The following is a 72,089-nucleotide window of genomic DNA, read 5'->3' as shown; positions in this document are numbered from 1 at the left end:
TTGCCAATGAGAGGGCGATTCGAGACTTGCGAGCCAAGAGCCAATTAGATTGCGGTCTGATACTATTAGTTTTATTAATCATACTAGCCTTGTGAATAATTTGTAACATTTGTATATTTTTTGTGTCTGGTATACAATTAACGTATAGTCAATTCTTGATTGTGTGAATAATAATATAGCAATTACGAGAATCCGTTTAGTCCCAGTTATGTATTTGAGAAATTAGAAAAATCCAATCGCAAGCTTAAATTGTAAGCATTCCTTTACATAGTTGCTGGATTATTAAAAAGTCGTCGCAAAAGTAGAATTATAAGGATCTAATTAAATTTCCAGAACTAAAAAGATCATATATCAAAAGGCACAATCCATGTGCAACATTGAATGTTTAGAGTATAGTACCGTTAGAATGTTAACATATTCTTTATGTTATTTCCTGTGCTTCTATATCACACTCGTGTTAATATCAAAGACTTTTAAAAAGCACTTTACAAACTATCAAAAAGTTGTGTTTTTAAAAAATGGCTTTTATTCATGATATAACATAATGCACGCATTTCCTAAGCTACGTGTTCTCTGATAAGCAAGTTGTATGATTCTTAACATAATTTGAAGCCAGTTTAGACCCTGATGTCACTGATGTCGAATCTATCACGGCTTGTTAACAGCTTCTTCATTTTATTGAACGACATATGTGACAAAAAGCTAAGGGTATCAGCCTATCTTATTTCCATTTAATTGGCTAGTTTATGAAATGCACATTCTATCACATCTCACATCATGAAAAGCAGATAGCATACGCACGACAAGGCATTCATAATGCATTCAGGGGTTCATCATCTTAAGCAAACAATATATAACGTTATGCTGGGATCACCAGTCCCACTACAATCTGACTGGTTCCGCCTAGTTAACGCCCGAGCGTTACCTCAGTCTTCTCCTGTGGCCCATTATTCGAGAAATGCACATCTAAATTCATATTTCACCACCAATTAAAGCAGCTTCTGTCAGAGTCACGTAATCATATTGAGGTAAAGCTCCCGGAGAAAAACGCCACGACAACGTTACCAATATTCGTGCTGTTCACACTCCCGGTGTTGTTCTCGCGAGACCTGCTGGCGACACGGGAGATGATAATAGTATGACTTTGAAATCCTTCATTTGGTTTAAGTTGGTGTCATTGGGTGTCGTTACCCATTGACTCGTTGCACCTGTGGACACCCGTTATAAATTCATTAAACCATTATCCTACAGCTTACCGCCCACCTACGGGCCTTGGTTATTTTGGTATTCTTTTACACACGTGTAATGCTTGTCTGAACAGTCAGCCCTGTCCCGACTGAAGGTTAAAAGTAATAAATTTCAGCACTACCCATATTCCTCACCCCCGACTGAAATTAAAGACATCGAAAATTAGACTCACTCGCTCAAGCACTCGCGACTCCAACCGCCAATGCAACCTCCACCTTTCAAAAAACTTTCAACCCCCACCAACCCCCAACCCACAATCATCTGTTTCAGAGACGATCTTATCTCTCCTTATCTAATTTTAAGACAAACACTTTCAACCATCAAGTCAGTCAGCCAACCGCCAATCAATCAGCCAGCAAGGTAATTAAACAACCAGTTAATCAATCGCAAAGTCAACCAACTAACAATGAAGCAAAAAGACAATTAAACCTTCCAATCTAGCAGCTAGCCATTCAAACCAGCTAACAAACAAATCTACCAACCAAAAAAATCAACCAACCAACCAGCCAAACAGCCAACGAATAAGGGAAGCCACTAAACAACCAGCCAGCCATCACGGAAACGAACAACACCTATCAACCAATCAATGAGCCAAACAGCCAACGAACCATCTAAGCAACTAAACAACAAGCCAGCCAGCCAGCCAGCCAACCAGCCAACTAACCCCGTTACACGTACAATCGAATCGTTTCGCCGATGAGCTTCGTCATTTGATGAGCGGTCGACATTTACACAACGCTTCTCCCAATAACATACATCCAGCATATACGTGTTAAATCCCTCTGTGGCCATTTACCATCAGACCCATGAACATCCGGGTTAGAACTGGTCTTCAGCAACTCATGCTTGTCTTTAGAGGCGATTAACGGGATCGGATGGTCAGGCTCGCTGACTTCGTTGACACATGTCATCGTGTCCCAATTGCGTAGATCGATGCTGATGCTGTTGATCACTGGATTTTCTGGTTGACTCGATTATTTACAGACGCCGCCATATAGCTGGAATATTGCTGAGTGCGGCGTTTAACAACAAACCAACCAACCTTTACCATCGGAATGCTACACTTACTTAATTCCAACGCAACATACAAGAGTGAACTGAAAAATGTAGAGCCATCCCAAAACTCCAAAGTAAAGATTAGTCACGACCTTCTAAGTCATGAAAACAAAAGACCCATATAACTCTATAAAGTCTCACCCGTAATTCAATATTACAGGACTGCTTTTGCGAACTGTCACAGAAACCGTCCAGAGCAAAACAATCGGACCATCTGTTCATAACCTAAAGTCATTTCTTCATATCTTGCATTAAGAAACACAACGCCCAAAAGTGAAAGCTTTCAAATCTAATTTTCAGGAGAGCGTAAAACTTTTTTATGCCGGTGACATATTAGCTGAACTACTTAACTGCTGATTTATGTCATTGGACCGTTCTTTCCCACGTTGATGCGCAGCCGCCGGGCAGAAGGGCCGCCACCTGGAGCATGGTATAAATTTATAGGGAGGTGAAAACAGACAAGTATTGTTTTTCAAGCGCCAAGTTCACACCACATATCAAAAGTGACGAACTTCGAGTGTAGGAGGATACATACATCTGCCTCTGATCTTGCTGAGGGAGGTTACAGGTTCTTCTGAAGGAATTAGTATTGAACAGAGCTAAAATATCTTTGAGTGTCTCACGCTGATTCTCGCGGAACTTCGCTAGTTCTCGTCGCTGTGAAAGTAAGGTTGCAATGCCCCGGTGACCTTAGCTAAGGAGGGCTGTGATTCTGGACCGTTTCGGGATAGCGGTTTCAAATCGCAAATTTGTCCTTAACCTCTGAGCATCAAAGTCGTCCTCCATAAATAAAAAAGTGGATGGGTTCATGGATGGACGAACGGATGGATGCTGAGTGCGGCGTAAAACGTAGTTCACTCACCGACTATCTGGAAAGGGTCAGTTAAGTTCACATCACAATTGTACTCGTAGGTTAATATCAATGACATCAAACATTATAATCCTGTAGGGAATCGAACCGTACCTTCAGCATGACGCTTTAGGTCCCACTGCCCCACTCTCTAAAGAGGACCCCAGTGTCAAATATTGACTTACAAGGTAAACACAAAACACTTGTGACTTTCTTACGGGATCTGTCATGTTCGTGAATATATCAAATACTCATCCTCTGTTTCATCCAAACAACAAACACGAGTGGCCAAAAAACGTGCAAAAAATTGAATAGTCTGATACACTAGCAGAGAAAGGCAAGAAGAGGGGTTCACCTAGACATCCCTGTAAGCGGATTAAAACACTTGAAAATACCGTCACGAAACGTGCGTTAGTGCTTGGATTTCCAACACTATCTGTTCAAACAGCAGGTGCCCATCGCATAATAAAGATCTATTGTAGGGCCTTTCCGTTGCTGAATTTGGGGTGCGAATTTTTGTTGACATTACCTGTGAGTGTTTGTTAGTATCAAGTTAAGAATAGAAGATACACTTTGTCGTTTATCTTCTTTAAAATCACCGGAAGTCGGCCAACCCCTCCTTGTCAAAAACTGTATTATGTAATTGGCTTGTTCAGCAAGGAGTCGGAGAACCTTGCCCCCGAACTTGATCCAACTGAATGTACACAACGGGGGTCAGTTAAAAAAATCGGCCACCTGTTCCCACCCTGACTTGAACGCTCCTACCCTATTCCACGGAACGTTGTAGCTGCCTTTCAGCCCAAATCTACCACTTTCAGACTGCACACTGTGTTTTACTGTGTATCGTGTGAGGTGAGGTGAAATTGGGTTTAACGTCGTGCTTGAGAATACTTCGCTCATATGACGACGTGCACACGTGTGTATGTGTATGTGCGGCTGCTTGTACTAGCCCAGAATGAAGCTGGTTTTTATAGTGCTGGCCCACTCTGAGCCGACCAGTCCTTGTTGTACCCATTAATGCCGAGCGCCAGGCAGGGGCCAACAAGTACCATATTTTAACGTCTTTTGGTATGACGCGGTCGGGGATCGACCCCGCGACCTTCCGCTCTCCGGGCGGACGCTCTAACCACTACACCACGGAGACGGTCGTGCATTGTGTGTGATTGAGTGTGTATTGTATGCTGTGTGTGTAATTGCATCGTGTGCGTGTTTGTGTGTTTTGTGTTTGTGTGTGTGGTACGTATGTTGTGGCAGTTGTGTGTGTGATTGTATGTTGTGGTTTGTGTTTGTGTGTAGTGTGTGGGTTGTGTTTGATGTATTTCTGTGTGGGGCGGTGGAGTAGCCTAGTGGTTAAAGCGTTCGCTAGTCACGCCGAGGACCCGGGTTCGATTCCCACATGGGTACAATGCGTGAAGCCCATTTCTAGTGTCCCCCGCAGTGATATTGCTGGACTATTGCTAAGCTTAAGTGCGGCGTAAAAACTACACTCACTCACTCACCATAGGCGGATCCAGAGAGGTATGCGCTACCCCACCCCCCCCCCCCTTTTTTTTTTTGTCCAGAAAGTTTGTTAAATGACAATTGAAACTCGGGTGGAAATGAAGTGTGCACACACACACACCATTTCTTAATAGTGTGCACCCCCCTTTCTCAAAAAGCTGTATCCGCCCTTGCTCACTCACTCACTCACTCACGCACTCACTCACTCACTCACTCACTCACAAATACGGACACACAGTGACCTAGTGACACACAGTGACACACATAGACATGCCCTGTCTCACAGCGTCCAACACCAAGATATACTGAAACGAACCGGCATTCACCTGTACGCCGAGGCCGCCATGCACCGATAAATAGCCTTCATACAGCTTATGCACCAACATCCATTTGGGTATTACGTGCACCGACAAACCGATAAAGACCGACAAACACCGACACACGACGAAACAACCCGACACACAACGAAACACCCCGACAAACACCGACACACATCGACACGCGCCGATCTCGATGTTCCTTAGACAAGGCAGCGGAAGACATTTAGCGACCCAGTCAACCCTTACTACAGTCCATTTGAGTCAGAAACGGACCGATGAATTGCAAATTTTATCATTGTACAACATTGCCACATAAATATAAATAGTACACATGTTTATCATTGACTAATACCCAACAGCTTTCTTATATTTGAAAATTTTCCGGACTCCACCAAAAAAGTTCTTTAAGAAACTATCATTAAAATTGTGACACAGTTCACTATTTGTAACGAGGGAGGAGTGCAGAGAAAGGGACAGCCAGGTGTGCGAGAAGCACGTGCACAAGTGCCCACCAAGTTATTGATTCATTAGCCTGTGCTGTGCCGTCTCCATCCTTTCTCGCACACCTGGCTGTCCCTTTCTCTTTATTAGTAAATGATAAACATGTGTCCTATTTATATTTATGTGGCAATTTTGTACAATGATAACATTTGCAATTTATCGGTCCGTTTCTGACTCAAACGGACTGTAGTGTCAGTTACGGAAGCTGAGGGGTGATCCCAGAAAACGTTCCTCATTCAGTGTCGGAATCACTCCATCAGGACATATCCTTTTACGACTCAATCAGTGTAAATTATTACCTAGGCCTATTTAATGACAGGAGCATCATTATGGTTCACTACCAGGAAAACAACCACAGATTGGCCATGGTTTTGTTTTGGTTCTTTTTATATCCCTCGATCCATCCAACCTTCCATTCATTTCATTTCATTTCATTTCATTTCATTTCATTTCGTTTTAACGTTATTTTTTTATTTTATTTTATTTTATTTTATTTTATTTTATTTTATTTTATTTCATTTCATTTCATTTCATTTCGTTTTAACGTGAAATCCACGAGCGTGAGAATGGCGGCGAGAAACCCAGAAATATAATCGGCGCAAACTGGGATTCAAACGAAAGCTCTGCACATGGAATGCCGGCGCTTTAGACAACTTTACCTCCAGTAACTGATATTTCATTCATTCATTCATTCATTCATTCATTCGTCGTCACGTCATCATTATCATGATCGTTGTCATACGTGTTGTAATCATTTCTGACCTGACCCGATGCATTGAATCAAACTTGAAAAAACCCCGAAAAATTCCCAAAAGGTTATACCCGGTTCACACACGCCACTGATGATAAAACATACCTTCGATGCATAAAACTATTTTTACTTCATATTTTGAACAGCGCCTATCCCCAGTCTAGACTGATTTGAAACACGGAAAAAATTAACCTAATCTATCTATGACTGAAAATGATAGTTATCCACTAGGCAAAAAATCAATAAAAAAGTGGAAGTTTTCCTTTTACAGTTCTTTATTCTGTGATACCATAACGAGGCAAGTCCGATATTTATACCTCAGATTGTTCCCCCTGCCGTCACCCCCTCCCATCCCGGTCGACTCTTCCCCTGGTAACGACGCTCTTGGCTCTTCTGTATCTTATTTGCATGTTGACGAGGAAATGTATGACAAGAATTGAAAAAAAACAACCTTTCGGGCTGTAAAAGACCACGTGCAGATATCGGTATCATTTTAAATGCAGAATAAACACCTAAAATTTATTCTTCCGTGTACAGTGTATTATTTTTACCTGTATATCCTTAGCCTTGCTCCAAGGCTTAACTGAATGATTAATCCATGGGTGAAAACCCATTATGTCCTTATAACAGGCAAGTTTAGAAACGGAGTCAGTTCTGAGGAAGCTAGTCTTTTATGGAGACAATCCATTCTGTCATTTTTAAAATCTAGAAATTATAATTTGAAATGATAAGTATTGCCTCAGCGCCAATCGACTGTTCACATCCGCTTGATAGGGGCTCGCCAGAAACCTGGTTCGCTCCGGTTATATTTGTCAGCATACCCGTGCTCGGGGATTACACCCGATGATAAACTTCCTCCCACATTAAGGGGGCGGTGGGGTAGCCTAATGGTTAAAGCGTTGGCTCGTCACGCCGAAGACCCGGGTTCGAATCCCCACATGGGTACAATGTGTGAAGCCCATTTCTGGTGTCCCCCGCCGTGATGTTTCTGGAATATTGATAAAAGCGGCGTAACACCAAACTCAGTCAGTCAGTCAGTCAGTCCCACATTAAGCTGTTATTCCTTGATATACGTGTATACTGTTCAAAACGCGTTAAACATATTTCATAACGGGGTGAGTTTGGTTTTATGACATTTCAGTTTAACCACACCGACTCAGCTTAACATATGAGTGAGTGAGTGAGTGAGTGAGTTTAGTTTTACGCCGCACTCAGCAATATTCAAGCTATATGGCGGCGGTCTGTAAATAATCGAGTCTGGACCAGACAATCCAGTGATCAACAACATGAACATCGCTTAACATGTGACGGGTACTGGTGAGTTAGGTTTCTACTCAGCTTTCGCAATATTCCAGCAATATCACGTCGGGGGACACCAGAAATGGGCTTCACACATTGTACCCATGTGGGGAATCGAACCCGGGTCTTCGGCGTGAGGAGCGAACGCTTTAATCACTGGGCTACCCCGGCGCCCGTGACGAGTACAAAACGTCACACAGAGCCAGCAACGTGTATCAGGTTTTTGAATCACCGAGGCAAGATAAAATATGACTTGGGCGGGTCTGGGATAGGCATCCGCGATTAGCAGATCATAGTGTCTACCATAGAGACCCAGAAACAAATATACTCAATACAGCCCATGCAAGTCTAGAATGTGTGACAAGTCTATAGATTACTGGTTTCTGAAAATGTAGAAAGTCTCTGCGCTCCTTCTTATCAAATAATAGAAAGATCATGAAAGAGCTGTTTTTTCTCTAAAATGTTTCATGATGATATATTGATCACTGATGTTTTGAGCAGATTATTATCTAACGTATGGTTTTACGCCGCTTTAGAAATATTCCAGCAATATCACGGCGGGGGACACCAGAAATGGGTTTCACACATTGGGCCCATGTGGGGAATCGAACCCTGGCCTTTGGCGTGACGAGCGAACGCTTTAACCACAAGGCTACCCCACCGCCCTTTTGACGTCACATAATGTTTCTCGAGTGAGGACACTGACGCCCTGCTTCAATAAACTTCACAAACAATTTTTTGTCAATAAACGCTTTCGCAGAAGGTCTTGATGCCGAATCTCTACAAAATTAACATTCTTTTTTAAATAAACGTTTGAAAATATAGGCATAGAAAGACACAATCAAAGAGACAAAAAAGAGTGAGTGGGTTAAAATTTTACGCCACGTCGGCAATATGTCAGCCATATCGTGACAATAAGGCCACACATTAAGAATAAATATATGTATACTTCCTAAACAGCTGTCATCGAAGGACAATATGACAACTAGACCATCACATATTTGTAAAACTAGTTTTAAAACAATATTTCACAAGAATCGTGTTTGAGATAATGCTGTGTAACTCCATGGCAAATTTGTTTTTAAGAAACGCGGAAGATGAGAAGGTAAACAGCTCGAATGTAGAATGATTGTGGTTTAAAAATCTTGTCGAAACGCATGACACACGTACAGGTATTTGGTATATAGACATATACAATGTGACAGAAAGCGGCACAACTTGCATGCGTCGGCGCTTACGTCATCAAACAGAGTCGTTTAAAACTTTAACTATTCTCCACCCCCTTTGAACATGCCAAAAGGTTTATAGGCTATTGGTAGCTTGTATACACACAACTGTCTCCTCATAATGAGTCCAATAAATTTGCCATCACGTGACCAGTCCTCTGACATGTGCTGTCAAACATGGCGTCCGTGATACTCTTCTTGAAAGTGAACAGCACGCGACGAGCGACTCGCTCGACTGTGGGAAAACCACACCCCCTCTCGCGAGATACCACGTGACATGTGACGTCACATATACCTGAGGCCTGCTGTGCGCTAACTGTGACGGAAAGCTGTAAGAGCGAGCGATCATAAAACCTTCTGCCCTCGAGACCGTGGGAAAGGGTTACTGCAGCCTTCCGCTGACACAGAAAATATTACAGGGTATTCTCAACCAAGACACAAGACGATGAGCCCGCGACAGATCTTGACGACATATGCCGAAAAAAGGCCACCGTAATTATGTCGTTACTTGCATATAAAGTGTGCATGGGTTTAAATTACAGTTTTACGGCTGGGAATCACTGTTTATTGTCTGGTACAGACTTTTAAGATTCGTACAAAACAATGGTTTGATTTGTGGACTGTGAGGTGTTATTTGTCATGCTCGAAACGGATAGCCGTGTTTCTGGAATAGCAGCGAACACTCTTAACTTGTGAAACTAGGCCTTAGTTTATATAGCCACACAGCTATATTCAACCGCTATCGCAACCGCGCGTAATGAATTCATTATGGGTCATGTGAAACCAGTGGTTAATATTATGAGCACCAATAATCCAGGTGTTCCGGGCACGATGCCATTCTATGAGCCAGCTCATACAGAAACGGGTGGTGTAGCCTAGTGGTTAAAGCACCGAAGACCCGGGTTCGATTCCCAACACGGGTGCAATGTGTGAAACCCATTTCTGGTGTCCCCCACCGTGATGTTGCTGGAATATTGCTAAAAGCGGCGTAAAACTAAATTCACTCACTCACTCACTCACACATACAGAAACCTCCAATACTCATTTTACTCTGCTGTTACAGGGTGACTAAACTTAAGGTAAAGAGACACGCAATTTGTAGTCACTGCTGAAACATCTATTGTAGAAAAACCTTTAGTTGAGAACCCGTGAAGATTCGGACTAGAATTGATCTTCAGTAATCCATGCTTGTTGTAAGAGGCGACTAAGGAGGATCGGGTGGTCAGACTCGCTGACTTGGTTGACTCATATCATCGGTTCCCAATTGCGCAGATCGATGCTCATGCTGTTGATCACTGGATTGTCTGGTCCAGACTCGATTATTTACAGACCCCCGCCATGTATCTGGAGTATTGCTGAGTGTGGCGTAAAACTAAACTCACTCACTCTCAGCTTAGTTGAACAGATTTCAAAATGATGCAGTGGGGTAGCCTAGTGGTTAAAGCACCGAAGACCCGGGTTCGATTCCCCACATGGGTACAATGTGTGAAGCCCATTTCTGGTGTCCCCTGCCGTGATATTGCTGGAATATTGCTAAAAGCGGCGTAAAACCATACTCACTCCCTCACTCCCTCACTCACTCACTCACTCAAAGTGATGCAGGTGTTGGTCGTTTACCGGTTTGATGAAACCCATGAGCTGACAAACCCGGAAACATAACAGGGACGAACCGGGATTCTAACTGATGAGCATAGGCTTCTGGCGTACCCAAGGGGCGCAACTCTTGACTGCTCATGGCGATTTGGAAACCCGCAGAAGAACATTCGCTTACCTCGCTTTCAACCTCCCTTCAATCACTCATATAACATCCATCAAACTGTCACTCTCTCACTGGGGGACGGTGGGGTAGCCTAGCGGTTAAAGCGTCCGCTCGTCACGCCGAAGACCCAGGTTCGATTCCACACATGCGTCCAATGTGTAAAGCCCATTTCTGGTGTCCCCTGCCGTGATGTATTGCTGGTATATTGCTAAAAGCGGCGTAAAACCACACTCACTCACTCACTGTCACGGAGACCACTGGACCAAACACAATACCGAATGCTAGCTCAGAAAGTAATTAAAATCAAAGAAAGTATTATTAAAATCTCATAAAACAGAAACGTAAAGGTACGGTTGGGTTGTAAAACCTGTGTACACCATATCGAAATTCGATTTTCCACATGTATGATTTATTTGAAGTTCTCTTTGATGATTTTGCTTGGATTTTGCTGCCCGTGGCGTAAAATGTTATTCAATCACTTACACGGGAGATTTAAACGCCCCTAACTGTTGCAGTTTAACGTGGAGGACACGCTGACCTTGGCATATGATGAACATTCAATATCTATATGATTACCCGACAAGGACATGGTAATTGTGATAATCACTCCAGGACAATTATCCAATTACCAAGTTGAGCCCTATTGTGAACACAGGTGAGGTTGCCGCATTCAGAAATATTACAGCTATATGGCGACGATCTGTAAGTACTCGTGTCTGGACCAGACAATCCAGTGATCAATATAATGAGCATTGGTCTATGCAGGTGGGATACAATGACATGAGTCAACCAAGTCAGCGAGTCTGACCACCCAATCCCGTTAGACACGTTTTACGAAAAGCATGGGTTGATGAAGATCAATTCTAACCCGGTCCCTAAGTAAGGAATTTGGGGGCAAGGACGTGTTACATGGCACGACTACTCAAAAACAATTATCGTATTGCTATCTATCAGGATTAAGTCAAGACAAGTCCGACAAGGACATGGTGATTATCATAAGTTCTCTAGAACAATTATGATATCACTACGTTGGGTCCTATGATGAACAGGACGTCAGGACGCAAACTGAGAAGGACGTGGACAATGTGACAAATATTTCATTACGATGTTGCCAAGTTCCTTATTTATCAGAAATGTTAAGTCAGGAAGTAAGACAAATCTAAGAATATTGTCATGAACATATATTTTCATATTGCCGTGTTCCTTTCTATCACGAACATTAGGTCAGAAAGGACATGGTAATTGTCATAATTTCTCTCGAACAGTTATCATTTATCATAGCCACGTTGCATTCTCTAATATTAAGCCAGGAAGTATCTTAGGACATAGAAACTGGGATGATTACTTTATAACAAATATCGGTCTACTAAGTTTATCACAAACATTAATTCAGAAGTCAAACAGATCTATGGAAACTGTTGCGATTTCCCTGGAACAGTTGTCATGGTTCCAGGCTCCTTACTTCCGCGAAGATAAAGCTATGAATGCTATCATGATTTCTCTAGAAACTTTATTACGTGAGAAACTTTAAGGAAAGGACGCGTTTAGTGTCGCGACCACTTAAAAATAAGCATTACATCGTTATGCTGCTTCTTATCGTAGCTGTCGGCAAGGACGTGGTGATTATCATAATTTCTCCAGATGAATTATCCAGTTAAGACATTAAGTCAGGAAGGAATAGGCAAAGCCATGGACATTTTGATGATGACTTAAGAACAATTATCATGCTGATAAAGTTTCTACCTATCACGAACATTACGTTAATTATCCTAATTTCTCCAGAAAATTTATCATATTGCCAAGTTGTTTGGACATTAAGCCAGGAGGTAACAGACAAGGCCATGGGGATACTCAACTATTGTGTTGATTAAGTTGTTTCCTGTTAAGTTGGAAATTGTCTGCAAGGACAAGGTGATTATCATAATTTCCCCAGAACAATTATCTTACTGATTGCCAAGTTCCCTCCTATCGCCAACATTAAGTCATTTCCGTCATTTGTTTCCTGTTAAGTTAGAAATTGTCCGCAAGGACCAGGTGATTATCATAATTTCCCCAGAACAATTATCTTACTGATTGCCAAGTTGCCTCCTATCGCCAACATTAAGTCATTTCTGTCAGTGCCTGTCTGTCATGAATCCGTGGCCCCGTATCCCCGCCAATCTCCCGCACAATGAATGTCGTATATTCACCCTGTGCTATGAAATTCTATACTGTTTTATCACTGTCCGTATTCCTTTCCCACAAAAGCAATCTCCACGGCCAATGAAATAGACATTAGTCGCCGTTTCATACCTCTTACGTTTTATCGCGTTTTCTTCTTGGGCACCATCATCTGAAGTAACTTCAAACGAACTGTTTGAATAAAGCTGCGTGTCTTCTCTCAAGTAACATAAATGGGAATGTTGCCCCTCTCGCTGCACCCACTTACTTTCTGTTAAATGCCAGTCCACATATCCCAAACTACAGGCATTCTTCGCCTCAACGTCCTGAACGTTGTCCTGTTGGGGGACATCACAGCGACACCTCCGCTGTGACTCACTGCACGGTCTTTTGAAAGCCCAGTGTATTGGGGATTTTAACGATCATAATGGTTAGAAAACAACTCCTGGGTGGAGGTATTGTATGCATGCGGTGATTGCGGGGTAATTAGAAAGCTCAGGGGGGGGCAGGGTATTTCTGTGTAGCACGGCCGTTAAGGATCAGCGTGGAAACTCTGTAAGGGTTTAAAGACTCGCTGGTGTAATTACTGTTTATTACCGCAGATCTGTTTACGGGTGAATTGTTCGCGAACAGTTTTGCATACACAGTATATATTTTGTGCATTTTCGGCATTTGTTTTCGCCAGTCTATATTGTATCGATATATCTGGTACCTTGTTGGGATATTTATCACTCTACCCATATACACCACTCTACCTACCTACCTACCTACCTACCTACCTACTACCTACCTATCTACATTCCTACTACCTACCTACCGATCTACCTACCTATCCACCAACCCAAAACCTACCTTTCTACCTACCTACCTACCTAACTTCCTATTACATGCCTACTTTCCTACTACCTACCTACCTACCTACCTACCATCCTACTACCTACCTACCTACCATCCTACTACCTACCTACCTACCCACCAACCCATCAAAAACCTACCTACCAACCTACTACCTACCTATCTACCATCCTACTACCTCCTACCTACCTACCCACCAACCCACCAAAACCCTACCTACCTACCTACTTGCTTTGCAATCTTGATACCTACCAACCTAACTTACTAACTATTTATTTGCATAGCCACCGACACAATTACCAGACTACCTGTTTATCCAGTCACCGACACGTTTACCTTCCTATCTATTTACCTAGCCACCGACACATCTACCTCCCTATCTCTTTACCTAGCCACCGACACGTTTACTTTCCTATCTATTTACCTAGCCACCGACACATCTACCTTCCTACCTCTTTACCTAGCCACCGACACGTTTACCTTCCTATCTATTTACCTAGCCACCGACACATCTACCTTCCTATCTCTTTACCTAGCCACCGACACGTTTACCTTCCCATCTATTTACCTAGCCACCGACACATCTACCTTCCTATCTAATTACCTAGCCACCGACACGTTTACCTTCCTATCTATTTACCTAGCCACCGACACATCTACCTTCCTATCTATTTACCTAGCCACAAACACATTTACCTTCCTATCTACTTGCATTTGTCTAGCCACCGACACATCTACCTACCTATCTATTTTCATTTGTCTAGCCACCGACACATCTACCTACCAATATATTTGTATTTGTCTAGCCACCGACACATCTACCTATTTATTTGCATTTATCTAGCCACTGACACATCTACCTACCTATCTATTTGCATTTGTCTAGCCACCGACACATCTACCTACCTATCTATTTGCATTTGTCTAGCCACTGACACATCTACCTACCAATCTATTTGCATTTGTCTATCCACCAACACATCTACCTACCTATCTATTTGCATTTGTCTAGCCACCGACACATCTACCTACCTATCTATTTGCATTTGTCTAGCCACCGACACATCTACCTACCTATCTATTTGCATTTATCTAGCCACCGACACATCTACCTACCTATCTATTTGCATTTATCTAGCCACTGACACATCTACCTACCTATCTATTTGCATTTGTCTAGCCACTGACACATCTACCTACCTATCTATTTGCATTTGTCTAGCCACCGACACATCTACCCACCAATCTATTTGCATTTGCCTTGCCACCGACACATCTACCTATTTATTTGCATTTGCCTTTTCACCGACACATCTACCTACCTATCTATTTGCATTTGCCTTGCCACCGACACATCTACCTATTTATTTGCATTTGTCTAGCCACTGACACATCTACCTACCTATCTATTTGCATTTGCCTTGCCACCGACACATCTACCTATTTATTTGCATTTGTCTAGCCACTGACACATCTACCTACCTATCTATTTGCATTTGTCTAGCCACCGACACATCTACCTACCTATCTATTTGCATTTGTCTAGCCACCGACACATCTACCTACCAATCTATTTGCATTTGTCTAGCCACCGACACATCTACCTATTTATTTGCATTTGTCTAGCCACCGACACATCTACCTACCTATCTATTTGCATTTGCCTAGCCACCGACACATCTACCTACCTATCTATTTGCATTTATCTAGCCACCGACACATCTACCTACCTATCTATTTGCATTTATCTAGCCACTGACACATCTACCTACCTATCTATTTGCATTTGTCTAGCCACTGACACATCTACCTACCTATCTATTTGCATTTGTCTAGCCACCGACACATCTACCCACCAATCTATTTGCATTTGCCTTGCCACCGACACATCTACCTATTTATTTGCATTTGCCTTATCACCGACACATCTACCTACCTATCTATTTGCATTTGCCTTGCCACCGACACATCTACCTATTTATTTGCATTTGTCTAGCCACCGACACATCTACCTACCTATCTTTTTGCATTTGTCTAGCCACCGACACATCTACCTAACTATTTATTTGCATTTGTCTAGCCACCGACACATCTATCTACCTATCTATTTGCATTTTTCTAGCCACCGACACATCTACCTATTTATTTGCATTTGTCTAGCCACCGACACATCTACCTACCAATCTATTTGCATTTGTCTAGCCACCAACACATCTACCTAACTATTTATTTGCATTTGTCTAGCCACCGACACATCTACCTACCTATCTATTTGCATTTTTCTAACCACCGACACATCTACCTATTTATTTGCATTTGTCTAGCCACCGACCTATCTACCTAACTATTTATTACATTTTGCATTTGTCTAGCCACCGACACATCTACTATCTATTTGTCGGGGTGGAGGGTGAGGCAGGGTAGGGAAAGTCAGGGGCGAAGGAAAAGTGATTTTCCCATCCATACCACAGGCCTTACCCCCAGCTGTTGGTAACCCTATAAGCTGCTCCCTACTTGAGAACATTTGCTCTATAATGTCCGAATTCTCGAACCACCATGTAAGCAAATCGTTTAACTACAGGGTGGAGAAGCAGGTTTTGTGTTGTTGAGGTTTGATAGATTACCGAAGCTGGCGATCAGTGCCTGTCGACGTTACACGCATTGTCTTGCAAGGCTGGGAACATATCATAATGTGACTCACCAGTCTGCCCTGGCTGGTTCGGTCATTGAACATATTCACGAATGATTGTCCCACAGGAATGCCGAGGACATAATAAAGAAGCCGAGTCGTTTACAGACGTGTCTCGTACACTACATTCATTTCTTTTACTCGCGTTGACAAATGCTTTTTTCATCCAGTTCAATGCAAATATGTTAATCATGACATATAATATTATGTGTGACTGTCACCGCTACAATATACAACGTACCTACTTGACACTTATTATGTATGAGGGTGTGAGATTTAAACCGAATAATAATAATATATCGTGTAAGGGTAACCTCGAACTAGAACCAACTGTCAGAGATAAAAATAGAACAGTTAGTCTTCTTATACTGATCGATAAAAGAAAGTATACACATGGAAATTGGATTTAATCACTGTTCTTCCATGGAGATGCTTGGTTATTGCTTAAGGATCGTTAAAGGAGTGGATAGGTCAACTGATGAGCACCTGCGTTTGGTGCCCACTTGCAGACATTTGCACTAATGTCTTGCGTCAGATAAAGACAATACTGTTTGTGTATTTATACGGGGAAGGGGTGGGTGGGTGTTTTTGTTCTCTGTTGTGGGATGGAATATAACTTAACTAGTCGGTAACTCTATACTTAGTTTGTGTATTGAAAATGTGGCTTTGTCGGCAATTCCCCTTCAAAATGAAATGTGGCTTTGTCGGCAAAATGAATTTTCAAATGTGGCTTTCCCGGGCGGACAGCGAGTGTACCAATGTTTAGGGGCTGTCGGAGGCGGGCAAACGTTATTTCCGGCGAATAGGAGTTTCTTTGCTATCTGAGTCCAGGACTAACGAGATTTGTTTAGTATCAAGGCAACACTTGCATGAGCACAAACTCACAGTTTCAGGGCTGTCGGACAGTTTTCACATTTACACTCGTGATGTGATCACTTCCAGATCAACACACGTGGCCACTTTTGCATTAACTCATTTGAACACCTTCACATAAAAACACGCGACAACTTGCAGGGTTTCAGGACAATCGGAGTGTGTTGAACAGTATTTCACAGCACAAACGACCAGGGAGTCTTGTGGTGAGAGTCCGAATAGAAACAATCATTACATCTTTCTTCACAGGTCTGGAATCGTGATCCTGTCAGGTACACGTCTACAACAGATGATGCGGATGTGATTTCAACAAAGTGAGTGAGTGAGTGAGTATGGTTTTACGCTGTTTTAGAAATATTCCCGCAACAGCACAGGCACCACAAACGGCTCTGACTTCGGATAAAATTTAATCCAGACGTGATTTCAACAAATACAACTGAATGCGTATGGTATTACGCCGCTTTTAACAACAGTCCAACAATATCACAGCAAGGGACCCCAGAAGGAATTTTCCAGTGTACTCCACTGGGATTGAACCCGGGTCTTCGGCGTGACGAGCGAACGGTTTAACCACTAGACTACCAATCCGCCCCAAGATATAAGAGATTATGTTAACCGCAGGGTAAAGCATTCAACGAAAATTATCTCAAGGTATGTATTTCAAATGCAATTCAAAAACTATAAGACCTCAATTTACATTTAGAAGTGGTTGTATCTCAGTGGGATACCTTTTTATCATCATTATTGATCTTTTCAGGATGCGAATACCTGGTCGGCAAAGTCAGCCCTGATACCTGTGCAGTCGTGGAGACCTGCGCGTGGCTATCACAGTGTCAGTGAGGGGCAGAGATTGATGGGCTTAAAGCCATGTAAACTCGACACTCGGAGAAGGATATTAGTCAGGTTGTCACCTTGAGGGGGGTGAAAGGAACAGCCACTCAATCTGGAAATGCAATGTATCAAGTGTCAAAACATGGCCTGTGAGTCCATTCCCACGCTCTCGCTGTCGTTCGTGCAGCAGTTCGTCGCGGAGACGACTCGGGGTTCTCCCTGAGGGCGCGGGGTTCAACATACGTGACCTCTTTCACACAACACACTTATGTTAACGCATATGGTAATTTTACATTTTCACTCGTGATGTGATCACTTTCGGATAAATACACGTGGCATAACGTTTACACGAAAACACAAGAACACCTTCAGAGAACAACGGAGGAACGCTTTCGCAGAACAATTCAGGAACACCTTCACAAAACAATACAGGAACACCTTCACAGAAAAACACGGCAACGCCTTCACAACAAAATACAGGAACACCTTTACAGGTTAACACATAAAAACACAGGAACACCTTCACAGAAAAACACAGGAATACCTTCACAGAAAAACTCAGGAACACCTCCCAGGAAAACACATATACACACAGAAACACCTTCACATGAAAACAACACAAGAACACCTTCACAGAAAATCATCACAAGAACACATTCATACTGAAACACAGGAACACCTACACATTAAAACACAGAAACACCTTCACATTAAATCACAAGAACACCTTCACATAAAAACACAGAAACACATTCACATAAAAACACAGGAACACCTTCACATTAAAACACAGAAACACCTTCACATTAAAACACAGAAACACCTTCACATTAAAACACAGGAACAACTTCACAGAATAAACACAGGAACACCTACACAGGAACACACATGAGCACCTTAACATAAAAACACAGGAACACCTTCACATAAAAACACAGGATCACCTTCACATTAAAACACAGGAACACCTTCACATGAAAACACAGGAACACCTTCACATTAAAGCACAGGAACACAAAGGACGCACTTTTACATGGACATTTCCACACGAATACACCTAAACAATGTAAATGAACGTTTCTACACGAACATACATACAGACGTTTGCTTCAACATTTCCGCACAAACTAACATAAATAAAGTGTTGTATAAAGTGTTGTCTGTTATTCGTCAATTGTGCCAGGCTCTCCAGTAAACACGCGCAGACACACAACTTGGCCAAGAGCCAAGTGTTGTATAGTTTTGAAGAGGCAGTAAACATTCCTTGGCAGTCTTTAACAGTTCAATGTGTAAAATGTATTTGATGTTCCCCCGTCGTGATATAGGAGAATATTGCTAAAAGCGGCGTAAAACCAAACTCATTCGTTCACAGCCATAACCGAAAATCCTTTCCTTTTCCTTATATATCAATATTTATATTTTCTTTGATATCACAGGAAGAGCTAGACGTAATAGGAAGATCCTGCCTCGACCTGTAATTTGGGCTCCATACGATTAACCACAGACAATGGGCTCCATACGATTTAACGACAGACAATGAGCTCCATACGATGTAACAACAGACAATGGGCTCCATACGATTTAACGACAGACAATGAGCTCCATACGATGTAACAACAGACAATGGGCTCCATACGATTAACCACAGACAATGGGCTCCATACGATTAACCACAGACAATGGGCTCCATACGATTAACCACAGACAATGAGCTCCATACGATGTAACAACAGACAATGGGCTCCATACGATGTAACAACAGACAATGGGCTCCGTACGATGTAACAACAGACAATGGGCTCCTTACGATTAACCACAGACAATGGGCTCCATACGATTAACCACAGACAATGGGCACCATACGATTAACAACAGACAATGGGCTCCATACGATTAACCACAGACAATGGGCTCCATACGATTAACAACAGACAATGGGCTCCATACGATTAACCACAGACAATGAGCTCCATACGATGTAACAACAGACAATGGGCTCCATACTATGTAACAACAGACAATGGGCTCCGTACGATGTAACAACAGACAATGGGCTCCTTACGATTAACCACAGACAATGGGCTCCATACGATTAACCACAGACAATGGGCACCATACGATGTAACAACAGACAATGGGCTCCGTACGATGTAACAACAGACAATGGGCTCCTTACGATGTAACAACTGACAATGGGCTACATACTATGTAATAACAGACAATGATATCCATACCATGTAACAACAGACAATGGGCACCATACGATGTAACAACAGACAATGGGCTCCGTACGATGTAACAACTGACAATGGGCTCCATACTATGTAACAACAGACAATGGGCTCCGTACGATGTAACAACAGACAATGGGCTCCTTACGATTAACCACAGACAATGGGCTCCATACGATTAACCACAGACAATGGGCACCATACGATGTAACAACAAACAATGGGCTCCGTACGATGTAACAACAGACAATGGGCTCCTTACGATGTAACAACTGACAATGGGCTACATACTATGTAATAACAGACAATGATATCCATACCATGTAACAACAGACAATGGGCACCATACGATGTAACAACAGACAATGGGCTCCGTACGATGTAACAACTGACAATGGGCTACATACTATGTAATAACAGACAATGATATCCATACTATGTAACAACAGACAATGGGCACCATACGATGTAACAACAGACAATGGGCTCCGTACGATGTGACAACTGACAATGGGCTACATACTATGTAATAACAGACAATGATATCCATACTATGTAACAACAGACAATGGGCACCATACGATGTAACAACAGACAATGGGCTCCGTACGATGTAACAACAGACAATGGGCTCCGTACGATGTAACAACAGACAATGGGCTACATACTATGTAACCACAGACAATGATATCCATACGATGTTACAACAGACAATGTGCTACATACTATGTAATAACAGACAATGATATCCATACTATGTAACAACAGACAATGGGCACCATACGATGTAACAACAGACAATGGGCTCCGTACGATGTAACAACAGACAATGGGCTCCGTACGATGTAACAACAGACAATGGGCTACATACTATGTAACCACAGACAATGATATCCATACGATGTTACAACAGACAATGTGCTACATACTATGTAATAACAGACAATGATATCCATACTATGTAACAACAGACAATGGGCACCATACGATGTAACAACAGACAATGGGCTCCGTACGATGTAACAACAGACAATGGGCTCCATACGATGTAACCACAGACAATGAGATCCATACTATTTAACCACAGACAATGGGTTCCATACAATGTAACCGCAGACAATGGGTTCCATACGATGTAACCCTAGACAATAGGCTCCATATGGGGTGACCACAAACAATGGGCTCCATATGGTGTAACCACAATAATGGGATCCAAGCTATGTACCAATACTCGGACTCAACCTGATTCTTTCTTGTAGACAGCGATACTGCGACCACCGACCATCCTACACAGCGAAGCAAATAGCTTCAGTCATTACAACGTCATAAGGTATTATTTAGCGGTCTCTGGAATAGCATGATTGGAGTTGTTGCCCATTAATGAAGGTCACAAATCCAGGCACAATCACACTTACCAGTGTCGACCAGAGCTCGAAAAAAACACAGAAACACATTCACATAAAAACACAGAAACACCTTCACATTAAAACACAGGAACACCTTCACATTAAAACACAGGAACACAGTTAGACCCTGTCTAACTAGGAGTCGACCCTTTCTTACCTAGACAAAACTCTTTTTTACAAGGTGTCGACCTTGCATACTGTTGATCCATACTTTCGCACGACACTTTCTTTCCATGACTCAATCTTTCCACGAAGAGTCGGACCCTGTCTTGCAAGGATTAGACTCATTATTTCCACAGTCGACCCTTTTTGCCAGGAGGCGGGACTTCCTTGTCATTAGTCGACCCTGTCTTAGCAGGAGAATCTCCTTCTCACCACAGGTCGACCTTACTTACCAGATTCGATCCTTTCTTACCAGTTCGATCCTTTCTCGATAGGAGTCTATGAAAACTCCTCATAGTTTCACAAACACGGATCGCTTGTGGTCGCTGCGCCAAAACACAACCAAAGCGAAATGTAAATAGCGTTTATTTAAAAGTGACGTCAGCCGGTCTTACGAAGGGGTGTGGTTTTCCCACACTCGCTCGCTCGTGTCTAATTTGCATAAGTCTACTTGCGGCATAAAATTGACACGTTGCCAACCTCAGGTGGGCACCAGTGAGCGTCACGTGACGCTTGCGGGGATGAATCACGTGACCTGACGTCCTCCAGCGTGTGCGAAGGAAGGTTGACAGGAGAATCGGTGACTTTTCCGCCTGGACCGCGATCATACATTTCACCCTCAACTGTTGGTAACTTGGTAAACCTATTAATTGTTCCCGGTTCAAGGGTTAAAGGGGGTGGGTGGGGGAGTGTGTCCCAGTGGAGGTGGGAAGGGGGTAGACTTGTAAGCCTTGACTAACAGCACATGGCCTAGATTGGTGTCACTCACAATGAAACATGTACAGATGACGAATATACCAACCCACTGCAGATTAAATAGTGATTATGCACCATGGCCCGATGAACATTTCAAGCTAAGGTCTAGACGGTAAAATTAGTGTCTTGTTTGAAGCCGTAGCAGCCTCGTATTGTATGAACAACTGCTACAGACGTCCACAAACGAAAGCCAGAAGACACACGAGATTAGACTCTTGAATAGAATAGATTATCTTCCAGAAAACCAGTTTATTACATAGCAAAATAGAAATTCAATATAATAAAAAAAGAACCCAGTAACGCTACTCGATTTCAGAAAGTGAAGTTATCCAGACTTGCCGACTATTTTAGACATGCATTGTTCTGTATGCTTGTTGATGATAGGATATTTATATAGCGCATATATCCACGCAACTAGTACATGCTCAAGGCGCTTGAGTGTTTTCTTGATCAACGGATGTCTTATTGTTTTGGCATTCTTTTACCCAACTCAACTCCCTGGCGAGTATTCAACTCATGCAGCCTGTTAGGCGCAGCGAGTTATCACACAGCCTCATCCTCACAAGGTACCTATTTGCGGCTGGGTGAACTGGGACACATAGTCACAGTATTTTGTCCAGTGATACTGCACGTTACTATACCCGCAACTAGGTGTCTGCACGTGTTCGTATGTCCACCATCTGGTCACCTACCATTGGATGAGTGGTTCTTATAAGTGCAAAGGGTTGTGTACAGCACACTAGGGGTTGTGACAACACTAAAAGAAACTGCAAGGTTTTTACACCCGGTCACAAGTGGGGATCGATCCAGGCACCTTTCGCTTACTAGCGCGGCGCCTTAGACAGCTCGCCCACCTTGCCCCCCCCTGATTGTCTGCATGCTGGGTTTGTCTTGAATCCCCAGTCGAGTGTCCCTTTAAGGCCACCTGTTAAATGTAACAGCCTCATAACCAAGGTCATGGGAATATATTCGTTTCTACACTGTGAGGAAGATAGTAGAGAACGTGTGCGTACATGTTGAGAGCATAACATGGTATAGACATTCTCCGGGAATTATAGACTGTCCAATCTGGTTGGTGAAATACGAAACTCCTTGTTGCGACACGGTACAATACAATGAGCACACGGTGCAGGGCGATACAAACTGATTGCACAAGGAAGACTGTGCGTTCTGCTTCAACAGATCTGGACTCGTCTGGATCTGATTAATTTTCTAATTCACAAAAACATGTGTTTCGCTCAGAATTCATTATGCATAACGTTATTAGCATTTTGTTGTCGTTATTGTTGTTGTTGCTGCTGTTGCTGTTGTCGTCGTAGTTGTTGCGTTGCTGTGGTTGTTGATTTTATTGGTGATGTTGTTTACGTTGTTGTAGTTGGACCCTTAGTAGCATTCTACTAAAGTAGGAAAGGCAATGTGCCAAGCAAACAGCAAATTCCAAGAGTGAGGCGTGCTACGGCATCGTATAGTTGCTTCGTGTTCCCAGAGTACATCGCCTTTTCGAAGGTTTCAGTAGCAAAGATTACGTAAAATCAGAGTACAACATTCAAAGACTCAGTTGGGAAACGATGACATGTGTCAACCTTGTCAGCGAGACTGACCACTCGATCCCGTAAGTCAATTCTTACAAGAATGGGTTGCTGAGACCAATTTAAATCCGGATCTTCACGAGTACATTTGTCAATCAGAATGATTTCAGTGAACACTACAGTTGGGATTAACGGGATTTCGTTGTACTGAACTTTTAATTGCTGCATATGCAACCACGAAAGACCGCTTTACACCCGGATCTTCACGAGTACATTTGTCAGTCAGAATGATTTCAGTGAACACTACAGTTGCGATTTGTGGGATTTCGTTGTACTGAACTTTTATTTGCTTCATATACAACCACAAAAGACCGCTTTACACCCGGATCTTCACGGGTACATGTATGTGTCAGTCAGAATGATTTCAGTGAACACTACAGTTGGGATTAACGGGATTTCGTTGTACTGAACTTTTAATTGCTGCATATGCAACCACGAAAGACCGCTTTACACCCGGATCTTCACGAGTACATTTGTCAATCAGAATGATTTCAGTGAACACTACAGTTGCGATTTGTGGGATTTCGTTGTACTGAACTTTTATTTGCTTCATATACAACCACAAAAGACCACTTTAAACCCGGATCTTCACGGGTACATTTGTCAATCAGAATGATTTCAGTGAACACTACAGTTGCGATTTGTGGGATTTCGTTGTACTGAACTTTTATTTGCTTCATATACAACCACAAAAGACCACTTTAAACCCGGATCTTCACGGGTACATTTGTCAGTCAGAATGATTTCAGTGAACGCTACAGTTGCGATTTGTGGGATTTCGTTGTACTGAACTTTTAATTGCTTCATATGCAACCTCCTGAAACAGTTTTATAAAAGAGGAAAATGCATCCTGGTGTCATTTCAACGACTGTAACTACATACGGAGAGACAGTGTGCGCCACACCTACATGTTGTCCGTCTAAGACATATACCTCGCCGGGGTTCCCTACAACCCACACAAGAACGCCATGACATAACTGTTCAAAGCAAACACAAACAAAACTCACTCATGTGAAACACAGACATTTGTGTCTGTCGTGTCATGTAAACTTTGTTGGACTCACGAATATATCACAACTAAATGAAGCGGACAAGGTGCACCCTCCTTTCAAATACATTTTGTCCGCAATATATTTTAACGTTGTTCCGTCCGCCTCCTATGCTTTAGTTTTAGATGCTCCATTAAACAAGTTGCGGTATGGTAGCCTTGTGGTTAAAGCGTTGGCTCGTCACGCCGAAGGCCCGGGTTCGATTCCCCACATGGACACAATGTGTGAAGCACATTTCTGGTGGCCCCGCCGTGATATTGCTGGAATATTGCTAAATGCGGCGTAAAACCCAACTCACTCACTCCATTAAACAAAACGATCACAGCACCACTACTCTTGTAAACTAATCCCTTGAAATTTGTCACTGGTTGAATTCGTATTGTGGAATTAACTATCAAGAAGTCAGGTCCTAACTCGGAATTGTTACCGTTATATAAATCACATGTTAACATCAACAATGCTTATTTCAACCAACGGGATTCTGAAAATAGCCATCTTGCTTAGGAACGTATTCATTCAGAACCCATGAACCTAAACCGTCGAGAAAAAGAAGTATGCACATTAAAATACCTGCGTCACTCTCCTTATTAGTGCGCCCACCCACCCACCCCATTACCTCCCCTAAAAAATACCTCCCCTCCCTCCCCCACGCATGTCGCTTGTTGTAAGAATTCATCGACATGGCAGTAAGATATACATCACCGTCGTATCAGCATTTCTATTGTTTTCGTTTAAGCGCTATATATCTCAAGAGAGCTCCCCTCGCCCGGCAGTTTATGTTGCAGATAGTACGGTCTTTTCATGCTTTAGCAATATTACATCCTTCCATTATTTGCCTCTTCATCTAAGCCTGTCATCGGATGATGAGCAAGTTTGACGAGCTGGGACCCTCTTAATCAGAAAGTTTATTTTTCAAAGTAACTTTGATAACATTTTAGCAAAACATTTATACTTTTCAAGATCCTGCCCAGTAAGTCGACAGCAAACCGACACGATCGTTGTTTGGCTTGTGTCTGAAGAGCTTTGTTTCTTTGTAAAGTTTGCAAACTGCCGAACGGTAAATTTCAGGATCAACGCGAATCTACTCCAGATTTTAAGAGATTTAAATTTCCAAAATAAACGGATAACACATTACTCGGTCTAAAAAGCATAAAAAACAACATGTGACTTAGCACAGAACACAACATCTGACTTTGCACGAAAAAACTCTTGTCCATCGGGTTTCATTGCAATCGTTTCAGCGCTTGGGGATTTCCATTGTTTTGGATTTTCGAAAATATATTTTGTTCGATTTTCTTTGATATTAATATTACTTTCGTGACATACTTTCCAAAATCAATCTTTGTTTTATTACCGAAATTTGTCAGTAGACCTGGCTCGAAAAAGGTTTTTGATTTGATTCGTGAAACGTTGGGTGGTCTTCTTCCTACAGATTGTGATTACAAGAATGCCTGTCGCTCTTTCAATGGATACAATCAGTAATATCTAGTCATTCATAAAAGATAATAATCAAAACTTTGAAATAGGTTTATTGTCAAACGTTTCCAAATTCGGAAAGGCAATCTCAGGAAGTCGTAAATAAGCCTGAGTGATCTATGACGGTTTCCTCATGGAGAAATGTATACTTATAACACTAAATTTACAATTTATCTTTGGGTGACGTCGCCAACCATCCGTTGCGGAAGTCGGTGTAACGTGGAGTGACTGAGTAAGGCTTTACGCCGTTTTTGATTAATATTCCAGCAATTTCATGGCAGAGGGCACTGCACCCATGTGAAGAAGTGAACCCGGGACGAGAGAACGCTTAAACCACTGTGCTACCCAATCGCCCTGCCTAACGTGGAAGCAATGTTCTTTCTTATCCCAATGAGGTCCCAAAGACAGTCAGTCGGGAGTCAAAACACCCAAAACCCTAAGTATCCGCATTATAATTCAGGGCAGAAGAGATACCTTGACACCTGTGTCTCCCATTGTTTTTCAGGGCAGAACGGAATACCAGTTCTCCATTCGTGTCTCCTGATTGTGAGTCAAGTCCTCAATGTAGTATAAGGCAGAATAGGACCCGTGAAGATCCGGGTTAGAATTGGTCTTCAGCAACCCATGCTTGTGGTAAGAGGCGACTAACGGGATCGGGTGGTCAGGTTCGCTGACCGGGTTGGCAGTTGCATAGATCGATGTTCATGCTGTTGGTCACTGAATTGTCTGGTCCACATTTATATTTATTTATATCTTTACATACCGCCGCCATATAGCAGGAATATTGCTGAGTGCGCCGTAGAACTAAACTCACTCACTCTCTAAGGCAGAATACAACCCCAATGAAACTCGGGACAGAACAGGAGTTGAGCATCCAAATGTAGTCCACAAGAGCATCCTTTCAATAGAGGATGTGTTTTAGCGTTCAGCCTCCAGCGTTTTTGTAATGTGCAAAAGGGAACAGAGTTAGGCGTGCTTTAGGCGTATATAATTAAAACGCCTAATCAAGTCATGGCATTCGCATTGTGAGAAGATAGATATACTAAAACATCAGATTAACTTTATTGCAGTAATTGTGCTATTGTTACAAACATTATGGCAAACAATTATTCCAACAATTTTAATGGCTGAGAGGTCGAAAAAATGACTTCAAAATATTTGTTTCTTGTTTCCGCCCACTCTATTTCAACCCCACCTGCCATTTTTATACCGCCAGATATTCACCCACGAACAAGGGCGGGTAACTCTACAGACATTCTTCTGCCACCATAACATGAAGTTTTGTGACAAGTGAACCTTAATTTGCATTTTTAGGATATACCAATCACAAATGTCGTGTCACACGTTTATTGCCCAACCCAGAGGCCGAGAAGCATCGTGCACTGTTCGTGTTAACAACATACCAAAGTAACGTCTCCTCTCTCAAGACCACGCGAGACTTTAGAACCAAGGGCAGTTAACTGAGATTAAACAAGGTTCAGAAAAGAAAGTATTGAATTTCAAAGTAAATACGAGAAAACGATAACTACACATTTCAATTATTTGCACTTTGGGCCAGTTGAATTCATTTTAATTCTAGATTCTGCAAGCAATTATTTATGCAAACAGAAAATTAAAGTTGAAAGGAGCACTAGTCTCGGATTAGCCGAGTTAACGTCAAACTGGCTGCTTTCTCATTGTCCGTTAAATGCATGTCGACAAATGCATATTTTCTTTACAATGAGTTTGTCTGAAACTTGAGAAATTGGCGAATTATATAAGCAGTTGATTATTTGCTTAATGGTGGATGTGGTCCCTCGCGATGAGGTTGTAGTCTTCACATGGGTGAACAAGGAGAGACAACCCCCAGAGTCAGTGACGCCAATAAGGGTTCACGCCTAACTGCCCATCATAGACATATTTTAGTCATTTGTGGAATACATGGGTGGTCATATTGTATAGTATTGTGAATTTGTGATTGGCTATTATTTTGAAACATCAGAGACATAGCTTCATTTGTCTAAGGCAAGAGTTGGGGTGGTGGTTAAATTGGTCAAAGCGTGGGCCGAGGGGTTAAAGCGTGGGCCGAGGGGTTAAAGCGTGGGCCGAGAGGTTAAAGCGTGGGCCGAGAGGTTAAAGCGTGGGCCGAGGGTTTAAAGCGTGGGCCGAGGGGTTAAAGCGTGGGCCGAGGGGTTAAAGCGTGGGCCGAGAGGTTAAAGCGTGGGCCGAGAGGTTAAAGCGGGGTTAAAGCGTGGGCCGAGGGGTTAAAGCGTGGGCCGAGAGGTTAAAGCGTGGGCCGAGAGGTTAAAGCGTGGGCCGAGAGGTTAAAGCGTGGGCCGAGGGGTTAAAGCGTGGGTACAATTTGTGAAGCCCATTTCTGGTGTCCCCCCTGGGATATTGCTAAAAGCGGCGTAAAACCACACTCACTCACTCACTCACTCACTCACTCAGGCAAGAGTTGTAATGTTGTCATTGTGTAATCATTCTTTCGGTCACTCAAACTGGATTTGAAAGAAGAAAATACTGACGTTACCCAAGCGTTCCCTGAAAACAGTTGTTGCAACACCCCAAACAAAACACAGCCAAATACCTGTTTCAAATATATACATCAACATCAAAGTCTGACTGACTGAGTATGGTTTTACGCCGCTTTTAGCAATATTCCAGCAACATCACAGCGGGGGACACCAGAAATGGGCTTCACACATTGTACCCATGTGGGGAATCGAACCCGGGTCTTCAGCGTGACAAGCCAACGCTTTAACCACTAGGCTACCTCACCGCACCCAACATCAAAGAACAATATCTTGTTTGGTTCATTTAAACCATGCATCATGGATGCATACTTTCTTTGCCGTCTGTTGAATACAGTTCGGGTATAATGTTCACTGTATTCTAGGAGCGGTGGGGTAGCCTAGTGGTTAAAGCGTTCGCTCGTCACGCCGAAGACCCGGGTTCGATTCCCCTCATGGGCAAAATGTGTGAAGCCCATTTCTGGTGTCCCCTGCCGTGATATTGCTGAAATATTGCTAAAAGCGGCGTAAAATCAAACTCACTCACTCACTCACTGTATTCTAGATATTGCCAAGGAACTGTCATGTGTAACAGGGAATGTCGTGATGTCTGAGATAAAGATTACCTGACCAGAAGAGCTATATCTATCATAAGTCGACTGAATTCGCGTAGTCATACCCTGGCAGCGTTGGTTGGTGCTCATCCTATTAACCACAGATTTGAAACTAACACTGACGTCTCAAAATAACCCTCACTCACTCACTCACTCACCCAAGCCCTCAAAACTCACTCTTTTCCATTAATCTCAGTAATTCTATTTACCTCAAGGTCATCCTACAACATGTTGAATTCATAGAATGTCTACACATAAGTAAGACAACAATCTCAATTCAAGCGACAGACCTATTGTGGATTTCCCGACATCACTCAGCAGGGATCGGAGCGAACCATTCTGCCTGATTTCATGCCGAATGTTCCGGACTCACTCGCGACGGGATAATACACAGTACACAGTAATTTAGAAATTTACCTAAAAGCATTTTTTGATGTAATAAAAATGTCATGGGCAATTTAGCTTGGTGACATTGTATCCTGTGAAGACATACTTTCAAACCGAGGTGACTGAACAATGTGAAGACGTCTCAACTCAACTGATTCCCCGAGTCGTATTATAGTGTACGTATGTAGGTACACAATACTGAAAACCGGAGATTGCCGATTCTCCCCGGACTCTCGTTATCCACACGACACGTCACAGACCCCCAACTCGTATATTGCAGCTCAAAACTCTTTTCTAAAATAAATAGGACTACTCCCAACGCGGCCCTCGCTGATAAAATCACTACAACCGGCCACATAATAGGCCATAACCATCACGCCCAATACCTTAAATCCTTAAAGAGGATAGTTTAGACACTGATTTTTGAAATTCATGGGACAAATATCATATCCTATCATGGTTGGGGGTGCGATCAAACGCGCCGCTACATAAGATATCGCGTGAACTACAAAACTCGCAAAAAAACTTAAGCTGGGATAAAAAACGAACACTGATTATAGTTTGTTTAGCAAAATGACAAAACGGTAAAAGAAAGCAAAAATGTTTGGTTTTTAAAATAAGATTTGACAAAAGACGGTAAACGTTACTTGGATCGATAAATCTGCCCTAAACGTGCAAAAAAATAATTATGACACCCGCATAACATATATCACCATCGAATTTCCTTGAAAAAAGGTTTCTATGGAGACGGTAAACCCTCGGGCATTGGTGTATATGAGTGAGTGAGTTTAGGTTTACGCCACATTCAGCAATATTCCAGCTTTATAGCGGCTGTCTGTAAATAATCGAGTCTGGACCAGACAATCCAGTGATCAACAGCTTGTATATCGCTACGGGGACATAAGGCAACCAAGTCAGCGAGCCTGACCACCCGATCCCGTTACTCGCCTCTTACGACAAGCATGGGTTACTGAAGATCAATTCTATCCCGGATGATATATACGCTTGAATAGATAAGGATTATGTCTTTTTCTGTGATTTCGTTGTTTAAATTTTTATGCAAAAATATTTTGTTCGGTATGGTATGGCAGGAGTATTGCTGGGTGGGTCGTTGGTCATCAACGTTTTTGTAGCAAAGACTTGTTGGGAGCTGAAGTCAGAGTGGAACATCACCTTCTGCCATCATTTTTCAGTGATCCATTTATAGACCTTACATCACTTGTACGCCAAACAAAATCTGTTTTGGTCGATAACAGAGACTGGTTATTCTCTGGCATTGACGTTGTATATCTTCTGACATTTGACACGTGTTTGTTTCCCACTCAGACTAAACAGATGCAGGAGGGAGACAGATATATGTTAATAAGTTGTCCTCGCAAAAGACTCACTGACAGCTTCCATGCAAATCGTGTCAGTTTCGTCAAATTGAAATTCCATGAATTTCGTTATATCAAATAACACACAATGCTTAAATTTTTTTAATTTATAATACTATTCAAAGAAACAGTCTTGTTGCTTGACAGGAAATGTAAAATATGTCCTTAAATGCACAGATGAGAGGAACCTGAAAATAAACAGCCTGGTTACATCGATCACTGGAGAGATAAAACAAATCATGAACACATCCAAATTCGGCACCAGAACAGTGATGTTAACTTGAGTGAGTTTGGGGGGTTGAAATGCTGTTGAACAGTATCGTAACAATATCATGTGAAATCTGTGTGAAAAGCCCGAACTGATGCGGATCTATGTACGTGATGCTCGGAAAACTACGAATCAGAATAAGACCCAATCTGGGATTCGAACCTACAAATATCAGTTCCTGGCATGACTAAGAGGCGCACCTCTGCAGAAGAAAACTATTAGTGGACAACCCGATACATAAAGAACACACATATAACAATACACTATAAAGATATATCAAGCAGCAGCATGGAGGGGGACACCAGAAATGAAATGGGTTTCATTTTATGTACCCATATGGGGAATCGAACTGGGGTCATTTGACGAACAAGCGCTTTACCCACTAGGCTACCTGACCAAGCCTTCGTATGTATTTACAAAAACACGTATCATTTCAGGTCCAAAACACGAGAGATCGTTTCTCTGAACCCATTGTCATTCTGGAAATTCTCTCTTACAATCATCGCCTGTCATTCAGATGGATCTATCCTTTCAGCGTCATGGCTCGAAATTTCTTTCTTTTTTAACACTATCTACCAGTCCCCTACAAAGCTTTTTACACATCTCTCCTAGAACTGTGATGCTGTCCAAGATGGGTCATCACTGTCATCGTAATCACCAGGTTGCCTCTCCGCTCGGCTTCAAGAAAGGATTGTGAAATAAAGCTATCAGTAGAATCTCAAGTACTGAATCCAATCAGTTCATGCCTTAAAGAGGGAGGTCTTATTCCGCCGGTATTCAACTTTCAATGGGGGTTCAAAAGCTTTCGACCCCAGAGGTCAGTGATAATGGCTTCAAATATGATCCTATTAACCTCGGTGTAAGATACTACATGAACCAACCACTAAATCATCAGAACGCTTGCTTGAAGACGACGCCATGTGATCACCGCAGAAGAAAAATACCCAAGAACCACCCCCTGATGTCTCTTCTCCACCAACATATTTAACGCTGTTTACTGTCCCATACGAACCTGAAAGCAGTTTAAAGGAACCTACAATAATTGTAGATGGTCTGTGTTGGAGCTGGTCGGGACATTACTAAGCCTAATGGCTGCATAAAGAAACTGCCTCAACGGGGCCCGAGGTTCAAGAGACTCTGGGAAGGTTTAGTATTGACAAATAATGCTTGGTGTTTGTCCAATCCTTCTGTAAACATATAGTTGTCTCGGCTCTACTCCAGGCCAGCCTCTCAACCTGGTCCAAGCCCCTCAAAGTAGATCCTGCAAACACTCAAGTATCGGAGACTCGACCTTCTAGGCTGCTATCTGATACTTTAAATATTCAAGGATTAGCTAAAGCTTCGGCTAGGCTTGTGACCATTTAGAATATTTTATCTAGGGTGTAACTTTATGCCACCTAACACTATTGGGATAATTTTCTATTTAAACTTTGCAATTTGATATACAGCGCACTTGATAATCAAAAAAATGCCATTGTTCTTTTTTGTACTGTATGGTCTCGTATTTAAAACTTGACCTTGCATTCTTAGTGTGTATGAATTCAAACTGGTTAATAAATGTTTCGGTCAGCGTGGACACATATCAATACGAGGCAAATTGGTACTTTTAGGGACAAAATCGCGACTACTTGGTGATTTTTTCTCAAATGTGGTTGAAATTATGGTTGCATCAGAAAAAGGTTGCCTTTCAAAATTAACAGCCGGGAAAGTATTCACTTGGAAACTGTATTTGACGAAACAGTTACAAATTCTCAAAATGTCACTGAATGAGAGGGAGAAAACAAGTAGAGCTCATTTACAACTCTGACTGACTGAGGTTGGTTTTACGCCGCTTTTAGCAATATTCCAGCAACATCACGGCGGGGGACACCACAAATGGGCTTCACACATTGTACCCATGTGGGGATTGGAACCCGGGTCTTCGGCGTGACGAGCCAACGCTTTAACCACAAGGCTAACCCACCGCCCTACAAGTCTGACTGTATCATGAGACTTTTGTATGTTTCTCGTAATCACTATTAAATAGAAAAGGTGTGTGTATCCTACCCTGCCGGTGGTACCCCACATAACAGTCGAAACACTCACAATCGAATCATTCATTTGTTTGATTGTTTCATTGGTGGCCAGAATAAAAAAAGGTGAATACATTCAAATTTATTCTGTTCCGCAGTGCTTATAAAGATGTCCCTTGCCTAATACACACGGAGCGACCGCTCAAATAAGAAAGACATCGCAGCCAAAATTTTTGAAGTGAATATATGGCCACTATTCCGCATCGATACATTGATCATCAAGAATGAAGCACGCTTAGAGGTGATAAATTCCTGCTTTCAACTGTTTCATTATTCAAACTGGACATAGATTCAAAGAAGGGTACTTAATGCCTCAGCCCAATAAGGTTAACCATACACCTTCTTGAAGATAGCCATCGAGCGGTCAATTCATATACCGTTAGGTCTTGACTTTGTGTTACAGTGACTAAGTATTGTTTTATGTCACTTTTATTAAGGAAATATAATTATAACATTTCACCCTGAGTCACCAGCAATTGTCTAAAAGTTCAAACATTGTAGAATTTTGGCTATTGAACTGCCACTACAATATCTATTCGAATAAACAGTCTGTTTCCCAGTCATGACGTCACACCGATGGTGTGTGCCGGAGGGGCTTCATCTGTGACGTGTTTAGGCCATCTGTATTTCAGGTCTGCCAGCCTATAAGTTTGACTTGCCAACGAACTTTTTCGGAGATTGTTGAAATATTCTTAAGACGTTTGTCACATTAATAGTACAAGACTTCTCCGTTTACTCCTCACACTGGGGCGGTGGGGTGGCCTTGTTCGCTCGTCACGCCGTAGACCTAGGTTCGATCCCCTAGATGGGTACAATGAGTGAATCCCATTATATGGTTTATTCCCGAACTTGATAATGCTGGAATATTGCTAAAAGCAGCGCAAAACAAAACTCACTCACTGCAACTCCGAATCTCGTTTTAACTTCAGATTCGTTGTTCATGTTTCACATAAACACTCGGTGGTTGAATAATAAAACACTATGGAATTTTATTATAACTGTATATAATGTTTAAAAGTATCTGCTTATTTCGGGATGTCACGACGCAACTATTCTTGCTCAAATTTCAGGATCTGAAGCTTTGTTGTGCAATGCAGAAATTCTGCCGGTTACAAAATACGAACCTTGCGAATGTTTCAAACCTACCGGGTATAGTAAAAATGTCCGGCAAATGTTACGCTTTGAATTGTCCATAAATAGATGGACCCGTGAAGATCCGGGTTAGAATTGATCTTCAGCAAACCATGCTTCATCTATTTTCAGCAATTGTATACAAAAATATTATATTTTCCGCGTAGAGCTATTTGAGAAAGAAGAAACAGTCATTATCTGTACAAACAATACTGGTACCAGTCACCATTGTTTTTTATGCTGAATAATCTGATTCTTTTAATATTTTCTTCCGAAATCACGTAAAATACATAACTCCGCGAGGAGTTCGGTGAGAAAATATGACGTGGTCGTTTTGCTTTAACTGAATACAAAATCACCTCGTTTGGAGATCAAGTTATTCATAACAAAGGCGTCACTGCTTCGCAATCCTCAAAAATGTAAAGAATGTTTTAAAAGTGCTGCTTGTTGCGGGGGAGGAGAGAAAGGCGTGGTGATGAGGTGTGGGGGAGGATGGATGAACTATTTGCTTGTAAGAGTATGCTAGCTCCTCTGCCGGACCGCAGGTAGCTCGTAATTACACTGATGGTATTACACCTTCTTGTGTGGTCCACTAAAAGTACAGAGAGGAGGTTGGGTTGGGAGGGAGGTAGCGAGGTCGGGAGAAGATGGGGTCGGGAAGGGATAAAACAGGAGTGGGAAGAAGGGGACAGATAAGATCGCCCCCTGTCGGCTTCCAGACTAATATGGATAAGAGGATAATCACACTGCGATGACGCTTGATAACAATACAACTAATCCGAGAGTTTAATCAGGAGAAGTTGTGTATGAATTACTGCAATGGTCATAAACAGATGGTTCGTGTACACTTGCTCACCCGACCTTGTTATCGAGGAAGTGTAACACAGGTGTCTGTGTCCTCCAGAAGGCAATGCAATAACTGAGTATCTGTGTTCATTGAGGTCTCCCTAAACTGTTCAATTCTGAATACAACTTTCTTATATCGTAGTAATTTTATTGATGGAGCGATAATGAACGGCTTAGGTTCCGGTATCGACGAGCAAACTATATGTGCCAATTGAACAAAATGTACCGCTGAATATGACGAGTCTGAATTTGAATGTTTTTGGTTGTTGTTTCGGGGTTTTGTTTGTTTGTTTGGGTTTTTTAAAGGTTTGGGGGTTGTTGTTTTTTGTCTTGCTTGGGATTTTTTATTGTTTGTTTTGTTTTTGTTGTTGTTATTTCTTTATCTGTTTCGGGGAGGGGAGGTTGGCTGGTTGGTTGGCTGGAAGGTTGGTAGGTTGGTAGGTTGGTTGGTTGAATGGCAGGCTGGTAGGTTGAAAGTTTGGTTGGGTGTCTGGTTCGGAGGCGAATCCAGATAAGAGTCCGATCTCCAACGACCCACGCTTGTTGTAAAAGGCGACTCGGATGGTCAGGCTTGCTGACTTGGTTGAAAAATTTCATCGTATCCCAATTGCATAGATCGCTGCTCATGCTATTGATCACTGGGATGGCAGGTCCGGACTCAATTATTTACAGGCCCCATTGCACAGCTGAAAAACTGCTGAGGGCAGCGTAAAACAACAAACTAACAAACAGTGCAATATGTCTCCAAGCTTTGTTATGTCATGTGAAAGTCATAAAATATGGATACCTGCAAGTGATCGAGGTACCCATTTACTGTATGTATACGATCCGAATAGTGATTTATAATGAGGAAACCTAATTTATACTCTCTACATTTATTCAGCATAGAATATCTGCCTACAATCACGAAACCGCAGAACGTACGTGTCCCCGCGAGCGTAAACATATCTGGCCTGAAACATTTCATATCTTATTATTCATATTTCAAGCTTAACGTGCTGCAAGACATTCGGTTCAGCAGATTTATAATCGTACTCTACCTTCCTCACAAATGTCGTACTTGCTGCCTGTTGCGACACGTAGGGCAAGTATATACGCCCGCAGCAGGTAAGGACTTAATCTTTTGTCTTTTGGCATACTGCCAGGAACGTTTGGGCCACGTTCCCACGAGCGTCACACGCGTGATGACGTGTTGACATGCACGATGGGGCACTTGTTGCCCGACCCGTGAGGGAGAGGTCGCTGACGAGACGATAAAAGTGAGTCAGGTGACTAACTGTAATATCAACATGATATTCAAAATCGCAGGGTCATACATGAAATCCTGACAGGTAAATGAAATTATTAATTCGTTTTGACGTTGGTTCAAGAAAACATATGACAATTATGTTTCCTTGTCTTTTGTCAATTAGCATATAAGCCATTTTATAGCACTCAGGTGTAGTTGAGGCTTTGAGTTAATTCTAAATATATCTAAAATTTCTCTTATATTTGTACTTTAGCAAATCTTTGACCCAATCTGAAAATTGAGAACAGCGGTATGTAGATAATACAAACCAAAAAATTTAAAAACATCTTGGTTCAAGTGCAGGGTCTTGATCGTATATTTTGATTTTGGTTTTCGCTTGTCATCTGATGCCAATTTTGTAGATTGATGATAATGATGTCAATCACTGGAATGTCTAGTCCCGACTATTACGTACAGGTGCGGCGAAAAACAACAAACACACACGCACACAATATGTGAAAGTATCCCCTCAATTTACAATGTGTCAATTCCAGTTTGCTCAAAAGGGCCCTTATCACATCTCGTTCTTTTGGCTTATTTAGGTACATTATTGTGATAAAAAATATTAATAATCTTGAAATTGATGTTTTGAAAAACAAATGTTTTTTTTTATCGCGTGATTCACTGTTCCGTGATTGTGTGCTTCAAACAAGATAAGTGTATGTAAGTAACCACGTGCGGGCTAACCCACGTGGCATGAAAGCCTGTTTCAATAAGTAATAAAGTAGAAAGATAAACAGAGAACTATATATCTGCACTGGCAAGTGTTAAATATAGGCCAGTAGATTAGAGGTTCCGGGTGCTGGCACAGGGCCCACACGTACTCGAGACATGAGTTCAGAGGAAGCATGGCTCTTAAGCCTAAATAGCGAAATGAATATTGAGCTGAGGGCAAGGTGCTAATATGAAAGCAAATTAGACAACGTTATATTGGGTGTGACCCGGTGTAAGAGCCCCTTTTATCGTTAAAATAACGTCACGGGGGTGAAAAGAAGAAAGTGTTTTCTGCACTGTTTCGGCTCACAATGCGATCTTTAAGTGACTGTCGGTTGTATTTACTCGTAAGGAGTGAAGTGTCACCTCCATATTGGCAAATACAGAGGAAGCGTTTAGGGTGTACATATTGAGAGAAATTGGTTCTTTGCGTCAGGTGTCTGGCTGTTCTTTTGTTGGTGACCCAGCGCTGTGAAAGTCAGTTAGTGAAGTTGAGAGTGCAGTGGGATGGCCATTTCGTATCGATGTCAATGAGGTGTCTGACAGACTTGATGGTGGCGAGACGGGTGGGTGGGGTAGATGTGTTTGTGAATTTACGCAAGGGATGCGGTTGGAGTTGAAGAGATTGATAATGTGAAAAGGGCGGAGGTTCTGGATTTGCAGGCGGAAGGTGTTTGTGTGTGTGTGTGTGTGTTTGTGTGTGTGCGTGCATGTGCGCGTGTTTGTGTATGTGTGTTTGTGTGTGGGGCTGTGTGTTTGTGTTTGTGGGGTGTTGTGTTTGTGGAGTGTTTGTGTTTGTGGAGGGGGGTGTTTGTGTGTATCTGTGCGTGAGTCTGTCTGTATGCCCTCTGTCTCTCTGCGAATGTGTGAGTTTCAATGTGTGTCTGCGTCTGTGTGGGTGAGTGTGTGCATCTGCATGTGTTTCTGTGTGTATGGGTGTCTGTGTGTAGGTGTTGTTTATCTGTATGTCTATGTGTGTGCATGTATATGTATGAGTGTCTATGTGAGGTTGTGTCTTTGTGTGCATGCACGTGTGTGTGCCTGTCAGCCTGTATGCTTGTCTGTGTGTATTCGTGTCAGGGTCTGGTGTTAATGAATGAGTGAGTATGTTTTTACGCCGCTTTTAGCAATATTCCATCAATATCACGGCGGGGGACACCAGAAATGGGCTTCACACATTGTACCCATGTAGGAAATCGAACCCGGATTGTCGGCGTGACGAGCGAACGCTTTAACTTCTTGGCTACTTCACCACCCATGGAAGTTAGTGGAAATACACAAAGCTATTTACAACGTACGTGCTTGTTTTATCATAACAAGCGTCTCATCGACCATGCGCTTGTATCTTTAGAAGGATGGAAATGTAACAGATGCCTTACTGGGATGTCAAACAGTGATTAGAGGGGCGTGACAGTCACATTAATCTAGATGATCTGGTTAAATCAAACTCGTCCGCATTAAGACGAAACACTGTGAAAATCACTTCGAAGGTAAATCTTCTCGAGATACGAGATCATGTCCGGCACAACAATGTGTCCCCGTGTCTTGGCAAAATTAAAATGTTTGGGCTGGAGTGATGCTTGAGATTAGATTTAAAACTGCGGCACACAAGATGGTAGGAAAGCCATGTCGTGTGTGCGGTATGGGGGCGGCATGTGAAGTGTGTGCATGATGTGCGGTGTGAGGGAGTTGTATGTCTTCACGGAGGTGGTACTTGCGGATGGTATGTGAAGAGTACCATGTGGAGTTTTTTGGGCTGTGTGTGGTGTTGGGGTGGTGGTGGACCAGGGCGATAATGAATGGGTGGAGTTGGTATGTGAAGGGTCGGGGAGGTATGTGAAGCGTGGGAATAGTATATGAAGGGTGGGGGTGCTATTTGAGGGTGGGGGTGGTATGTGAAGGGTGGGTGCTATATGAAGGGTGGGGTGGTATGTGAAGTGTGGGGTGGTATGTGAAAGGTGGGGTGGTATGTGAAGGATGAGGTGGTATGTCAAGCGCTGGGTTTTATGTTAAGGGTGGGGGTGGTATGTGAAGCGTTGGCGTGGTATGTGAAGTGTAGGGGTAGTGTGTGAAGTGTGTGGTGGTATGGGAAATGTGGGGATGGCATGTGAAGGGTGTGGTGGGATGTGAAGCATTGGTGGGTGGTATGTGAAGGGTGGGGGTTGCATGTGAAGGGTGGGGTGGTATGTGAAGCATGGGGGTTTATGCGAAGGGTGGGGGTGTATATGAAGCGTTGGGAGTTGGTATGTGAAATTTTGGGGTGTTATGTGAAGGGTGGGGGTAGTATGTTAAGTGTGGGGTGGTATGGATATGTGGGGATGGCATGTGAAGGGTGGGTAGTGGATGTGAAGCATTGGTGGGTGGTATGTAAAGGGTGGGGGGGTTGTACGTGAAGGGTGGGGGTGTTATGTGAAGCATGGGGGTTTATGTAAAGGGTTGGGGTGTATCTGAAACGTTGGGAGTTGGTATGTGAAATGTTGGGGTGTTATGTGAAGGGTGGGGTGGTATGTGAAACGTGAGGGTGGTATGTAAAGGGTGGGGACGGTATGTGAAACGTGACGGTGGTATGTGAAGAGTGGGGGCGGTATGTAAACCGTGACGGTGGTATGTTGAGGGAGGAGGTGATGTATGCAGTGTGGAATATGAACGTTTCTGTGGTTTGTGACGCGGGGTGGTGTGTATGACGTGTGCGGTTTGTGTGTAAGAATACATTTTAAGTCTTATGTCGGGGAAGACAGCGGGGTGGTGGTGGGTATTGGGGTAGAGTATCGAATGAAAAGTGGTGGAATATTGCTAAAAGCGACGCAAACCCCAACTGCCTCAATTCAATTGCATATTAAATATCAAATAGTTCATTAATTACACTTCAAGTACATAGTTTCTCAAATCTTTCTAAATTAAGTGAATGTTACGAAAATAGTGGCTTACACTTTCAGGAAAAAACCTTATCACCAATCACTGTCTCTGTTACATCTACGCAATTATACAATGCCTGGTCGTGGTAAAAAACAAAGGACGTCACATACGTCCTTGGCGACTTCCTTATTGATGTGTCAGGTTCGGTCCGGATCAAAACAGCTGTTACGCTTTTTCCGCTTTATATGAGATAAGACGAGAGTGGTCTCCCTTTAACGAAGCCCGCTGACACCCAGGCAAGGTCATATTTCAGCAAAGCTGTTATGTGTTTGCATATATTTGATTTATGATTTGTGTCTGCATGAGAACGGACATTTTTAAAACTCAAATCAAATTCCTAACATTCTCTGCAGTGTTGCACTCAGCGTAGTGTGAAGTGATATTTATCGCCGATGTCAGGATAAGGGGGATATAAAATATACAGCCTGTTAAATTATTTATTTCTAATTTGCTCCTGAATTTATGTGTGTTGGCCTTCTACCTTTAGTTTCAATGTCATATATCACTTTGTCTTATCTTGAGTAATCAGATAAGTGTAAATGTTCATCAGAAAGGCAGTGGACACAAAGGTCTAACTATGTTGCCAGCCAAGAACGTGCAGGTTCATTTCAACCTTCAATAGTTATAATAAACTATTTATTCACAACGTTTTTCCAGCAGACAAAGAATGGGTAGCCGAATCTCTTAAGGTGTTGAAATTCACAGTGCAGAGTGGGGTCCCTTGCTCATGCCAGGAAACTAATTGTGGGTTCGAATCCTAGATTTGCCTTGATTTTGTTTCTTGGTTTCTTTGTACCACGTTAATGCGCGGTACTTTCATCAGATTGTCTCAGACCTGCGTTATTCGAACTTTCTATTTTTTGTTTAGTGTTTCACTCGCACTCAGAAATAGTTCAGCTACATGTTGGTGGCTTCTAAATAATCGACTCTGGTTTAGACAATCCAGTGACTGGCATTATGAGCATCGTTCTTGGTAAAGGGGATTCGATGAATGTGTCGACAGTCAGCGAGCCTGACCACCCGATCTAAGTGAAATGGGTCATTAATTTTCAAACGGTAATTTTGTTAAATTTGCGGAGGGGAGAGAGGTAGCTTGTGGTTTAAGCACCACGCCTAAGATCAGGGTTCGATTCTGTACATGGGCTCAACAAGGCTATTTCTCGTGCCCCCAGCCGTGGTATTGCTGGGATATTGGCACAACCACACCTACTCAGCTTAATGTACGAGGAAACTCCGAACCTATGCAAGTCTCAGACACGTCCCCTTCCCGCCATCACCACCACGACTTACACACAGACACTCACCCACCCCGAAAACTTGAGGGACATGTTTATGCCACAACGGAGTGACATAGGTCAGCATCATCTCTGACAGGAGTGTGCTGAGGTGAATGAATATATACTCACCCATGTTGGGATTCGAACACGAATCTCCGGCGTGACAAGCAAACGCTTCATCCACTTGGCTACCCAAATGCCGTCTCTGTCCAGCTGAAAGCAGAAGTGTACACATTAATTAAAGGAGGGCGTGGTTTTAAGGACCATGCAGGTATTTCTTTCAGGTATTCCTTTTTGTCAGAAACTGATAAAGCTGTAGGGGAAAGTCTTATTGTCAGGATTGTGATTCCCCGCAATTAAAATATTGCCCGTAATCAGAAACGGTCTACTCGAACAATGTGGAGTAAATCACGGACCTAGTATTCACACGAGATAAAAACTCGTCTCGTTTTCCATGTACGGGTACTTTAAGATTTGTACTAAACTTTTAATCAAATTTCAATTAAAAACTGCAGCTGTTGCAAAAATTTACTCGACTGAATAAAGTGATCACAAAAAACATCACAATTTCCACGTGGACATGATTCAAAACCAATCATTTGTTCGATTAAATTAAAAAAAATAAAAATAGGAACCGAACACCAAAACGTGTTAACGAGTGCAGACTGATAGCCTCTGCAAATACAGCTATAACGGCATTTCCAATATTAACTGAACTTTTTTTCAAGAATATTATCAACTTTAACCGTTATATGCAATAAAATTAATTTTCTTAAAAAATACGACCGCACTGTATAACTGGTGAAGCGTTCTCCGCGCACTCAGAATTTGAGTAAAATGTCACGGAGCATATCAAGTACGCTATATCTAAATCGTTTCTCCTTCAAACAACCCTGTACGACTTGACAGGCCATGAAAGCTCGTGTAGCCCCAGTCTTCTCAGTGCATGGGAAATGTCAACACTGTGTAGTGGATGGTTATTTATCAACTAGGCCTACCCTGACCCTCACTACCCCAGCGTCTAATAAAATCGCCCAGCGTTTGAGTGAGAACTTTCTACAGCAATCATGGCTTCCCTGTCACCCACAGACTGGATTCAGTTTCCTTTTCAGAATTTATACATATCTTATTTACTTGGACAGATGTCATATTTTACAAAATAATATTCAAACCAGTTGTTGAAATATGTTTTGTGTTATGTGTTTTCTTTAAACAACAGTCGTGAATTTGTACGATAAACGTGGGAGGTTCTTGATCCAGAGGACAGTCTAGGCAACCACTTTCCACTGTGAAATACAAATATTTTTTCTTTATTTAAATAAACATTTAAAAGTGGTCTGAAGTTTAATAGACACTGATTGCAATGGAGGACGAAACGACAAGTACCTTTGACACTGATTCCGTTCCGGTTATGTAATTAACCTTTTAAGAAAACTGCAATGAGCAAACTATATTTATCTTCAAAAGTTAAGCCTTCATGATTATGTACATAGGTTTCACAAACAAGCTGTCCTGACTTGTGAAGAACGAAAACAGTCGGTTCTTGTCAACTTTCAAATGTATTTATTTATTCATGCTTCCTTCTTTAATCGAAAGCTGTTTCGCCCCATGAAACAGACACATTTATTCTTCATGCGCGCGAGTGTGTTTGTGTTTGTGTCACTTTAAACAATTTTGACGTAATTTCGAGACGAAAATTTCATCAAAATCCAGATCGATTGTTTATTCTGTTTCGTTTTTATGTACAGATTAAATTAAATGAATGCATTAAAGGGGGTTTCATAATCCATGATTATTATTATTATTATCATTATTCAAGATGGAGGATCAATGTTGCATTCATCCACCCGTGTGATCATTCATTTGTGTATCTTTCCGTCGATCTCTCTCTCTCTCCCTCTCTCTTTCAACACCTTGCCAGAGCCACAAAGACGGGCCACAATTCTGAGCCCAGTCTACTGTCGCACACGTCAAAAGCGTGTCTGAACACGAAACCAGTTAAACCAAAATCACTGTGTGTCTGTCAACAGCGTCTTTCAGTCTCGTGGCGAGATTACTTACAAGTATACAACCTTCCTTACCCAATAGACCCCGTCCCGCGAACTTGGTCGTGCAGCTGTCGCGAGCTCGGAATGTGAGCATGTTCGAACGCGTTTGCGCACCTTGGTGAAATATACAACTGTTTGATGGACAGGCGAGACGAAATCGACAACCCACGTTCATGCAATGTTAACGATCTCGACCACGGCGCCCGTCATTTACACCCGACAACTAACTGGTTCGAAACTCCAAACAAACTTATTGCAGTTGCCTGTTTTAACATGCAGTGAAATGTATTCTATTTACACACACACGTAAATCCTCCTGCTTAGAGGTAGAGTCTATTGTGAGCCAACTTAAGATAAGAATCAAAATTAAGAGTCTTTCGCCTTGCGGTATTGTCGAAATATTGTTTATCTATTTATGTATGGACTGAAAAAGTATTTAGTTGCATTGCTAATGTATCGACTAAAAACAAGATGGCACCTCAGTCCAGCCCCACGTGAGGTGAGGTGAAATTGGGTTTAACCAGCCCCACGTACATGCATGTGTTGTTACGCAACCATTCACGAGATGAACATCGCGAAGATCCGGGTTAGAATTGTTCAGCAGTCCATGTTTATTGTAAGAGGCGACTAACGGGATCGGGTGGTCAGACTCGCTGACTTAATTGAAACATATGACACATGACACCAATTGCATTGATCGATGCTCATGTTGTTGATCACTGGATTGTCTGGTCCAGATTCGATTATTTACAGACCGCCACCATATTGCTGGAATATTGCTGAGTGCGGCGTTAAACAAAAAAATAACAGCTAAAAAACAAAATAAAGGTAGTTATTTTTACTGTTACTTTCTTCCGACTTCAGACCTCTCGCTCTGAAACTGAACATGGAAAAAGCACACAAAAATATATCGAATGTCTTTCAGCGGTTCAAATCGCAATATTCGGTGCATGTATATTCAAGAATAGCATACAACAAGAGTTCGTATATGTTTGTGTAGCTAAAAAAAATCACAACACAAACACCCTAACGCCCCACGGCCCGCACTGAGATATGAAACCCACACGTGTCACTCTCCTGTCAATTTGGGTTCATTCACATGTAACGAATTTTACGCTCTGCAAAGCAAGATGACACGGGCGATGATTTCCATAGAAAACATGTTTGTGAAGATGACAATTGCAAAAACGTACTCGAGTAAGGTTTTAGAGTTTGAACCACTTATTTCAAATCTATATCAAAGCAACCCCGTTCAAACAGCTTTCGTTAAGTACTTTGGTGAATCTTTTAAAAAAAAAATCCGAATTACATGGTTTGGTTCGGCTATTAACCATACATGAGAAGGAATCTGTCAGCGCATTCAGGAACACAGCTGTGAAGCAAGAAGTGAAGATGGTGATTCTCTTAAATGTATTTAATGTTCTTCAAGATGTTTTTTTCAGGAGCATTTCAAATATTTATGAACATAACTTGTAGCCATTCTTTTAAAACAGTATCTAGTAACTAGAGCAGAAAGTAAACTGTTATCCGAAAGCGTAATTGAAATCGGGGAGAATAGAGCTGAAAGAGAAATTTCAAGACAACTTATTTAATTCAAGCCCATTTCACGTTAATGTTTAGGGATGGTTCGTTCGCGTCGTTAAGCTGCTGCAGTTAAAAGTGTACAATCCTAAATCGCAGCTAAATGAGAAATTAACCAGAAACACGTGTGCGAGTAGATACTAGAACGAAAGATACACTGTTAACTTTAAGAAAGACAGGCTTTCGACGGTCCTATCTCTTATGGTAATGTTTACCTGACGTTGTATTCACACTGAAGCTTTTATTATTATAGCTATGAAATTTTAGTGCAATGTTTCTTTTTTTTCAAATCCAAAAACAAATTTGATGGAAAATCTGCACTAAAGTATGCAAAAACAAATTCGATTAAACGGACAGTTTGTATTTCAACACTGTATTAATGGATGTTTTGAACATTAAGAGTAGAATTATTGCGTAGAATCTGGTCAACAGGTGCCCTGCACTGATCGTATAATTACTAAACACTGTCAGGTTAAATGTTTGTCAACTACACAGCAGGTGCTTGATGGAAGGTGAAGAGAGATTTATGTTTTTTCCAGACAAAGAAGTTAATCCTATTGCATTGGAATAACGTTATTTGTGGGTCATATATATTTGACGGGCATGTCTGTTTTTGTCCGTTTAATGATAACGTCACGCTATTGTCGGTGCGATGGATTCTGAGGAATTCTATGGCCATCGTGGACCTGCATGTTACGAAACTGACGCAAATATAGGCGGTTATGCAACTTAGATCATATCTCAAACATGACATGGATAAAGTCTGATAAAGTCCGATTTGTTGATTTTGAAAGCAGAACGAAAGGATTTTCGTGATTTCCTTATTTATTTACATTTTGTTCGATCTTTGCATATTATCTATTTTGTATTTATCGATACTCAACAATGTCCGAGCTGTATGGCAACGGTCTGTAAAATAATGGAGTCTGGACCAGTCAATCCAGTGATTGACATCATGTTTGTTTGTTGATTAACTCAGCAATATTCCAGCTGTGTGGTGGCGATTTGTAAAATAATCGAGTATGGACCAGACAGTCCAGTGATCAACAGCATGAGCATTGATCTACACAATTGGGATACGATGACATGTGTCAACCAAGTCAGCGAGCCTGACCACCCGATCCCGTTAGTCGCCTCTTACGACAAGAAGGGTTGCTGGAAACCAATTCTAACCCGAATCTTCACGGATACAGCTTCACACAGTGTATTCATGTCGGGATTTGACACACCGGTTTGACGACGTGATGAGCGAACGCTTTAACCACAAGGCTACCCATACCGCCCCTGACGAAGCTTAAAGCTATACCCAGGGCCTAGATTTTCGAAGTTCTCTTAGCGCTAAGATAGTCGTAAGTGCCATGCATTAACATTAACTTACGACTATCTTAGCGCTAAGAGAGCTTCGAAAATCTAGGCCCATGAACTTCACTGCGGCGGAAATGGACTTCCACTTTCGACCCCAAAATTAATTCTAATGATCATGTGACAGAAATGAGTTCTATAGCTAGTCTCACTTTCGTTGATTAGGCTTTACGGTTCTCTTGAACAACAAAACAAAACAATACTTAGTCACTGTAACACAAAGTCAAGACCTAACGGTATATGAATTGACCGCTCGATGGCTTTCTTCAAAGTCTATGGTTAACATTATTGTACTGAGGCATTAACTATCCTTCATTGAATCTATGTCCAGTTTAAATAATGAAACAGTTGAATTTATCACCTCTAAGCGTGCTTCATTCTTGATGATCAATGTATCGCTGCGGAATAGTGGCCGTATATTCACTTCAAAAATTTTGGTTGCGATGTCTTTCGTATTTGAGCGGTCGCTCCGTGTGTATTGGGCAAGGACATATTTTTAAGCACGGCGAAACAGAATGAATTTCAACGTATTTCACCTTTTTTTTATTGTAGCCACCAATGAAACAATAAAACAAATGAATGATTCGATTGTGAGTGTTTCGACTGTTATGTGGGGTACCACCGGCAGGGTAGGATACACACATCTTTTCTATTTAATAGTGATTAAGAGAAACATACTCGTGATACAGTCAGACTTGTAGGGCGGTGGGGTAGCCTAATGGTTAAAGCGTTGGCTCGTCACGCCGAAGACCCGGGTTCGAATCCCCACATGGGTACAATGTGTGAAGCCCATTTCTGGTGTCCCCTGCCGTGATGTTGCTGGAATATTGCTAAAAGCGGCGTAAAACCAAACTCAGTCAGTCAGTCAGGTAAACAACAAACAAACAAAACAGGCCATTGAGGAACTATCTATTTTATCTGAACTATTTAATTTTTGGCAGACTGAGTGTAATTCATTGTAAAACAGCTTTGGAAGTGTTTCTCTTAAGATTCAGTAAAGGGTTGTGGTATGCTTGATGTTGTAGATCCTGGGAGGGAAGTGGGTAAATCTGTGAAACACATTATACAAATGAATCAACCTGGGCGGTTTTTGCATCAGAATCACATCAGTGACGACTTTGCATGGTTTATGCATTTGTAACACGTGAGTGACAATTTGCATTGTTTTTGCATTAGTATCACGTTAGTGACGAGTTTCCATGTTTTGTGCTTTAGTATCACGTTAGTGACGAGTTTGCATGGTTTGTGCATTAGTATCACGTTAGTGACGAGTTTGCATGTTATGTGCATTAGCATCACGTTAGTGACGAGTTTGCATGGTTTGTGCATTAGTATCACGTTAGTGACGAGTTGGCATGGTTTGTGCATTAGCATCAAGTTAGTGACGAGTTTGCATGTTTTGTGCTTTAGTATCACGTTAGTGACGAGTTTGCATGGTTATTGCATTAGTATCACGTTAGTGACGAGTTTGCATGGTTTGTGCATTAGTATCACGTTAGTGACGAGTTTGCATATTTTGTGCTTTAGTATCACGTTAGTGACGAGTTTGCATGGTGATTGCATTAGTATCACGTTAGTGACGAGTTTGCATGGTTATTGCATTAGTATCAAGTTAGTGACGAGTTTGCATGGTTTGTGCATTAGTATCACGTTAGTGACGAGTTTGCATATTTTGTGCTTTAGTATCACGTTAGTGACGAGTTTGCATGGTTATTGCATTAGTATCACGTTAGTGACGAGTTTGCATGGTTATTGCATTAGTATCACGCTAGTGACGAGTTTGCATGGTTTGTGCATTAGCATCAAGTTAGTGACGAGTTTGCATGTTTTGTGCTTTAGTATCACGTAAGTGACGAGTTTGGATGATTTGTGCTTTAGTATCACGTTAGTGACGAGTTTGCATGGTTATTGCATTAGTATCACGTTAGTGACGAGTTTGTGCATTAGTATCCCGTTAGTGACGAGTTTGCATGGTTATTGCATTAGTATCACGTTAGTGACGAGTTTGCATGGTTATTGCATTAGTATCACGTTAGTGACGAGTTTGCATGGTTTGTGCATTAGTATCACGTTAGTGACGAGTTTGCATATTTTGTGCTTTAGTATCACGTTAGTGACGAGTTTGCATGGTTATTGCATTAGTATCACGTTAGTAACGAGTTTGCATGGTTATTGCATTAGTATCACGTTAGTGACGAGTTTGCATGGTTTGTGCATTAGCATCAAGTTAGTGACGAGTTTGCATGTTTTGTGCTTTAGTATCACGTTAGTGACGAGTTTGCATGGTTTGTGCATTAGTATCACGTTAGTGACGAGTTTGCATGGTTATTGCATTAGTATCACGTTAGTGACGAGTTTGTGCATTAGTATCCCGTTAGTGACGAGTTTGCATGGTTATTGCATTAGTATCACGTTAGTGACGAGTTTGCATGGTTATTGCATTAGTATCACGTTAGTGACGAGTTTGCATGGTTTGTGCATTAGTATCCCGTTAGTGACGAGTTTGCATGGTTATTGCATTAGTATCACGTTAGTGACGAGTTTGCATGGTTTGTGCATTAGTATCACGTTAGTGACGAGTTTGCATATTTTGTGCTTTAGTATCACGTTAGTGACGAGTTTGCATGGTTATTGCATTAGTATCACGTTAGTGACGAGTTTGCATGGTTATTGCATTAGTATCACGTTAGTGACGAGTTTGCATGGTTTGTGCATTAGTATCACGTTAGTGACGAGTTTGCATATTTTGTGCTTTAGTATCACGTTAGTGACGAGTTTGCATGGTTATTGCATTAGTATCACGTTAGTAACGAGTTTGCATGGTTATTGCATTAGTATCACGTTAGTGACGAGTTTGTGCATTAGTATCACGTTAGTTACGAGTTTGCATGGTTATTGCATTAGTATCACGTTAGTGACGAGTTTGCATGGTTATTGCATTAGCATCAAGTTAGTGACGAGTTTGCATGTTTTGTGCTTTAGTATCACGTTAGTGACGAGTTTGCATGGTTTGTGCATTAGTATCACGTTAGTGACGAGTTTGCATGGTTATTGCATTAGTATCACGTTAGTGACGAGTTTGTGCATTAGTATCCCGTTAGTTACGAGTTTGCATGGTTATTGCATTAGTATCACGTTAGTGACGAGTTTGCATGGTTATTGCATTAGTATCACGTTAGTGACGAGTTTGCATGGTTTGTGCATTAGTATCCCGTTAGTGACGAGTTTGCATGGTTATTGCATTAGTATCACGTTAGTGACGAGTTTGCATGATTTGTGCATTAGTATCACGTTAGTGACGAGTTTGCATGGTTATTGCATTAGTATCACGTTAGTGACGATTTTGCATGTTTTGTGCATTAGTATCACGTTAGTGACGAGTTTGCATGGTTATTGCATCAGTATCACGTGTATCACTCCAGAGTGAAATTTAGGGGAGTCATTTAATTCTGCAACAGGATAGATAGCTGTAATTGTATAACAGGGATATAATTGTAATGCTAACATCGCTTCGCTGACTGAACCCCAAATATTGACAAGCAAGCTTAGACGTATACTTAGTGAACCGCACGCGCACTTTACATTCCCTTGTACACGCACTTGTACAGTCACCTAACAGTACTCTCTAGACGCATCGCTGAGATCATTAAGTATATTTATAAATCAACTCAAATTGTTTTGAATCAATACAACCCGGACCTCAGTGGCTCCCGATTTATAGCTGATCCTGCAACAGTATGACCCCCTATTGTGAAGAGAAACATACATTACAATTTGGTATTCAGTCACTGAGGCTGATGGAACTGATTGACGGGGGCTGAAGGACAAGGGGGAGGGTCGTCCGAGAATCACAGAGACCCGGTGTGGCGAGGCACGGGCGACAGGTGGGTACGGTGAATGGAGGTAACTTTCCTAAATGAAAATTATTGCTTACGAAAGACGTTGCATTATATTACAAATGAACGTGTCTCGTTCACGGGTGGCTGGATAAGTGGGGGTGTTCACGTACAGGAGCGAGAGCGTGCGTCGTACGTGACATGTCCTGTCATGATCCTGGAATCACATCCTCCCTATTGAGACGAGAGATGAAAGACTGTCCCCTGTGTATCCCTACCACTCCGGTCGAATTCCTCTTAAACAATTCCGCTGTGAAGCTTTTAAAAAACAACGACTGAATTACCCCCCGAAGTACTTATTGCACCGAAGTACCTCAGTTGACCGAATATTTCAAATCTTGAGTGTATTCTGCGAACCTTCAATTAAATAGTAAAGATATAAACAAGATATAAACTAACGAGTACGATTACACTTGAAATTATTTTATCGAAAACAAAACTCAGACAACCACAAAAAATGCATTGTTGCATTACGTGTTGCTTGGTGTTTTAAATTAAACATTTTGGCTCCTTGTTTTCATTAAACTTACATTCTTGAAAAAGGGGGATGCACACTTCATTTCCAAGCGTTTTCAATGGTCATTTAATAAACTCTCAGGACAAAATAGGGGGTGCGCACCAGCCCCAACCCCCAACCCCCACCCCTCAGGATCCGCCTTTGTCCCCGAATACGGCCAGTCCTTAATATTAAAAAAATGAAGTTTTAACATAAAATATTTATAAAAGCACAGGAAGTGGAATAATACATTTATATTCCATAAATGAGTGAGTGAGTTTAGTTTCACGCCCCTTTTAGCAATATTCCAGCAATATCACGGCGGGGGACACCAAAAATGGGCTTCACACATCGTACCCATGTGGGGAATCGAACCCGGGTCTTCGGCGTGATGAGCGAACGCTTTAACTACCAGGCTAACCCACCACCCCATATTCGATAAATGACTCACGAAGCTAAGCGGAATTAGCAAGCCTAATGATTATAAGGTTAGAGGTTGAAGATCTATTATGTTGTTCATGGAAACGATGCCTTAACAATTAAGATGCTTGACAAACCAAAAGAAAGTGATAGACAATTTCGACATAGTCAAGTCTAAATCTTGCACAGTCAGGACAGACTTTGACAGCTTCGAGGGAAACGGGTTATAATCTGCAAAACATTTGTATTTAATATGTGCAGATGAAAGACCTGTGACTCGTAAGTCACAATCAAAGCACCTTTCAAAATGTACGCTTTTTAATAATCCCAGAGCAACAGGTGTGCACTTTCTTTTGTAGGTAAGTTTACTTTAGGTAGAAACTCCTTATCAAAAGAGAGTGTTCGATTGAAGTTTCGACTGGTATGTCACCCCTGGTATTCACAGGCAAGATCTCGACGCTTTAACATTTGGGAACACTGGCGTCTAGCATTGTTTAAGTGTATCTGAGTTCACATTTACAAGGAGGCGGAGGGGTAGCCTAGTGGTTAAAGTGTTCGCTCGTCACGCCGAAGACCCGGGTTCGATTCCCCACATGGATACACTGTGTGAAGCCCATTTTAGGCCGTAATACAGCTGGAATATTGCAAAAAGCGGCGTAAAACCATACCCACTCACGGTTATGAGGAAATTCTTATACGTGTTGTCGACCAATGCTATTCAGTCCTTGTAGCAAAAATATTTCTCCTCCGAGGTCAATATGAGATGCTGTGTCCAGAGTCCCGATCCACAAAGCGTTCGTAACGTTATGACCTGTCGTAACTCTACAGTTTATCATAGGCTTACGAATGTCGTAGCGCTAGAACGTTTTGTGGATCGGGACGTAGTACTTTACACAATTTTGTAAAAAACTCATGTGACGGGCATTCTCCAAAGACGGTGTCGTTATCTGTATTAGTAATTTGGAGAATAAGATGCTTTGACTAGTCACTGTGTTCTCTCGGTATGACTCAAATACGGAAATTCCCAAATTTCTGCATCGTATTTCAAAGCAGGTGTTCTTTTGGGCCTCACTCAGCAATATGTCATCTATATGACGATGATCACAAAATAATTGAGTGACAGACCTGTGATTGATATCATGAGCATCGATCTAGGCAACTGGGATACGACGACATACATGACCCCCGGATCCTATCATTCGTTTCCTTAGACAAGCGTGGGTTGCTGAAAACTAATTCAAACTTCAATATTCACAGAATCCACAATGTCAAACATATTCAAGTCTCGTTCTGTTGGTAAACCACCTGAAAGATAACTTTCTCACCTTAACTAAATGACTAATTCTACAGTCTGGATTCTCAAATATACTTCAGTTATAATTGTCAGATACTACCATCACTACTGGCCCCCGGGGAAGAACGTTAACTCGATGGGAGGGCCAACTAAACCAAATGCTTCTCGGTTAAGTACTTTGGCCTTCAAAGAACACTGTATATGTCAATTTACAGTATGCTGCATTAGGCATACACCACCTCCAAGATTGGAACCGCAAATAACAACACCACCTTCCTATTCAGACAGATTGGAACTTAATAGCTGAGAATTTCCCATCGTTGTTATATTATAGACACACGCCAGACCGTAACAATAGCCCTTGTAGGGTTACGCCCTGGAGAATAATATGACCGAAACACGGGATTTAGGGGGAGCGTGTGGTCAGAAGGTCAGCCAGGCTTCCAAGCTTCAGCCACCCCGACACGCCCGTCTGTGTTGGGGACGCTGGACAATGGTCAATGTCGTCAGTTGAATGGACACGAGCCTGCCTGTCTCGTGGGAAAGAATGCTTGATCTGTGTATATTTTCTGAAGTGGATAAGTCTGGGAAACGTATAATTATACAATCAAACTGTATGAATTTTGCGTTTGCAGCACGCCAGTGACGACTTTGCATTGTTTTTGCATTAGTATCACGTGAGTGACGAGTTGACATAGTTTTTACATTATGTATCGCGTTAACGACGAGTTTGCATTTTTTTGCATTTGTGTCACGTTAGTGATGAGTTTGCATTTTATTTTTGCATTTGTGTCACATTAGTGACGAGGTTCCATGATTTATGCATCAGCATCACGTCAGCGACGAGTTTCCATTGTTTTTGAATCAGCATCACGTCAGTGACGAGTTTCTATGGTTTATGCATCATCATCACGTTAGTGACGAGTTTCCATGCCCTATGCATCAGCATCACGTCAGTGACGAATTTCCATAGTTTATGCATCAGCATCACGTCAGTGACGAGTTTCCATGGTTTATGCATCATCATCACGTCAGCGACGAGTTTCCATGGCTTATGCATCAGCATCACGTCAGTGACGAATTTCCATAGTTTATGCATCAGCATCACGTCAGTGACGAGTTTCCATGGTTTATGCATCAGCATCACGTCAGTGACAAGTTTCCATGGTTTATGCATCAGCATCACGTCAGTGACAAGTTTCCATGGTTTATGCATCAGCATCACGTCAGTGACGAATTTCCATCGTTTATGCATCAGCATCACGTCAGTGACGAGTTTCCATGGTTTATGCATCAGCATCACGTCAGTGACGAATTTCCATCGTTTATGCATCAGCATCACGTCAGTGACGAGTTTCCATGGTTTATGCATCAGCATCACGTCAGTGACGAATTTCCATAGTTTATGCATCAGCATCACGTCAGTGACAAGTTTCCATGGCTTATGCATCAGCATCACGTCAGTGACAAGTTTCCATGGTTTATGCATCAGCATCACGTCAGTGACAAGTTTCCATGGTTTATGCATCAGCATCACGTCAGTGACGAGTTTCCATGGTTTATGCATCAGCATCACGTCAGTGACGAGTTTCCATGTTGTTGGGGTTTTTGTTTGGCATTTGTATCACCCCAGTGACGAGTAATATGTTCCAGTGCAGTTTATGAAGTTCGTGGTTTCAGTGAACGTTTTAATCTACCAGTGAGAGGAACATTTTAACACTAATCTACTAGTGAGAGGAACATTTTAACACTTCAGCCATAAGTACACAATTCTACACAGCTCTGAATACACAATGACATTTCTAAGAAGCTCATTTGAAACGAAAGTGATGTCATGCATGCTATGAGCCATAGCAAGAATGACCAAACATATGTCACCACACTGAATCCCTGTTAATCTGGCATATTCTATTTCCACAACAATATAAACTTGTGAGTCCGAGTGAAGTTGTGAAAAGCTTCTCTTATCATGACATATACAGTAAACAAGGCTTTTTCAACTAAAAGATAGACGAATTGTTTTTGGTCCCGACCGTTAAATGCATATTTTAGTCGAAATGTGTTTAACGTTAAGACCTACGGTTGTAACGAACTATAATTAGTGGTCCCTTTGAATTCGTTATAACCGTAGTAACGCCAAACGTTATGTGTCGAGTATGGAAAAAAGTTCTCTGCAGTGGTGCATACAACTACATTGTATTTGGCAAAAACAGTCAATATCGAGATGAAAACAAAGTCTCAAAGACTCAGTATTTAAAAGCTTTCACATGCTCGCGGAAAAAGGGAAAGTCCAAGAAATTCCAGTCGCACGTTCTGCACCTGCCAAGACCTTGAGGTTAAAGGTCAGATTCTCAAGACGCAACATGATTCCTTGTTCAATTTAACACATACTTATCCCCGCCCCTGCTATGCTTACACCCTATTGTCCTTCAGAGCGTCCATTCCGTTTTGGATTGATAAATTTACAGAATATTGTCCCCAAAGCCTTGACCATTGTGAACCTGCATTTAACTCCGCATGTTTCTTGCCCCCTGCTGACCGATAACCAAGTTTGTGATGAGATCTCCTCAGGTTTGGTCAGTGGTCATTGTGTAGGTATATCATTCAACGTCGGATATACAGTGGGGGTAATTGGCTGGCCCGCCTGGCCATTGTTGAGTCCGCAGACACTGACCGCTGGTCAGACGGCCAGTTATTAACGTTTCCATGTAACCTTCAGGCTGGTAAAGAGGTGTTGAAACGTACGCATGGGGTTTTGACATTCGGCTTTTCTCTCGATGCTGTGGTACTTCGGTCCACATTAGGAGGAATTCATGTTGGAACTAGTTTCTGTCACGTGACCATCACAATGACGTAACGTTCCCTGATGACAATCGTGAACGAATTGTTCCCGTTTTATTTGTTTTAATTTCAAATTGTATCCCGAAACACGATTAACTAGTTTTCAAAGACCCTTATTACACGAACTATACGCGGAGGATTCTGGCGTTATTCGGTTTGCTAATCATGCAATACAGATAACTACGCCATTATTCCCCAAGGTGTCGTGTCGTTGTACGCGGAACGAGCAGAGCGGTTTATTAGGACATTTTAGCGTGAATTATCCCTGTTGACATTGACATAATGCCGGATACATCTACATAACACCCAGACCTTCGCTAAGTCTTCCTTGTCCAAGTCCTGTTGTAAACGGATCTCCTGATGAAATCTCTTATGTCGTACACTGCCATACATCATATGTCTCGTGTATGATATAAGCTCCACGCAGTGGAACATCAACAATCCTAGGAATTTTTATATGTTCTTTTGACTGTTTGTTTGTTGTTGAACGCCGCTCTCAGAAATATTCAAAGTACATGATATAGAACTTCAGTGCAATAGAATACCCAGTCTTCACTATTCTCAGGAACAGATTCCGTTTGGTTTAAAGGAAAACATAGCTGTGAAAGTTATATGGTGGTTTGTGGTGCTGTGCGTAGAACTCAGGCCACAAATCAGTTGAAGTTAAACAACGTTGGGCGCGGAGAGTCCTTGGACGGGTGACCGTGTTTGGCAGCTTGACTCCTGAGAGTTTCTAGAACTTCAGTTCTGCCCCACAACGAAACATATGTGCACGTGTGGTCTCACCTTAGGCAGGTGAGTTTGTTCGAAAATGGCATCTGTTCACCCAGAGTATCATTTCGATGTTGTGTCACTTGGATGGATCTCAGAATATTTTTATTGAACTGTTGACCACGCAAAGAAGTTGACACTTACGGTTGAATATAAAATAGAGACGGGAATTCTCATTTGGTAAACACTATTTTAATTTAATGTGGAACTAAATAATGTCAATATACCAGAATTATGAGAAACAGTCCATGTTGAGTACATTGATAATCCATCAGTGAGTGAGTCAGTGAGTGAGTTTAGTGTTACGCTTTTAGCAATATTCCAGCAATATCACTGCGGGGGACACCAGAAATGGGCTTCACACATTGCACCCATGTGGGGAATCGAACCCGAGTCTTCGGCGTGACGAGCGAACGCTTTAACCACTAGGCTACACCACGCCCCTCATAGCTGCGTGGATCACTGAAAATCAGTGATGACACCAGGTGTTCACGAAAAAAGTTAAGCATGTCCGGTCCTAAGAACGGTTTGCTCGGAAAGCTTGTGTCTGGATCATCTCCATGTTGTATAGTATAAGTTGTTCACTGGTCTCGAGGGGCACATGGGCTGATGTACCCTCTATGTTTGTTTATGTTCCCTGAGCCCGAAGGGAACAACGTATTTATCTTACCGAACACCTCAATGGTAATTTTGAACTGTTTGAAGCACGGGTATCGGATCATAGTATGGAGTACCAGACGACAAGAAAACAAATTTAGAGTTATCTCCCTTCCATCGATTTGCATTCGCAAAATATCGGTAATTTCCGTACATCATACGCGATTCAATGTTATTCGAGATAACAAATTTCTACTATGAAGTACCAAATGAGTTCGGCATTCCCAGCGGGGTACATAGAAAATGTTACTCGCTTGTAAGCGGGGTACATTGAAAATAATAGCAGAGCGCTCAGCCAATCAGAAAACGACTTTTATGTGTGATCCAAGATAAATGTCAGTGTTACTTGGATGGATCTCAGAATATTTTTATTGACCTTCTGACCACACAATGAAGCTGACATACACGGTTGACCATGAAGGCGAGACCAGAATACCAGCTCTGTGATTGCAGTCTGTAAATAATTGAGTCTGGACCAGACAATCCAGTGATTGATCTACACAACTAGGATACGATGACATACATCTAAAAAATCAGCGAGTCTGACCACCCGATCCCGTTAGTCGCCTCTCACGACAAGCATGGGTTGCTGAAGACACGTGTGTTTAATCTGATCACTCACTGATATACACCAGGATCTTCTCAAGGCAATAACTTTTTTGCTTAACCAAATCTGTATATCTACCAGGTGCGTTGTTGATCTTGTTGTGTTTTAACATGGAAATGGTAATACTTTAGAAGTTGTTTGGTCATTCTATGTATGTTATGTTTTAATTGAAACAAAAAGTTACAATTTATATTTAATTATAAACCACCGAAGCTCTGAAATGATGATGAGAAGCGGTATTAGCAATTTATAGCGCAGTATTTTTATGAATTTTTCTCTCATGAGAACTGATTCAACAATGTCATCGTGACAAGGCTCCCATGTGGTAAATTTCAACTCGAGTCATTCCGTGACAAAAAGTCGAATAGCGACTCGTGCCGCTTACGTGACCATTTTTGCGACTGGGTACCGTCTGAGTGCAAACGGGCATATCTGAAAGTACTGTCAACTCGTGGGGCTACAAATATTTCCTACAATATCTTGATATTGCAGATGTATATATTGCGGACTGTAGCTCAGATATAATGTGATTGAACTCAATAAGATACAAGACGTATTTAGAATCCCAAAATATTCTTGAAAGTTCCTTTCATCGAAGTCCGTGAAGCCACGCGCAATCTTATTGGGCCAGAGTTTGTGGGGTGGCCCAATGGTTAAAGCTTTCCGACTTCAGGCGGAAGACCCGGGATCGATTCTCCCCATTAACATTGCTGGATGAAAGCGGCGTAAAACCAAACTCACTTATTGGGCCGTCGTGTTTTCATCAGTGTCACAAGTCTTGCAGCTCACGGAAATGGCCGAACGGTGTCGAATGGCTCCTAGTGTGTTCCCGTGCGTTAAGTCAGAGGTACAGATATCGACATTTACGAGCAAGCAGCTTCTTTGAAGAGATTTATATCACGATTATATTACCAACCACTTCCTAGTTCATTATATTAACTGGTGAGATCAGAGAGAACGAAAAGGAATTACAATCCCGATCCCATCAGCTGCAGGGCGCCCGTATACCGACCGCGGACACAGGTGTCTTGCCAAACAATGATGCAATTTAATTTTATTTAAAAATATGATATTGCATATTTCATTTTTTTTTAATCAACCCGGAAGCAATACATTTACAGGACGTTTTCTTATAAACGCAACCCGAGTCAATAATTGACCTTGTGTTGTGAAATCATAAATGGAACTGAACTCGGGCCTTCGGCGCCACAAGCGAACGTTTTCGTCACAAGACTACCAAACTGTCCCACTAAACTTAAACGGGACGTGCACGCATTGACGTAAGAGGTGATTTTTCATTATGCTTTGTAAAGTTGCATCCAAGTTGTATCAGGATCTGATTGCTAGTAGCATACCCGTGGCTAGTTGCCTCCCTTAGTTGTGCCAGGATCTGATTGCTTGTAGCATACCCGTGGCTAGTTGCATCCCTTAGTTTGTATCAGGATCTGATATCTAGTAGTATACCCGTGGTTAGTTGCATGCCTTAGTTGTGCCAGGATCTGATTGCTATTAGCATACCCGTGGTTAGTTGCATTCCTTAGTTTGTACCAGGACCTGATTGCTAGTAGCATACCCGTGGCCATTTGCCTCCCTTAGTTGTACCAGGATCTAATTGTTAGTAGCATACCCGTGGGTAGTTGCCTCCCTTAGTTTGTACCAGGACCTGATTGCTAGTAGCATACCCGTGGCCATTTGCCTCCCTTAGTTGTACCAGGATCTGATTGCTAGTAGCATACCCGTGGCTAGTTGCCTCCCTTAGTTGTGCCAGGATCTGATTGCTTGTAGCATACCCGTGGCTAGTTGCATCCCTTAGTTTGTATCAGGATCTGATATCTAGTAGTATACCCGTGGTTAGTTGCATGCCTTAGTTGTGCCAGGATCTGATTGCTATTAGCATACCCGTGGTTAGTTGCATTCCTTAGTTTGTACCAGGACCCGATTGCTAGTTGCCTACCAGGTACCAGGATCTGATTGTTAGTAGCATACCCGTGGGTAGTTGCCTCCCTTAGTTTGTACCAGGACCTGATTGCTAGTAGCATACCCGTGGCCATTTGCCTCCCTTAGTTGTACCAGGATCTGATTGCTAGTAGCATACCCGTGGCTAGTTGCCTCCCTTAGTTGTGCCAGGATCTGATTGCTTGTAGCATACCCGTGGCTAGTTGCATCCCTTAGTTTGTATCAGGATCTGATATCTAGTAGTATACCCGTGGTTAGTTGCATGCCTTAGTTGTGCCAGGATCTGATTGCTATTAGCATACCCGTGGTTAGTTGCATTCCTCAGTTTGTACCAGGACCTGATTGCTAGTAGCATACCCGTGGCCATTTGCCTCCCTTAGTTGTACCAGGATCTAATTGTTAGTAGTATACCTCTGGCTCTCACCTATGCAGTAAATATAACGTCATTTGTAGCCTACCACCTACCTGACATCTCGTCGTACAAATGAAACACTTTCCAATTCAACGTAAAACCTAAAAAAGGTCTTGATCTTTGATTGAGTGATTATTATTTGTTGTCGCTTTCATAAAATAGACAAGCCTCGTTACGACGGGGACACCTGAATTTGAGGAATACAGTCTACCAGTGTTTGGAATTGAACCCGGATAGATGGCGTCACAATCCAACGTTTTAACCACAGGCCACCCATCGTCCTTGCATGTGTGGTATTCAATATCAGACCCAATATCAAAATTTAAAACATATTCTTACTTCCGCGTTTGCCCAGCAGGGGCAAAACAGACAAGACACGACACATTTTAATGTACATGTACTTCTGCTTATTTATTTTGTTGATGTAGTCAAACCTTTATGCCTAACCCATTCGAAGGAAAATACAGCCGATTCTATTGTCAATGTATTTGCAAACAGTGAATACATCCATGATGCGATGAGGAACATCTGGTCGGAACAGCATGCTATGAATACCGGGGGCATGCTATTGCACGACTGACTCATACAATATGTACGTATTTCTTTTAAGTTTATCATGCGATCTGGAGACTTGAAACGTACGTTTTAAATTGTTCAGCCTGAAGGCCATCCCCCCATGCAATTTCAACCGGTTCAATGAATACAAGCTTCGTATGTTCAATCGCTGTATTGTATCACGGAGAGTACAATTTCCTGTGATATGTTTTACTTATCCACTTTACTTCAAACCATTTGGGTCCATTACTATGACAATATACTTTATGTATTGTGAAATCGTTCATTATGACAATATATTTTGTATTTTGAGATCGTTCACAATGGCAATCGACGTTAAAAGGGCAATGATGCCGGAAGATCCTGCTATTGTGATTTTCTATATCGTAGAAAGGTCTGTAATCATCGAACAGTAAGAGGTATAATTTAGATGAGATGAGATTATGGTTAAATGGTCCTCTACAACAGAGGGCAATTCAAAGTAGCCACATAACTTTGACTATTTCCGAAGCGATCGTACCTAAATAGTTGTGACTACAACGTTTGACACGCGTTGTTTAACTCAGCGCTTGGCAAAATTCCAGCTGTAAGACGGCGGTCTACGGATAATTAAATCAGGACTGGACAATCCAGTGATTGATAGAAATTTAGGGATCCGTGACACGCTGTCAACCAAGTACCGGGCCTGTAGCTTGTAGAGACGATCCATTCAGTTGCCTACCCACGTCAAGCCTCTGTATTTCTACTTCATTTCCGACCCGTGAAGTCCGGGTTAAAATGAATCTTTAGTAACCCATGCTTATCGTAAGAGGCGACTAACGGGATCGGGTGGTCAGGCTCGCTGGCTTGGTTGACACGTCATCGGTTCCCAATTGCGCCGATCGATGCTCATGCTTTTGATCACTGGATTGTCTGGTCCAGACTCGTTATTTACAGACCGCCACCATATAGCTGGAATATTGCTGAGTGCGGCGTAAACTAAACTCACTCACTCACTCACTACTTCATTTCCACAGACTTTTGATACTTCGTTTACACAATGGGAGAAAAGCCCAGGTCTTTCGGATGAGGCGGACAAACCTAGAAACATAGACGGGATGAATCGGGATTCGAACCCACGAGCATAGGTTTGTCGCGTAATCAAGGGACGCAACTCTGCACAGCCATGCCTCCTCAGGCCAAATAAGTACCGCCAGCTGTCCCTATGCTGCTGTCTTAAGTCATAAACAGTCCGTACGTCTGGACAAGGGCTGACTAATTGTTCTCATTCTGAAATCCATCCCGGAACGAACGCTTTAACTTCCTTTTGTCATTCGAGTGAGTGAATGAGTTTAGTTTTATGCCGTTTTTAGCAATATTCCAGCAATAGCACGGCGGGGGACACCAGAATATTGTCATTCGACATGTCTATTAATAAGTTAGCATAGATATGGCACCAATGAGAACAGTATTTCTGTTACATTAGTGTAAGCACTAGGAAAAAACATAGATTCCTTGGAGAAGTTTTTTACGAATAGCTCAGGGCAAAAACAACAACACGCTTCTAAAATGCATAGCACTGTGGTATATTTGTAACCGATGAAGTTATACAAAAATATGAATATATTACATAAATGTTTTCTATGAATCAACAATTTCGCTGTATCACAGTCTTTCGAGATGTCGTTGTTCCTCAGATCTGGCCCGCAGTAGTTTATCCTTGCACTTTAACTGCTGCGAGTGCCGATAAGTCCAGGATCAGTATTGGAGTTTAGAACCATATATAAGCGGATCCTGGCACAGTTAAGGAACGTAACAATGAATATCACACCGAAGCCCGCAAATGGTGAAACCTCTTAAATGTGCGACCACGGCCTCCAGATTGAACCTTTCCCACATTCTAAATTATCTCTACTTTCAAAATGGCTGCCATGGATGTCATTTAGGTTTTGCTCACGAACTTGCACGTGTGGCTCGTGTTGCACGTGCTTCATTGGTAAATTAGAAAGTTGTGCAGGTGCTGAGACAAAACATGTCTCAGCAATGCCCGAACATGGGATGATGGCGATGTTCCCTGAGACCTGTGTCATCGGGTAGACTGTTGAGGGCGTGGGAAGCGTTAGAATTTGAGTTGTCGCTACAGACGTCACAGGCGTTCCTGACAAAATGTGATTAGACAAAGATGGTGTGTTCTGAAAACTGGCAGGCACAGCATAGTTCGACACCTGAGTGCTGTTTACAATGTTCGCAGGCACAACAAAAGCTACTTCCCCAGAAGAGAGTTTTGTCGGTATAACTTGCATCGCACTAAATACTTGCGCCGTTTCCGGTGCCAGTGACGTCACGCTCGCTACGTTGTTGTTGATATCCGTGGCAACGTCATTCTTTGGTAATTCCGTCGAAGGCAGGATCTGGTTACTGGATACAGCCGGCGATGCAATCTCCCTATTTGATTCATCCGGAAGTGACGTCATTGTCTTAGATGTTAGGTGGTCTAAAACGCGCGTTTTGAGTTCTGCGTCACATCCGGCGACAGTATCAAGGTACCTGCTGACTTCCTGTTTGCACTCATTGTAACCATGGCGGTGTTTGGTTAAACTATTGCTACTTGGGTCTTCCGCCGCTGTATCTGAAGTAAGACAATTTAAAAATTAATGTGAGAACAGTTCAGTTAAAATGGGTCGGTTTCAGGGCTAATGGTGAAAGTGTTGAGCTTCAATTCTTTCACCCTCTTCCGTCTCCCAAATTCACACTCAATAGTTTCAAAGCCGTGCCCATGGGCTTTAACAAATGGGGAAGTGGTGAACATCAGGCATTAGATAAATAACCAGTGAGAATTGGACTTCAGCAACCCATGTTTGTCGTTGTAGGCGACTGACGGTATCGGGTGGTCAGACTCGCTGATTTGTTTAACACATGCCATCGTTTCCCAATTGCGTAGATCGATGATCATGATGTTGATCACTGGATTGTTTGGCCCAGACTCGATTATTAACAGACCGCCGCCATAGAGCTGGAATATTGCTGAGTGGGGCGTTAAATAACGTAAATACAAACACATAAGTACATGGACAACTATTCAAATCGGTGTTCAACCCGAGTTTCTCATCCTCTGACGTCATCTGTAATTTATTCTAACAGCCACCGCTCTCATCAAATCTATCAACGCGACGATGACAACAAAATGACATGCATGTAAAAGTATGCCACAAGCCGATGTTGATATATACAGGTTGCTGCAGAGATGAAGGCGGGTAGAGCGTTGGGTGGTACAATCTCACCTGTCAATCAACGATAAGTACAGGTAAGGGGAGACTGCGGTCACTCACCTGCTACTCTAATGCTACATAAGATATTGTTATTTCCATTACAATGTGAGGTATGTTGGATCGGGCATCTGACAGGTGGCTTAAGGACAGGTATGTTGTGTGAAATGGGGCGTGGAGGGTCTAACCTGTAAGCGAGTGTCTCTGGATCTCTCTCAGGTGTTTGACTGTCATCTCCAGAATGTCCGCCTTCTCCATCTTGTTGTGACGCCCACCCTTTGACAAAAAATAAATTGAGTTACATTGTTGATTATTCACTGATAAGTATAATCAGCAGTGACTGTGACAAGTCACTTCCACGGCTGTGGTGGGAGCAGAACAGTGGTGCAACATCATGTGTAATCTAACGAGCAGCACATTGAGGCATATGGAAGGTCCCCAATTTTGTTCAGCACCTTAAAGAGCCACAGCCTGAGCGGATCAATGACTAAAACTAAGTGATACCTTTCTGATTGCATTCACTACCTCAAGGATAGTCGGGGCGGTGGGGTAGTCTAGTGGTTAAAGCGTTCGCTCGTCACGCAGAGGACCCAGGTTCGATTCCCCACATGGGTACATTGTGTGAAACCCTTTTTTTGGTGTCCCACTCCCTGATATTGCTGGAATATTGCTAAAAGCAGTGTGAAACTAAACCCACTCACTCACTATGTGTTCGAAACTCCTTGTTTCTGAACAAATGGAGAGTTGCATGAAAATTTAAAATAGTGGGAGTTTTCATTCCGCAGACAGAAATACTGTCATAAACTGTCGCTATCAATATGAGTACATGTACATTAAAAATCTCTTGAAATTTTGTCTTAATAAGTCCATCTCGACATTTTCTCACAACCTATTTAACATTATGATGAAATATAATTATATCATTAATTACAAAAATTGTGATGCGGGCGAGTGAATTCGCCTTGTCACCACCCCGCCACCCCCACCCCACCCTCTCAAATCTGCCTTCATCAGCTGATCGAATAAGCCGATACCACTGTTTTTCGAAGAATAGTTCGTCTCAACATTTACGTCGATTATCCTTGAGTTAGTGAGTGCAATCAGAAAGGTATCAATTAGCAAATAACATTTTAATTACCGATATGATACTCCATATATTGAGTGAGTTAATGAGTTTGGGTTTTCTCCAATATTCCAGGAAAATCTCGACGGAGTCAACAGGAATAGGCTCCACGCATCTGGAATCGAAACCGGAATTTCCCGAGCGAACACTGCAACAACTTGGCTACCCTACCGCCTTTCAGCACATCGAAAAGGGTCAACAGTGGCAATAAATACCAAATACATACATTTATATGTTCCATAATAATCCACAGACCACAAGCCGTGTCAAACAGAGAGTGCAAGGGATTAGAAACGAAACGAAAACATTCTCGTTGCGTTCCAATGGTGAACGTGGAAAGTGTTCCCGATACATCCATTAATCGGCTTGCTGACAGTCACCCGCATCTGTTGAAAGTCCGTGTGAGACAAGCAAGGACGCTTTCAATACTACCGAGTTACGTATTGTGAATGTAGACATACACCCAAACTACACAGCATTTGATAGGGCTGTTGCTTATATTCCGTGATAAGTCAAACTGGTTATTCACACCCTGTGCGTTTAAAGAACATGAACCAATACAGTATCCCTGTCTAAGACTGGGTAGTATGTGTCGACGAAGACGCATGTGGCCTCAGACAAGTCTGCCCCTTCACCCTGCCTCTGTGTGAATCCACACTACTGCTCATATATGTGTACCTCATTAACACGGTAAATTTCCGGAAACGTAATATCGATAATTCCGGAAAACGTTCTGCAGAATTTCTGCGGTAGTTTGGCAGAATTATGAAGATATCCTTAATGAAAATCGCCGGTCGTTCGAATAACGAGGCGCGTTGACGTATTTAAGGCCTTCCACTTGGGGAAAGGATACGTTTGTAGAATTAAACGCTACCTTCGTATAATTACCATACCGTGCGAATGTGGTATGACAGACATTTCGAGAATGCTTCGAGACAAAAAGAGCCTCTGAGGTTAGTGTTGAGAGGTAGTGTGGCATTCTCGTACAAGCTCTACATTGATGTCTACTAAATTCTAAAATGGGGATTCACAGTCTGATTCAAAGCGCAACAGCCTTTAAGACAGCTACAATTTGTACACATGTAAATGATATCACATCATTTGAGTGAGTGAGTGAGTGAATCAGTGGTTTGTTGCCGATCATAGTGATATGTACGTGTGATAGCCTGCAGCTATGTATTGCTTGGCCCACGGCATCCGTGACGACACTCAACGACGTCACGGCTCCAATTTATCCCTCCGTACTGGTCATTGTGACTACAAGTGTAATAGTCACCAGTACAAGCCATTTGCAACCTGTTCAACCCGTGACGCGGTAGATGTAACAGGCAGGATTTAACACCTTTTTCAAATGTCTTTTCCAGGTTATAAGTTCATATGATAAAAATATGTTAAGATATTTACCTCTTTGTTAATAGCATCTAACAGTAAAGATTTCAGCTCCGACAAACTGGCGTTTATTCTGGCCCGTCTCCGTTTTTCCATCATCGGTTTGTTGATCTGAAAACAGAAACGAAACATACACTCTTCCACCCATATTCTATTATTATATATATGTATATTATATAAACATCAACAATCCGACAATTGAATACTTTGTTGTTCATACCCTGCGAGAGTCCCTCGCCGACGCTGACTTCTCAGATCTCATGTCTGTGTTATGTTCCACGAGTTCAGATCGTGTCCCTTCTGTGGAGGAATGTTGCCCAGCACGCGCGTATATCGATAAAATACCTACACCATGCGCTTCGTGTGACAGTCACAGACACACGGGAACGTTACACCGTCTCAACTCGCGTGTCAATCACGTTCCATTACGCTCCGCCCAACTCGTGGCGTTGCGATCAGTCATTGGTTGAAATAACGTCGCGAGCAGCACCACGCCTTGGCGCATGCCTGAACACGCCCGTCAACCAGGAAAATTGTTCATATGGTAATGAAGGCACGCGACCAGGCTTCAGAAGGAGTGTGGGAAAACCCCGCCCCCACCTCGCGGCCAGGTAGACGTCACCTGGGTCCCCCCAACCCTCTACCTGGGGGATATATGCGGCCAGGAACGCAGATACCCGACACACCAAAACACCTCGGCGAGCGGGGCACGGGGAGAGCGTGGGAAATCAGAACTCCCGTCCGAGTTATTTGGTTTACGATTTAAATTTCTTTAAAGCTATAACCTTGTGTCATTACGACGGTATATAACTTTAGTAAAAGCTCATCAGCCTCTCATAAGCCCCTACTGTCGACGGGAGCGCCGCGGAGCAAGGCCTCTCTTCAAGCGGAGTCAAGATGTGAGCTTTATCATTTTTGATATGTTTTCATCGATTTGAGGATTGTTGTGGTAACTGTAATGACAAACGACAGGGGGAGGGACAAGTGGAATTATGGCGTGTGACCCCCAGAGTAGCCTCACTGACCCTTCTCAGTCCCCCCGCGGCACATGACGCACAGTTACTATGGACGGCTTGGTAACAGGGTGACTGTCGACAGCCTTGGTTTGTTGACTGTGGGCCCATTTTCAGATAGCGAGCTGATTGTAAGGCGACTCGTTCACACCTGCTGAGCAACTCTCAGAGTTGAGGTTGTGATATATAACTATTATTTTCACAAGCAATCAACTGTGATCCATGTACATGTGAGTAGCCAGTGAAAGCAGCGATAGATCGACCTCAGTGTGCAGAATTCCTCTCCTCAGTCTTGACAGAAACCTGTTCAAGGGTTCTCACTACTGTTCTCCCTTGACGTATGTCCAGTATGTCAGCACACAGGCAAACTGTAGCGCAAATGGGGTTGCGCAACAAAGAGAAAATGACCAGTCTTCCTCGCAAACGCTCGCTTTACTCGCATATAGGAAGTCTGGCCCTTTTTGCTTTGTTGCGCAACCCTATTTGCGCTACCGTACAGTTTGCCTGTGATCAGCATTAAACTCGTAATTTTTAGTGAGTGAGTGAGTTTACTTTTACGTCGCTTGTAGCAATATTCCCCTTGACGCACCATCTCGTAATGACCTAAGAGGAGCCATAATTTTGACTGAATGCCATTGGTCGACAACACGCATAAGAATTTCCTTATTACCGTGCGTGTTTGAGTTTGGTTTTGCTTCGCTTTTAGTAATATTCCAGCAGTATCATGGCGGTGGACGCCAGAAATGGGCTTTATACATTGTACCCATATGGGGAATCGACCCGGGTCGTAACGAGCGCACGCTTTAACCACTAGGCTACCTCACCACTCCTATAGTTTTTAGAGTACCAACCCATCATCCATCTTGGCATCCGGCATACCACGTAATTTGTCTTGGCACCCTGTTTAACAACGCTTTAAATTTGGAGATAGATGCTTGATGGGCATTGAGAAGTTGGAAGGTAACATAACAACATAGGGTATGGATTACAACGTCCTCATTCTAAACAACACGACGTTTCTCGGCTACTTCTTGACCCTTCATCAGGTGAATGAAGGGGCAAGAAGTAGCCCAGACACGTCGTGTTGTAAATCCATACCATACGTTGTTATGTCTTTGGAGATAGTGTACACATGTGTTACAAATATGTTAGACATGGATTTTCATATAAAATGCGTAACAATGCGCGCTCTTAGCTTATGGGTACATATCACTTTGTTGGTTTGTCACCCCTAGCATTAAGAGAGTCCAAATATACCGTTGAACATTGAGTTATTGGTATTCTCGTACCCTATTCATTTGTTTCTTGTATAACGCCGCACTCAGCAATATTCCAGCTATATGACGGCGGTCTGTAAATAATAGAGTCCGGACCAGACAATCCAGTGATTAGCACCATGGCCATCGATCTACGCAACTGGGATACAATGTGTCAACTAAGTCAGCGAGCCTGACCACCCGATCCCGTTAGTCGCCCCCTACGACAAGCATTGGTGACTGAAGACCAATTCTAACCCGGATCTTCACGGGTTCGCGTACTTTATACAGATGTCATATTATCCATTGGTTGTGTAGCTTAATGGTCCGTTCTTCACGCTGGAGACCCGGGTTCGATTCCCCAAATTGGTACAATGTGTGAAGCCCATTTTTTGTGTCCCCCCGCCGTGATTTGCTGGAATATTGCTAAAAGCGGCGTAAACCCTGACTCACTTACTCATTCATGGCACCCAGTGTACAGCGCTGCGGCATCTAGAATACCGCTCAGAAGAACTCAACATCCAGCGTACCGAAACCAAGTTGTGCTCTAAAGATCAGCCCTAGGTTTCACCCTAGTAAAGCTAAAAAACAGCATAGAATTACCTCACCATAAACCTCACCCACCGTGATATACATGAAATACGTTGTCACATAGCGTTGTACCAAACTCAATCACTCATAAAGTATGTTAAAGCTCTAACACAAGTTTTTCGGTCCAATCGGCTTATCATGAAGTGAGCAGAAGAAGCCGAGAGATCCCGAGTGTTCATGCGCCAGACCATGCGCAGAAATGAAGTATATGAGGCGTCCCTCATAGTAGTTACATTCCGCTTGACATGTGCCGACCTTTGATATTTTGACCGGAAGGTATATACTGAATCCTCTTATGATGTTGATGGACATTTGTCGCTTATGTCTCATTTAGCATCGGTGAATCATAAGGCTTGCGAGGCCTGTAGGCCTTTAAGATAACTTATCCTCTTGATCGCGTTTTCACGTCGTTTGGCATTTCTCATCGTCTCGGATATGAATATCACTATGATCACTGCATTCTTTCATGCCACCTCATGGAAACCACGGGACAAATGAAAGTATAGTCGTAAATGTTGGGTTTCACTCAAGAAATTACAAACTTTGGCAAAACATTACCGTCGGGTATGGGGACCAAAGTAACCCAACATTCAGGTTATCCGCTGGAAAGGTTTTGTGTGTATCTCTTGTTTTGTTTTGTTCATTTTGTTGTTGGTGGTTTGTATGTTTGTGGGGTGGGTTGGGGGGTGTCCATGAAAGTACTGGGTAAGATGTTACCCGATTTAACCTTGCCTCGTCACTCGATGCCCAACATCTTATCAAGATCATCGGCGTGGGGAAGCACCGTTAAAACCTCTCACAATAGATAATTAGAATTTGTAATATTTTGGTACTCCACAAAATTTTAAGTAAGTGTGTGTGTGTGTGTGCGTGCGTGTGCGTGCGTGCGTGTGTGCGTGTGTGTGTAGGGGGTGAGGGGTGAAAATAGGGTTGAACAGGAAAAGAAACCTCCTTTCCATAAGAACACGAATTTATCGCGATTGGTCATGATTCGTGATAACATTTAGATATCCATTGACAGGTTGCGATGGTAGTATTCCAAATAAGTGACATTTTTATAAATGTTTTGGGTTTTTTAAATAGGAAAAACAAGAAAAATCAAACATATTTCTCATTTATGGACTATGGAACACGAAAAACACCTTCTTTCAAATTTCGCCTTTTTGGATTTGGGGTAGCCTACTGATTAAAGCGTTTGCTCTAAACGCAGGGATGAACCGAAGACTCGGATTTGCGGCCTAAAACCATACTCTCTCAATTTGTGTTCTACACAGAAAGACACCAAACTCGTGAGACAAAAGGAACAACTGGAGATGCCTTTTATACCCAAGGTACTAATGTCCAAATTTCAAATCTCCACCGACTATCAGTGGCCTTCAAGGGTAACTGCCAATCCCTTTCATGATTAAACCAAACTACACTGAAGACAAGCGATCACGACCTTCCTTTATGATCGCCACGAGGAATATGCCGTTAGTTGTTTCCAAATGTTTAACATAGGCGACAAAGGATGGAGAGAAAGGAATGTCACGTGACATGAAAGAACTTCAAAGTCGCCCGTTCGGCGTAACCGTGTTGAGAGATGATGATGAGTGCGTCCATGGAAATGATGAATCTGTGGGCCTGTAGTAGGGACCGTTCCCACTGGAGGGCATGTCAATGGGCGAGGTCTGATGTACATATTGGATTTTATATGAGATCATCAGTGAAGCGGAAAGTTAAACTTAAGTTCTTTTCATGAAAGGAGCATTGATTTGGAAAAACAAACACACACTCTTTTGTCTGCAATATTAACTCTTCTCCGGGGGGGCGATAGTAAAGCGTTGATGTGATATGCTCGTCGACCGTTTGGCCAGAGTTTGAGTCCCCCAACAGCTACAGTGTATGAATGCCATGGCTGATCTCGCGCACCATGAAGCTGCAAGAAATTGCTAAAGTGAGTGAGTGAGTTGGATTTTACGCCGCTTTAAGCAAAATTCCAGCAATATTACGGCGGGGAACACTCGAAATGGGCTTCACACATTGTACCCGTGTGGGGAATCGAACCCGGGTCTTTGGCGTGACGAGCGAACGCTTTAACCACTAGGTTACCCCACCGCCCCACTCTAAGGGAGGGCCATGTTGCTAATATATATATCATTTTCAAATACAACGTGATCACAACTTTTAATTAGGGAGCATATCAGTCAAATATTTGCTTACTCATGTAATCGTTCCCTTATTTATGTCCGTTAGTATAAATATCCCATAACATCTTTTTAACATCAGTTTACCACTGATTTCAATAGCCAATAATGGTGGTCGCGATATTTTGCACAAAACGGTGCTCCAGTCTCCATTGCAGAGTTATCTGACTTTAGCTGACAGGATCCGCCTATTTTGATTCGACCATATTCTAAACCTTGAACTATCTGCAGGGTAATCCAGTTGTTGAGTAACATAAAAGTGATATAACATGGAAAGCTTTATTGGTACATTATAGTGAGTGAGCAAATGTAGTTTTACGCCGCTTTTAACAACAATATTCCAGCAATATCACGGCGGGGGACACCAGAAGGCACATCATAGAAATATAACGCCATATGCATTAAATTATTATTAAGTTCAT

At 42.3% G+C, this 72,089-nt stretch overlaps 1 protein-coding gene and 1 long non-coding RNA gene across 2 annotated transcripts; one reads left to right on the top strand and one right to left on the bottom strand.

Annotated features, from left to right (window-relative positions):
• The first annotated feature begins 36,941 nt into the window (after window positions 1-36,941).
• On the top strand, window positions 36,942-66,293 carry LOC124287239. Its single transcript, XR_006901229.1, has 3 exons — window positions 36,942-37,041; window positions 63,985-64,147; window positions 65,308-66,293. It is a non-coding gene; the product is annotated as an uncharacterized LOC124287239 (long non-coding RNA).
• Window positions 62,409-67,009, bottom strand: LOC124287238 (transcription factor HES-1-B-like). The gene is made up of 4 exons (XM_046723739.1): window positions 66,842-67,009; window positions 66,637-66,732; window positions 64,298-64,385; window positions 62,409-63,472 (listed from the first exon to the last, which is right to left on the bottom strand). Exons 1-4 carry the CDS (start codon window positions 66,881-66,883, stop codon window positions 62,700-62,702), a joined length of 999 nt encoding a protein of 332 aa, XP_046579695.1. The 5' UTR covers window positions 66,884-67,009; the 3' UTR covers window positions 62,409-62,699.
• Between the last annotated feature and the right edge of the window lie 5,080 nt (window positions 67,010-72,089).

The sequence above is a fragment of the Haliotis rubra genome, unplaced genomic scaffold (assembly GCF_003918875.1).
Source record: "Haliotis rubra isolate DU_JTF1 unplaced genomic scaffold, ASM391887v1 Scf4, whole genome shotgun sequence".
Classification (NCBI taxonomy): domain Eukaryota; kingdom Metazoa; phylum Mollusca; class Gastropoda; order Lepetellida; family Haliotidae; genus Haliotis; species Haliotis rubra.
This window is presented reverse-complemented; position numbering and strand designations above follow the sequence as displayed.

Excerpts from the sequence above, each read along its gene's own strand:
- LOC124287238 (XM_046723739.1), bottom strand. The coding sequence starts at position 66,883 with ATGAGATCTGAGAAGTCAGCGTCGGCGAGGGACTCTCGCAGG. Across the intron at positions 66,733-66,841 it reads CGGCGAGGGACTCTCGCAGG|ATCAACAAACCGATGATGGA; the intron begins GTATGAACAACA and ends TTCTGTTTTCAG. Across the intron at positions 63,473-64,297 it reads CCAGAGACACTCGCTTACAG|ATACAGCGGCGGAAGACCCA; the intron begins GTTAGACCCTCC and ends GTCTTACTTCAG.